Source organism: Aegilops tauschii, chromosome 3, assembly GCF_002575655.3.
Source record: "Aegilops tauschii subsp. strangulata cultivar AL8/78 chromosome 3, Aet v6.0, whole genome shotgun sequence".
Classification (NCBI taxonomy): Eukaryota; Viridiplantae; Streptophyta; class Magnoliopsida; order Poales; family Poaceae; genus Aegilops; species Aegilops tauschii.
The window spans coordinates 366,380,205-366,452,293 of record NC_053037.3 but is presented as its reverse complement, the minus strand read 5'-3'; positions in this window follow the sequence as shown (position 1 = coordinate 366,452,293).

Here is a 72,089-nt window from a genome sequence, read left to right as displayed (position 1 = left end):
CCTATTCTTCACAGGTGGTTTCATGAGGACATTCACCTGAAGACTTTCAAGGCACCTTTTGGGAACCCAGATTTTCTTCATAGGAGAACCGTTCCTGCAGTTAGTGCCAACATATCTAGCAAATACTTCACCATTCTGATTTTTGAACAGTTAATAGTTGGAGTCAAATGACTCATCAGAAGAATGAGAAGATTCACATGTAAAGCCAGATAAATTAGATGGATCAACTGGAGGTCCCTTTGCAGCAACCCATGAGGTTTTGGGGTACTGCTCAGGCTTCCAATATGTACCATCAGCATTGAGTTTCCTCTCAAAGGCAATACCCTCTTTCCTAGGGTTCCTGTTGAGGATCTGCTTTTTAAGCACATCACAAAGAGTCTGATGCCCTTTGAGGCTTTTGTACATGCCTGTCATGTATAATTCCTTCAGCCCTGCATCGTTAGTGATACTAGCAATGTCCTCAGATGAGGAGTTAGTGATAGCAGAGACAGTTGAAGAATTTGTAGCATTAGAAGCATTTGAACATTCAGGTGAAGAATTAGCAGATTCACGTTCAATGCATTTCAAACATGGAGGAACAAATTCTTCCTGAGCAGCGCTGATTTGTTGAGCAAGTAATGAATCGCGCTCCTTCTGAAGATCTTCATAACTCACTCTTAGCTTCTCAAGATCTTGCTTTCTTTGAAGAAATTCATAAGAAAGCATCGCATGATCAGACAAGAGAGTGTTATGATGACCTTGAAGGTTGTCAAACCTAGTCTGAAGTCTCTGAAGATTTTCAGTCAGGGTTTTAGTGCGATCCATTTCTTCACCCAACATATCATCACTTTTGTCTAGCATGTTTTGAACCTTTTGAAGAGCCCTTTGTTGTTTCACAGCAATCTTAGCAAGTTTAGAATAGCTGGGCTTAAGGTTTTCATCAAATTCATTTTCACTTGATTCAGAGGAGGTATATTTGAGTACCTTGGCACCCTTTGCCATGAAGCAATAGGTGGGAGCGTAGTCATCATTGCCTTCATCAGCCTTGTTGGTGAGGTCATTTTCTTCAGTGTTGAAGATAGACTTGCTGACGAATGCAGTAGCAAGGGCTAGGCTCGCCACACCAGATTTGGAATCCTTAGATGCCTCCTCTTCCTCATTTTCTTCAGATTCAGCCTCAGAGTCCATTTCCTTGCCAATGAATGCCCGAGCCTTCTTGGAGCTGCTCTTCTTGTGAGATGAAGACTTTGAGGATTTTGATGATGAAGATTTTGAGGATTTCTTCTTTTTCTTCGCATCATCAGAACTATAATCCTTGTATTTTTTTCTTCTTTGATTCCTTTTCCCACTGAGGGCAATCTTCAATGTAGTGTCCGGGTTTCTTGCATTTCTGACAAAGCCTCTTCTTGTAGTCACTGGGTGAGGAATCATTGCTCCTTGAGGGTCTTCCAAAGCGGCCACGTCTTGAGAACTTCTGGAATTTCTTCACGAGCAGTGCTAGATCATGGCTCAGTTCTTCAGGATCGCCAAGGCTGCTGTCAGAGTCTTCATGTTCAGACTCAGAAACTGCCTTGGCCTTCAGTGCACGTGATCTGCCATAGCTCGAACCATAAATATCTCTCTTTTCAGCAAGCTGGAACTCATGAGTATTTAGCCTCTCGAGGATATCAGCAGGATCAAGTGACTTGTAATCAGCACGTCTTGTATCATCAATGCCAGAGTATCAAATGAGGAATCAAGCGATCTCAACAATTTCTTCACCACCTCATGGTCAGTGATGTCAGTGGCACCAAGCGCTTGAAGCTCATTTGAGATGTCAGTGAGGCGATCGAAGGTTTGTTGAACATTTTCATTGTCGAGTCTTTTGAAGCGGTTGAAGAGATTGCGAAGAACATCAACTCGAGAGTCACGCTGAGTTGAGACTCCTTCATTTACTTTGGACAGCCTATCCCAGATAAGCTTCGCAGTTTCCAAAGCACTCACTCTTCGATACTGTCCTTTGCTCAGATGGCCACATATGATATTCTTCGCTTGAGAATCGAGTTGCTTGAATCTCTTCACATCGGTAGCGTTCAGTGAGGGTGAGACAGAGGGAACACCATTTTCCACAACATACCAGAGATCATTATCAATTGCCTCAAGATGCATTCGCATCTTATTCTTCCAGTAGGGGTAGTCCGTCCCATCGAAGGTAGGACACCCAGCAGAGACCTTGATCATACCTGCGGTCGACATAACTAAAACTCCAGGCGGTTAAACCAAAACCACACAGAACAAGGGAGTACCTTGCTCTGATACCAATTGAAAGTGCGTTATATCGACTAGAGGGGGGTGAATAGGTGATTTTTATGAATTCTGCACTGAGGAATTTGCCAGTGAGGAAATTCCTTAGTGAAGAACTACTTGCAGCGGAATAAGTACTCAAAAGTATGCATAGCAGAACACAAGCATGGTAATCATGATGAAATGAAGACAAGCACAGAGTACAGAAGCGTAAACACAGGATAGCACAGGATGAAGAAAAACAGACTGAAGAAATTGAACTGAGGAAATTGAGAAAGTCTTCAGTCAAAGTCTTCACACACAGATATGAACAAGTGCACAACACAGTTATGAGGAAATGAAAGAGTTGAGGAAATAGAACCAGTAGGCTTGGTGAAGACAATGATTTGGTAGACCAGTTCCAACTGCTATCTCAGTTGTACGTCTGGTTGGAGCGGCTAGGTATTTAAACCTGAGGACACACAGTCCCGGACACAACGTCCTCACCATATTCTCCTTGAGCTAAGGTCACACAGACCTCGCCCAATCACTCGTGGTAAGTCTTCAGGTGACTTCCAAACCTTCACAGACTCGGTCACTCGGCGATCCACAATTTCCTCTTTGGATGCTCTAGACCATGACGCCTAAACGTCTGGAAGAAGCACAGTCTTCAAAGGTACAAGCATCGGATCCACGCAGGATCAATCTCTTCAGTGATGCTCAATCACTTTAGGTTTGTGGGTGTTTGGGTTTGGGTTTTCCTCACTTGATGATTTTCGCTCAAAGTCCTCAGAGGATGGGATGCTCTCAAATGACAAGTGTCAGTTTCTCTCAGAGCAGCCAACCAGCTAGTGGTTGTAGGGGGCGGCTATTTATAGCCTAGGGAGCAGCCTGGCATGATAAGACATAAATGCCCTTAAATGATATGACCGTTAGGTGGGTAGATATTTTGGGACAGCTGGCGTATAGCACAGCAACGGTCGGAAATTTGAGTATCAAATTCCTCAGGGCTATCATGTTCCTCACTGTGTAGGCAATCCGGACTGGTGAATTCCTAACTCCTCAGTCAGAACAAATTCCTCAGAGACCAGAAGAACTTCGTCTCTGTCACTGAAGAATATGACTGAACTGTATGAGATTTCCAATGGCTTCACTCGAAGGGATTGGTAGGTGTAAGATTTTGAGTTGAGCATCACATGGAATTTTTTCCTTAGTATTTCCTCGACCCCCTTTAACAGTACGGTGTTTCCTATGACTCAAGAAAGAGAAAATGAAACTACGTAAACAAAAGTCTTCATGCTTCATGTTCCTCAAATGAATACCAAGTCTTCGAGGTCACACCAATTTCTTCACTTTCAAAGTCTTCAGAAAGTCTTCAGAAATCCAAAGTCTTCAGTCGAAGAACTTCATTTTTAGGGGTCGACTTTCTCTGTAAATATCAAACTCCTAATAGACTTATAGACCTGTGTACACTCATAAACACATTAGTCCGTTAACCTATAAGTCTTCAATACACCAAAATCACTAAGGGGCACTACATGCACTTACAGAACGCCCGTTCGTATGTTCGTTTTAACGAACGGTTTTCGTCCGTTAGTCACGGACAGCGAACGTTTGTTTGTTAGCCTGTTCGTCAGTTTTTCTTTTTCTCGGGTTTTTCGCGATTATTTTTTATCGCGATTTCTGATCCGATTTTCGTTCTAGCGTAACTTTTCGCTCGTTTATAGGAATCAGGCGATTCAAGCGCCTAGGTCTTCGTATCGAAGCCCTCTTTCTTTTTAATACTGTAAAATTTGACTTTAGTCCAAATTAGTAATCGGACCTTGTTTCTTTCGCAGTTTGAGTTTCGTTGCTCCGTCTGATTTGATTCTTTTTGCAAACCGGAGTTCTTAAGTTGAACTTTCTGGTTAGATCTTCTTATTTGAGTTTTACCCGTAAATCTTTGCTTGATTGCTTATGTATGCTATTGTGTGTTGGCGATAGAATTCCCGGAGTGCGAAGCGTGCTACTACGAGTCTCTAGGTTTCACGGATCGTCAGCAAGGCAAGTAACACATTGATCATACTCTTTTCATACCCAGTTTTTATGCATTAGTTTCAAATCCTCAAACATTGCATGAGTAGGATCTCTTAACATGTGTGTTTGGGAAGTAGATGATTAGGTAGAACCTATTACCTGTTTTCATATCAAACCCTTGGGAGTTAGTTCTACGTTAAGCTTATATTGCTATGCTATGCTCATAGACGTGGATTGGGTTTGAGTGTATCCATGACAGATGTGAGTTGTTAATTAATGGTTCAACTTAAGGTGCCAACTTTAATACACATCTGGGTGGATTGCTTGTTTGGGCACCTGGGGAATCCAGTGTTGTCCTAGGAGATCCCGGGGATATACCGTGTGATCCTCCTACGGTCCGCCACCCAGGCTCAAAGAGATCATAAGATTATTCATGCTAGAAACTTCCGTGTGCAGCCACAAGCCATTATGGGCTCTGGCATAGTTGAGTATGTTGTGTGACCTCTTTCAGTGGTGGGCTAGCAGATGTAGAGGGAAAGTAGGTGTAACTGTTCACCCGGAGTAAAGAGTTAATGCTTCTGAAAGACTGTGTCTCGGTCATCCATTTCTCAAACACCATGTAGTGCGAGAAATCCAACGGAGGCGATCGAGTCTTGTGGGGAGAAGTGCGCAAACCTCTGCAGAGTGTATAAACTAATCATGGTTAGCCGTGTCCCCGGTTATGGACATCTTGAGTATCTAGTACCAGGAATTATCCTATTGTATCTCATCACCCTAATTTAATTTGTCGTGTTAATGATTACTTTAATTGGGATTGAGTTGGAGGAACCTTCTCAATGATGTTTCAACTAATAGTTAAATAAAACTTATTCCTTTGTAGTAGGGAAAAATTGGCTTTTCGCAAAATCATATAACCATAGAGCCTCCACCAGCCATATATGCATATAGTGATAGCTTTTATCTGTTCATTGCTCTACTATGTTATATTGCCAGCATATTCCATGTGCTGACCCGTTTTCGGGCTGCAACGTATTATGTTGCAGACTTTTCAGACGACGAGTAAAGGTGCGATAGGTCGTTGTCGTGCACTCAGCTATGCCGTTGGAGTTGATGGACTCACTTTATCTTCCAAGCCTTCCGCTGTTATCGTGTTAGATGGCCTTAAGCCATATTTATTGTAATAAGTTCTCTTTTGAGACATTCGATGTAATAAGTGTGTGATTGCTACTCTGTTATAAATCCTTCGAGTATTGTCTGTGTCAGCATTACCGATCCAGGGATGACACTGAAGCACAGAGACTTGACCGTTTGAGGTCGGGTCACTACAAGATGGTATCAGAGCACACGCTGAATGTAGGACACGACCACTAAGAAAGCCATAGGTCACTCTTCTCTACTCATTTCTGACTCCTCTCCATTTTCTACTCTTTAGGATGGCAGACTCGAGGAACAAGTTTGCACTGCCGGATGAAGACACCCCCTTTGGACGACAATTAAAGGAAGTCACTAGATACCTGAACATTGGAATACCAAGCTTCACCGGGACCTACAACGCCACTTTACTAGAAGAGGAGCACTGGATGATTCAAGTCCAAGTTCCAGGAAGGACGTTCATGCCAGTCACTGAGCCCATAGAGTTTTCCTTTGATGCACCAACCTGGAGTCTAGGAAAGAGCATGGCAGCCCACATCGCCATGGGGCGCATTGGCGAAGTTTACCACAAGGATCTGAAGGATACTATCTACCAGATATGCAGGCGCCAAGATGAGCAATGGGAGATGATCAGCACCAGGAAGGACAGGTCCATTGCAGCCTTCATCCAGGAGTTAAACCAGCACATTCGATGCCAGGAGAACCAGATGTGCGCGGGCATGATAGATTTGAAGAAGGCAATGGCAAGGATCACTGAGTTAGAGGAGGAAATCAAGTCTACACGCGATGGATATGAGGAGGAAATCACCACACTATTGGAGAAGAACGACGACCTGATAAAGAAGATCGGTGTATTCATGGGAGATCCCGTGCCAGGAGGAGAAGACGACGATTCCACTTGCCCGGAAAACTACATCATCATCGACGACACCGACTCCGACCCCGACGATAGTGATGATGACTTTGAAGATGAAGCTGGAGCTGATATTATGGAATCTTCCACCGATCAAAATTTCTAGTAGACCACCATATGATTAGTAGCATTTCCCCCATGTATATAGTAGTAGTCTGAGCACAATAACGATAGTTCTAGACCGTTTGTATGCCCTTGCTTGATTGATTGAGTGATATGATTGTGTTTGTTTCATGTGCATATGGGTAGTGTTTTCTCACTAGACCTCTTTTCTATTCTAATCTCTCCCCTCTAAACCCATCAGATGCTTCTGAGATGCGACACCGGATTTGTTTTTCCACTGGAGATAACCCAGTTGATCCAGCAACAGAATGCCTTGATGCAAATATTAGTCCAGAACCAAGGCAACAACAACAACAACAACCCACCCCCAGTTGACAACTTAGCTTGTTTTCTGAGGTTACAACCGCCGGTCTTTTTTCCAGTAGCACCGAGCCAATAGTTGCGGATGACTGCTACGCAGGATTGGAAGGGAGTTGACCACCGCAGGTTGCACGGATGCAGAGAAGGTGCGTTTTGCCGCACATCAGTTGGATGGACCAGCAGCCTCATGGTGGGAGAATTACCCAGCCACTTTCCCCATAGCCAATGTCACTTGGGATCAGTTTCAGCAAGCATTCTGCACAACCCATGTCTCAACTAGAGCTATGAGCATGAAGAAGCGTGAGTTTCGCAACTTACGCCAGGGAAATCGTACTGTGTCTTAGGACGTAGATGAGTTTATTAAGCTATCTCGTTATGCCCCTGATGATGTGGCCACAGATGCCGCGAAGCAGGAGAAGTATATGGAAGGGCTAAATAATGAGATGAGCATGCAGTTGATGGTGGCAACGTTCAACAACTACCAGGAGTTGGTAGATATGGATCTTATGATTGAAGGGAAACATCAGCAGATTGAGAGCCGCAAGAGGAAGTATGGACAAGGAAAGTACAATTCTGGAGCTCAGCAGAAGCCTCGTTTCACCCCGAACTCGGGAGGACTTGTCCATAACTATGGAGGCCACGCCCACAACGGAGGAAGTTCCCATAACCACAATGGCCCCAAGAATGGAAATGGGAATGGAGCCGGCAGCAATCAGAACCGCTCTAACCCAGCCACACCCGCCAAGAAGGATCAAAGTCACATTACTTGTTTCAAGTGCGGGGAGACTGGACACTACACCAACGATTGTCCGGAATTGAAGAACGGAAATGGTAATGGAAGCGCTGGGAAGAAGCCCAACCCTTTCAATAGGGGACAAGTGAACCACGTGAACATGTAGGAGGTTGAGGAGCAGCCTGATGCAGTTATTGGTAAGTTTTTGGTTAAGTCTTTTACCGCAATCGTTCTTTTTGATACTGGTGCATCGCATTCATACATATCAAGGGGATTCGTGGATAAGTATAAGTTGCCCACTAAGGTACTTAGGACACCTATGTTAGTAAGTTCGCCAGGAGCGGAGTATATGGCAAGACAAGGATGTTTCCATATGCCATTGACCATTGGAAGCCATGTTTTCCCCTCAGACCTGATAGTTTTGGAGTCACAAGGTTTGGATGTGATACTCGGTATGGATTGGCTATCGATGTATGGAGGAAACATCGATTGCGCAAGTAAGTCAATTTTACTCACCATCCCTGAGGGAAAAAGGATCAAGTATGTATCTAGGCAGGTGCCAAGGAGGAGCCAAGTAAATTCTCTCACGGGAGTTGTTCAGGAGGAAGTACCTGTAGTGAAGGATTACCTAGATGTTTTTCCAGAGGAGTTACCAGGCATGCCGTCAGATCGAGACATCGAGTTTCTGATAGAGCTATTGCCAGGCACCGGGCCAATATCAAAAGACCATACCGGATGCCCACAAATGATCTAGAAGAGATCAAGAAGCAGATTAAGGAGTTATTGGAGAAAGGTTACATCCGAAGAAGTTCATCACCTTGGGGAGCCCCAGTGCTCTTGGTCGAGAAGAAGGATGGATCCTTAAGGATGGTGGTTGATTATCGTGCCTTGAATGTAGTAACAGTCAAGAATAAGTATCCACTGCCGATGATCAATGATTTGTTTGACCAGTTGACAGGAGCTAAAGTGTTTTCGAAGATTGATCTGCGATCGGGATATCACCAGCTGAAGATTCGGGAGAAGGATATACCTAAAACAGTTTTCACCACAAGGTACGGGCTATATGAGTATATTGTTATGTCATTTGGACTAACTAACGCCCCTGCCTATTTCATGAGTATGATGAACAAGGTGTTCATGGAGTTCTTGGATAAGTTTGTCGTGGTGTTTATAGATGATATCTTAGTATACTCGAAGAATGAAGAGGAGCACAAGGAGCATTTGCGTCAAGTTCTCGAGAAGCTCAGGGAACATCAGTTATATGCCAAGTTCAGCAAATGTGAGTTTTGGTTGAAGGAAGTTGGATTTCTTGGTCATGTTATATCAGGAGAAGGTATAGCAGTGGATCCTACCAAGGTTCAGTCAGTCACTGAGTGGTTGGCACCCACCTCAGTCGGAGAGATCCGCAGTTTTCTTGGACTCGCGGGATACTATCAGAGATTTATTGAACATTTCTCTAAGATAGCAAAGTCTATGACGACATTGTTGAAGAAGGACACCAAGTTCCATTGGACTGAAGAATGTGAAGCAAGTTTCCAGGAGTTGAAGAAACTTTGGACTACAGCCCCAGTGCTGATTCTACCAGATATCCGCAAGGATTTCCAAGTGTATTGCGTTGCCTCTCGCTTAGGACTTGGAGGAGTACTTATGCAAGACGGGAGAGTTGTTTCGTATGCCTCACGACAACTTAAACCGCACGAATTGAATTATGCCACGCATGATTTGGAGTTAGCAGCTGTGGTGCACGCGCTCAAGACCTGGAGACATTTCCTCATTGGAAACCATTGCGATGTGTACACGGATCACAAGAGTTTGAAGTACATCTTCACTCAGAAGGAGCTTAACCTCAGGCAGAGGAGATGGTTGGATCTCATAAAGGATTATGACATGAAGTTGCACTACCATCCAGGAAAGGCCAATGTTGTAGTAGACGCTTTGAGCTGAAAGAGTTATGTTAATACCCTCGTAAGCGGAGGGATGCCAAAGGAGTTAGCCAAGGATCTTAGGGAACTTCGTTTGGAGATTGTTCCTAGAGGTTATGTCGCAGCAATGGAAGTTCAGTCAACATTGTTGGGAAAGATTCGATAAGCTCAGAAGGATGACAAGGAGATTGCCGAGATAAAGGAGAATATGAGTGAAGGGAAAGCCAAAGGTTTTCGTGAGGATGACCACGACACCTTATGGTTTGAGGACCGTATATATGTGCCCAATAATACGGAGATCAGGAAGTTGATACTACAGGAAGCTCATGACTCGCCATACTCGATACACCCCGGAAACACCAAAATGTATTTGGATTTGAAGGAGCGTTTTTGGTGGACTGGTATGAAGAAGGATATTGCCGAGTATGTAGCCGTATGTGATGTATGTCAGAGAGTGAAGGCAGAACATCAGAAGCCAGCAGGATTACTGCAGCCTATGCCGATACCCGAATGGAAGTGGGATAAGCTTGGCATGGATTTTATCACCGGATTGCCCAGGACCGGATCAGGATATGATTCTATCTGGGTAGTAGTTGATTGCTTGACCAAAGTAGCCCACTTTATCCCAGTGAAAACCACTTATACAGGTGCAAAGTTGGCCAAGATATACATGACCAGGATCTCATGTCTGCACGGAGTTCCGAGGACCATCGTATCAGATAGAGGAACACAGTTTACTTCAAAGTTTTGGCACCAGCTGCACCAGACTTTGGGAACCAGGTTGGAGTTTAGTACAGCTTTTCACCCGCAGACAAATGGACAGACCGAGAGAGTCAATCAGATTCTGGAGGACATGTTGAGAGCTTGTGCGCTAGATTACGGGTCTAGTTGGGATGACAACTTGCCCTACGCGGAGTTTTCATACAACAACAGCTACCAGGCCAGTTTGAAGATGGCACCTTTCGAAGCCTTGTATAGAAGAAGATGCCGAACACCGTTGATGTGGGATGAAGTTGGAGACCGCCAGTTGTTTGGACTAGATTTGACCAAGGAATCTGAAGAGAAGGTTAAGCTGATTTGGGATAGACTGAAGGTAGCCCAGTCTCGACAGAAGAGTTATGCAGATTCAAAACGCAAGGAGGTAGTCTATGAAATCGGAGACAGAGTGTATCTGTGGCTATCACATCTTCGAGGAGTTAAGCGTTTTGGAGTTAAAGGAAAGTTAGCCCCGAGATTTGTGGGACCGTATCGTGTTTTGGAACGCATGGGAGAGGTTGCCTACAAGTGTGAGTTACCCGAAGGACTGTCGGGAGTACATGATGTGTTTCACGTTTCCCATTGAAGAAGTGCCACGTAGAGATGGCTGACATTCCTCTGAGGGATACAGTGCCACTGGAAGCGATTCAGTTGGATAGTGATTTGACATATGAGGAGAAGCCTGTCAAGATTCTAGAGTTTGCGAGCCGGGTTACTCGCAGCAAGGTTATCAAGTTTTGCAAAGTTTAGTGGAGCCACCATACCGAGGATGAAGCCACCTGGGAACGAGAGGATGATCTGCGCAAAGACTACCCGCACCTATTTTCTAGCCAACCCGAATCTCGAGGGCGAGATTCATCTTAAGGGGGGTAGGTTTGTAACACCCCAAATTTTCAATTTGGAATGTTATACGAAGGTCATTCATGCATCTCATATTTTATTGCATTTTGTTACACAATCCTCGAAATTCTAAGCAACTCAAGGACCCTCGGAGAGAGAGTTGGGGATTTCACTATTTTCATATTTGAATTTTTATCAAATATCGAAAACGAGGATCATTTGTTTTAATTATTTTTCTCTCCAAAAATATTTCATATTAAAATATATGAGAGGAGATAATATGACTTCTCCAAAATAAATGAAATATTGGAGGAAAAATATTAAAATCAAATCAATGTTTTTATTTGGGATTTTATTGCTATTTTATTTGCATAGGAAAAAATACGCGTTCTTAAAAATTGCATTATAGGCCCAAATAAATGTTCACCTTGTCCGGCATATCCTTAGAGGACGGGGAAAATTTATATCGAGATTTTTGGAGTCCATTTAGTTTTCTTTTTCTTTCTTTTTCTGCGTGTCAGAATAATTTAAAAAAAAGTCAAACCGACATGGGCCGCCGTGGGCAACCCGGACTCCGCCTCGCCCAGCCTTTATAAGCCGCCGCCCCACCGCAGCCCACCCCAGCCCGCGCCGCCGCCGCCGACGCCGCCTCTCTAGAGTTCACCGGAGTTCGCCGGAGTTGCCGCGTTTTTTTTCGTTCGTTTTTTTAGGTGAACCCTAGATTTGTTTTTTTAATAGATCGGTTCGGTTTTTTTCGGTTTAGTTATTTAGCGAATGCCCGTTCGTACGTTCATTTTAATGAACGGTTTTCGTCCGTTAGTAACAGACAGCGAACGTTCGTTCGTTAGCCTGTTCGTCAGTTTTTCTTTTTCTCGGGTTTTTCGCGATTATTTTCGATCGCGATTTCTGATCCGATTTTCGTTCTAGCGTAACTTTTCGCTCGTTTATCGGAATCAGGCGATTCAAGCGCCTAGGTATTCGTATCGAAGCCCTCTTTCTGTTTAACCAACTTGAACAAGATTTTGATACTGTAAAATTTGACTTTAGTCCTGATTAGTAATCGGACCTTGTTTCTTTCGCAGTTTGAGTTTCGTTGCTCCGTTTGATTTGATTCTTTTTGCAAACCGGAGTTCTTAAGTTGAACTTTCTGGTTAGATCTTATTATTTGAGTTTTACCCGTGCATCTTTGCTTGATTGCTTATGTATGCTATTGTTTGCTTGCGATAGAATTCCCGGAGTGCGAAGCGTGCTACTACGAGTCTCTAGGTTTCACGGATCATCATCAAGGCAAGTAACACATTGATCATACTCTTTTCATACCCAGTTTTTATGCATTAGTTTCAAATCCTCAAACATTGCATGAGTAGGATCTCTTAACATGTGGGTTTGGGAAGTATATGATGAGGTAGAACCTATTACTTATATTCATATCAAACCCTTGGGAGTTACTTCTACGTTAAGCTTATATCGCTATGCTATGCTCGTAGATGTGGATTGGGTTTAAGTGTATCCATGACAAATGTGAGTTGTTAATTAATGGTTCAACTTAAGGTGGCAACTTTAATACACATCTGGGTGGATTGCTTGTTTGGGCACCTAGAGAATCCAATGTTGTCCTAGGAGATCCCGGGGATATACCGTGTGATCCTCTTACGGTCCGCCACCCAGGCTCAAAGGGATCATAAGATTATTCATGCTAGAAACTTCCGTGTGCAGCCACAAGCCATTATGGGCTCTGGCATAGTTGAGTATGTTGTGTGACCTCTTTCAGTGGTGGGCTAGTAGATGTAGAGGGAAAGTAGGTGTAACTGTCCACCCGGAGTAAAGAGTTAATGCTTCTGAAAGACTGTGTCTCGGTCATCCGTTTCTCAAACACCATGTAGTGCGAGAAATCCAACGGAGGCGATCGAGTCTTGTGGGGAAAAGTGCGCAAACCTCTGCAAAGTGTATAAACTAATCATGGTTAGCCGTGTCCCCGGTTATGGACATCTTGAGTATCTAGTACCTGGAATTATCCTATTGTATCTCATCACCCTAATTTAATTTGTTGGGTCAATGATTACTTTAATTGGGATTGAGTTGGAGGAACCTTCTCAATTATGTTTCAACTACCATGATAGTTAAATAAAACTTATTCCTTTGTAGTAGGGAAAAATTGGCTTTTCGCAAAATCATATAACCATAGAGCCTCCACCAGCCATATATGCATATAGTGATTGCTTTTATCTGTTCATTGCTCTACTGTGTTATATTGCCAGCATATTCCATGCGCTGACCCATTTTCGGGCTGCAACATATTATGTTGTAGACTTTTCAGACAACGAGTAAAGGTGCGATAGGTCATTGTCGTGCACTCAGCTATGCCGTTGGAGTTGATGGACTCACTTTATCTTCCAAGCCTTCCGCTGTTATCGTGTTAGATGGCCTTAAGCCATATTTATTGTAATAAGTTCTCTTTTGAGACATTCGATGTAATAAGTGTGTGATTTCTACTCTGTTATAAATCCTTCGAGTACTGTGTGTGTCAGCATTACCGATTCAGGGATGACACTTAAGCACAGAGACTTGACCGTTCGAGGTCGGGTCGCTACAGCTAGCAAGTGCATAAGTTTGATCAATGATAGTTCCAATCACTTTTTCTAGCATCATTATATATCATAACAGTAGCTCAACTCATGAAACTTCTCATGATCAATTAACAAGCTATTCACATGTTAAAGTATAGATCATAAACTTTCTTGAAAACTAACAAACCGTGCTCTTAGTCATCAAACAATTGCAATTCATCTTATTTTCGGGAAGTGTCTATGTAAGAGCTTTAATTCAGCAAACTCCACATACTCAACTATCATTTAATCTTTCACAATTGCTAACACTCATGTGATATTTATGGGTTCAAAGTTTTAATCGGACACAGAGAAAGATAGGGGCTTATAGTTTCTCCTCCCAACCTTTTACCTCAAGGGTAATGTCAACAGTAATAATTTCTGAAAACCTACATCCAAGTGGATATATATATCCGGATCGCTCCAACACAAAGTGCTTGACAAAGGAAAAAGTGTAAAAGGAAAGGTGATGATCACCATGACTCTTGTATAAGGGTAGAAGATAAAAGTAAAAGATAGGCCCTTCGCAGAGGGAGGGAGAGGTTGTCATGTGCTTTTATGGTTGGATGCACACAATCTTAATGTAAAAGAACGTCACTTTATATTGTCGCTTGTGATAAAGACCGTTATTATGCAGTCCGTCGCTTTTATTTCTTCCCTATCACAAGTTCGTATAAAGCTTATTTTCTTCGCACTAATAGATCATACATATTTAGAGAGCAATTTTTATTGCATGCACCGATTACAACTTACTTGAAGGATCTTACTCAATCCATAGGTAGGTATGGTGGGCTCTCATGGTAGAACTGGTTTAAGGGATGTTTGGAAGCACAAGTAGTATTTCTACTTGGGGCAAAGAATTTGGCTAGCATGAGAGGGAAAGGCAAGCTCAACATGTTGGATGATCCAAGACTATATAACGTTTCGGATATAGGAGAACATAACCCATTAAGTTGTCTTCCTTGTCCAACATCAAATTTTCAGCATGTCATATTTTAATGAGTGCTCACAATTACAAATGATGTCCAAGATAGTATATTTATATGTGAAATCTCTCTTCCTTCAATATTCTTTCATGAATTGTTCAAGTGACCAATTCTGCGTTTGCTAACTTTCAATAAGTTTACTACCTATACTTATTATGTGTGAAGTCATTACTCCATATGTTTTAAGCATATGAAACGTATATAAATTCAGATTTATGATATTCAATTCATTCAACCATTTACTCATAGGATATACGTGAAGCACATGAGTAAATGACAAACTACTCCAAAAAGATATAAGTGAAGAACACTGAGTAGTCAAATAATTAACTAGCCATGGGAGGATTCTTTTTCATTCAAGATTTCAGATCCAATGATTTTATTCAAACTGCAAGTAAAATTGAAAATACGCTCCAAGCAAAACACATATCATGTGACGAAAAAAATATAGCTCCGAGTAAGGTATACCGATAGTTTTGAAGACGAAAGAGTGGATGCCTTCGGGGCATCCCCAAACTTAGGCGCTTGATTCTTCCTTGAATATTACCTTGGGGTGCCTTGGTAATCCCCAAGCTTAGGGTCTTTCCACTTCTTATTCTCCTTATATCGATATCTCACCCAAAGCATGAAAACTTCAATCACACAAAACTTAACGGAACTTCGTGAGATAGGTTAGTATGATAAAGAGTAAACCATTCACTTTGGTACTGTAAAAGACAAGGTTCATAATTTATCTCACACAATGCCTACTGTACCATATCATTTCTACAATTTATATTGAAAAATATAAGCCATAGAAACTAGAAAACAAGCAAACTATGCAATGAAAACAGAATCTGTCAGAAACAGAACAGTCTGTAATGATCTGAACAGAAACCATACTTCTGCTACCCCAAAAATTACGAAATAAATTGGTGGACGTGAGGAATTTGTCTATTAATCTTCTGCAAAAAGAATCAAATCAAAAGCACTCTTCTGTAAAAAATGACAGCTAATCCCGTGAGCGCAAAGTTTCTGTTTTTTTACAGCAAGATCACATTAACTTTTTTTTGAACATTATAACAGCAGGAGAGGCTCCTACTGTTGCTTTATTGAATAAAAGGAGTAGTTACAATTTACATTATGTACATAGCCATAGGCTAAGATGGGGGGAACATCAAAGAAAAACTACAATTTTACACAGAGGTATTCTAGTGAATTGTCAAGTTTTGGATCAGTGCCTGTATAAAAGCAACAGCATCCCCCTGAGTCCTATAAATTAAGATTTCTAGGTCTTTCTTAAACATCCTCAACCAGTCAGCATGGGAGGCCACCTCTGCATCAAACACAACTTTGTTTCTTTGCTTCCAGATGTTCCATGCTGCTAGTATAGTGATTTCTTTGAAGGCAGGTTTGCGCCAAGTTGCAATTGAGGCATCAAACGCTATCTGGGTGTCATCATTCATTCCCCAATCTACCCCAATTGTTTCCCAGCACCTTTTGGCAAATTGACAATCATAAAAAAGATTCTTGTTTGTTTCCAGCTCAGCAATGTTGCACATCCAATAAGAGTGGTCCTCTCCAATATTAAAGTGTCTTCTTAGAAGCATATCTCTCGTGTTGACCCTGTCCATTAGCATCAACCAAGAAAAACTTTGTGTTTCATGATGCATTTTGATTTCCATATTGAAGTTATAAAACTAGGGGCAGTAACATTTCGGAAGAGAAACCGGTAGAACTTTTTGGGTTTATATTGCTCATCTCCCCAACATAGAATCCATTCATCGACACCTAGATGCTCCAGTGTCATGGAGTTCATCAAATGCATGATATCATCCAGTTCAGCTCTAGCCTCAATAGATAGGGGTAGATGAAACAAAGTTGACAGGTCCGTATTTGATTGGAATTGAGCCAGTGATAAATCCTCATCATGAACATATGAAAACAAATGATTATGAGAATCCATGAGAACTGTATCATTATGCCAGAGATCTTTCCAAAATAGCACCGTGTCCCCAGCCCTGGGTAGGCAGGATGTGATACCTCTATATATATCCATTAGCGAAAAATACCCCTCCACCAAAATGATCCACAGACTGGTTTTGCATGGGGGGCGCCGTGATCACATTAACTTTCACCCAAGTCTCCCCAAAGGTCTTACTTGGCACTTTATTGAAACAAAAGCTATAAAACATGATTACTACAGTAGCTTAATCATGTAAATGCACAAAAACGGTAAGGGTAAAATATTGGGTTGGCTCCCAACAAGCGCTTTTCTTTAATGCCTTTTAGCCAGGCATGATGATTTCGATGATGCGCACATAAAAGATAAGAATTGAAACATAAACAGGGCATCATGAAGAATATGACTAGCAAATTTAAATCTAACCCACCTCCTATGCCTAGGTTTTTTGAACACATAATTTATAGGAACAGGAATCTACTAGCATAGGAAGGCAAAACAAGTATAACTTCAAAACTTTAAGCACATAGAGAGGAAACTTGATATTATTGCAACTCCTACAAGCATGTATTTCTCCCTCATAATAATTTTTAGTAGAACCATGAATGAGTTCAACAATATAACCATCACATAAAGCATTCTTTTCATGATCTACAAGCATAGAAATTTTACTACTCTCCACATAAGCAAAATTCTTCTCATTCGGAATAGTGGGAGCAAACTCAACAAAATAACTGTCATGTGAGGCATAATCCAATTGAAAATTAAAATCATGATGACAAGTTTCATGGTTAACATTATTCTTTATAGCATACATGTCATCACAATAATCATTATAGATAGCAACTTTGTTCTCATAATCAATTGGAACCTCTTCCGAAATAGTGGAATCACTACTAACTAAAGTTGACACTCTTCCAAATCCACTTTCATAAATATCACACTAAGATTCAACACCCTCCAAAATAGTGGGATCGCTAATTCCTAAAGTTGACACTCTTCCAAAACCGCTTTAGATGATAGTATTATTCATACTCCAAAAGATATAAGTGAAGTTCATGGAGCATTCTACAACTAATATAGACTAACCAATATCGAAGATCAAAATATATAAGTGAAGCACAAAGAGCATTCTATAAGATCATACTCAAAAGATATAAGTGAAGCACATGAAGCATTCTATAAATCAATGAAGGGCTATCTCATACTAGCATGTTTCTTAAAGAAAAACAAAAACACAAAGGACACAAATCATGTGAACAAAACAAAAACCGAGGAATACCGATAATTGTCGAAGAAGAAAGATGGGATGCCAACTGGGGCATCCCCAAGCTTAGATGCTTGAGTATCCTTGGAATATTTACTTGGGGTGCCTTGGGCATCCCCAAGATTGAACTCTTGCCTCTCTTTATTCTTCTCATATTGATAGCTCCTCGATCTTCGAACACTTCATCCACACAAAACTTTAACAAAAACTTTGTGAGCTCCGTTAGTATAATAAAGCTAATCACTACCTTTAGGTACTGTTGCAAACTTATTCCAATTTCATATTAGAACTATGTCTACTATATTCCAACTTCACCATGGTTCATACCCCCCGATACTACCCATAGATTCATCAAAATAAGCGATCAACACATAGAAAATAGAATCTGTCAAAAACAGGACAGTCTGTAGTAATCTGGAAGTTTAGTAAACTTCTGTAACTCCAAAAAATTCTAAACAAATATGGAAATTTAAACAATTTGTACAGAAGTAATGTGCAAAAAGCAGACCCATTTGACATACCAGTAAAAAAATTAAATTCACGCGCTACAGCCAAAGTTTCTATTTTTGTACTGCACAAAGTAAAGAAGCAATCTAATCATCCTAAAACCAAAGCTTGGCACATTATTTTTATAATACAATGGATATATACAAGGGGATAATTATTTTTAGAGAAGCTTCCATGAATTTTTTTACATTGTTTCAATGAGCATGAACACAAGTGTTCAAGGTCGACCCTCACTTCTCCAATGCATAACCTTCCAATCACTTCTCTTATTGAAAAACTTTTTAGGCATGAGAGGCAAGTATTTTTTTTTGTATTTTCATTCTTTTAATTTTTTTGTATGTTTCACCCACAACTAAGCAAAACTAAAAAGGGAAAACAAAAACTACTTAGTGAAGAAAGCAAACAAGCATACACGAAAATATCAACCCCACGCTATTGCTCCCCGACAACGGCGCCAGAAAAGAGCTTAATAATCCCCAAGTGCAGGGAATCATCGTAGCAATTCCCAATGGTGGAAGTGATAAGTATGGAGTGTCGAACCCACAAGGAGCTAAAGGTAAGATCAATATTCTCTCAAGCCCTATCTTCCACTGATACGACTCTACGTACACCGAACGTTTGCTTCTAACTAGAAACGAGAAATAAAACTACGTTGTGGGTATGAAGAGGGTAACTTTGCATGGTATCGGAGAGATAAAATTTAAAAGTAGGGGCTGTTATCATAAAGTTAGAATATATTAAAATATTGTAAATAGCGAGTGTGGAATAGTGACGGATCGGTGTGCGGAATTGTCCTAGGCAATTGTTAACAAGACCGGTAGTCGTCATGGCAATTTCATATGAGGGAGAGGCATAAGCTAATATACTTTCTCTTCTTGGATCATATGCACTTACGATTGGAACTCTAGCAAGCATCCGCAACTACTAAAGATCATTAAGGTAAAACCCAACCATAGCATTAACATATCAAGTCCCCTTTATCCCATACGCAACAACCCCCTTACTCGGGTTTATGCTTCTGTCACTCAAGAAACCCACTATAAGCGAATCATGAACATATTGCAACACCCTACAGCGGGAATCCCTCACGCTTGCGCGACACGGAGGGCACAATAGGACAGCACCAAAATAAAACATACAACTCATACCAATCTAGATCATCAATCAACCCAAAGATAAAGGATATCTACTCAAAACATCATAGGATGGCAACACATCATTGGATCATAATATGTGGCATAAAGCACCATGTTCAAGTAGGGATTACAGTGGGGTGCAGGAGAGTGGACCGCGTAAAAGAGATGAGGATGGTGAGGTTGATGAAGACGATCACCGCGGCGATGATTCCCCTCCCGATGGCACTCCGGCGCCACCGAGAGAGAGGAGGAGAGGTTCTCCCCCTTGTGCTTCCTCCTCCATGGCCTCCCCCTGGATGGGGAGAGGTTCTCCCTCTGGATCCTGGCCTTCATGGCGATGATGGCCCCTCCGGGATCCTTCTCCATGGCCTCCGGTGATGACGGCCCCCTCCGGCAGGGTGCCAGAGAGGGCCTAGATTGATTTCTCGTGGCTGCAGAGGCTTGCAGCGGCGGAACTTCCGATCTAGGTTATTTTCTGGAGGTTTGGGCATTTATAGGACAGGTTGGTGTCCAGAACAAGTCAGGGGGCCCCACGGGAAGTCCACGAGGCACAGGGGCGCGCCCTCCACCCTCATGGGGCCCACGGGCCTCCCCTCCGGTAACTCTTCGTTCCAGTATTTTTTATATTTTCCAGAAAAATTCTCCGTTGATTTTCATCACATTCCGATAACTTTTATTTCTGCACAAAAACAACACCACGGTAGTTCCGCTGAAAACAGCTTCACTCTGGGTTAGTTCTAATCAAATCATACCAAAATCTTATAAAACTATTGTAAACATGGCATGAGTACTTCATAAATTATAAATACGGTTGAGACGTATCATGGCCTAAATTTGTGAACATATACCGTCTGTTGCTACATTATCTATATATTTGCATCAAATCTTTGTTACATTATCTATTTTTAATTCTATATTTTTGTACTTTGCTTTCATCTATATATATATATATATGAATATGTTCTATCAGTTACTCCCATATTTGCATTTTGCTCTGTTATTTCAATATATCTAATTTACGATCTTAGTTTTCATTTCAAGCAGTACATCCCTTGCTTTGCAAGAACATGAGTAGAAGGAAATCTTGGGCTTTACTTTGTTGATGACTCCCAGGATGTCATATTGACAACGCATCATGGATTTACAATGACGGTTAGCGTAAAACTTGATAAAGATGGTCACTCCTATTTTAATGCGGACCTTTGGAGAAAAATGTCTAAGTGTTATGAACTGAAAGCTGGCAATAAAATTCTAGTGCGTGCACCACAACCTGGTCTAATTAACATGGATGTTTACTTCCCCATTGTCATCAGCCGATCAAAGTCTGATCGAGGTCAGTGTCCTTTCAACTTTCTCCTTGCTGTCATATTACTATTTAAGCAACCAATTGTGATATCATATTCTAACTCCGTTCCTAGGCTGTAACAAATTCTATTTACCAATTTATGTGCACTATATATTCTTCTGCCATGTTCTGAATAAATAATACCTTTCCACCATTTAAGCAGGATATGTTGGATGCATAGTGAACGATCTGTATGTTACTAAGCGTATCAAATTTCACTGGAAGGACTTGAAGCATGTCATAAACTTTGTTGATAATCTGACAGAGATAGCACAGCGTATGAACGCTGGATTTTGGATGGGATTAATTAGACCTATGGTGCACACACTAAACAAGACCAATTGTGTGCACAAAACGCTGGTAAAAAGTCTTATTTTAATGTTGATGCTCATAAACTATATATATCTTCAACGGTATGTTACAATTTTTTTATTCTACATGTCAACAGAAATTGCCCCCTGTAGCAGTTCCTGGATCGATTTCCCGGCGTGGTCAAATTACACTTGTGCCTGCTAATAACGCCAAAGTGATTGCAAGGTACTGCATTTCCCGCAGAAATGGAACCATTCAAATTAACAAGTTCTCGCTTCTCGTGGCAATGCATCCATATTGGAAAATTGGAGACATTGTTGTACTCATGATTTACCAAAGCACAGGAGGGCTCTTCCTTTTCATTGACAAGATGCCGAGTCGCCGTGATCAAGCTACTTCTAGTGGATAGTTGTGGTTGTTGGCCCTAAGACTCTTAAAATGTGCTAGCTGTTACTATATATGTTAAATATGTGGATATGGACCATATGGTTGTTGGCCCTTAGCCTCTTAAAATGTGATAGTTGTTACTATGTTAAGTATGTAGATATGGACCATATGGTTGTCAAAACCGTCTTACGAAGATCCTCCTTTTGTCGAATAGTGTAACCACTATATATATGTTACTCAAATGCTGTTACCCAAGTTCATAAATTTTCATGGAAAGTATTAGTATCGTACACAGTTCATTGAGTTTAAGCGTGTGCCCGATGACCAGAAGGCATTTGCATATTAACTGTCCATATTGCAAATTCACACACATGTTAACATAAGGAAACGTATGTGTAACATACTAATCATTGCACACGAGTACTCGCAGACGCATCGTGTGCGATACTCCGCCACCGCAAGCAACTAGTTTGCATTTTTCAAAGTTTTTTGTACACACACAATCGCACACGAAGTAACTGCATTGATCGTCTGTGCTGTAATTTCTCATCGCAAACAGTTCATCCGAGTCGGCTGTTTGCCACGTATCACACACATCTTGTTTACATGACTCGTTTGTGTTCTTTTGGCTCATCGCAAACAGTTCATCCATGTGAACTGTATGCCGCATATCACACACATCTTGTTAAGTTGAACCGTTTCTGTTGTGTTCCCTAATCGAAAATAGTTCGTCCGAGTTAACCGTATGCCGCATATCGCACACACATTGATATGGCTGCCCGTTTCTGTTGTTCTACCTCATCGCAAACAGTTCGAATGGATTACCCGTGTGTCCTGCATCGCACACACATTGTTATAGCTACCCGTTTCTGTTGTTCTGCCTCATCGCAGACAGTTTGAATGGATTAACTGTGTGCCCTGCATCGCACACGCAACTAAAATCTGAACCGTGTTTGATGGCTCCGCCATTGCAAACGTTTTGCACCTTTTTTGACGGGTTTTTTACACCATCGTTTGCGATTATTGCATCGCACATAGTTTCGGCAAAGGGTCTCGTAACCTGCAGTAGTGTAGGATTCTTTCCGGTGAGTTCCATTTTTTAAAAAGTGTGCTCTACATGGACCATGTAGGTGCCTGTTTAAATTGTCAATTCATAGTACAATGTGCTTTATACTAATCACTTTTTTTGTATTTGTGCAAACAGGGGTGCTCAGCTTGATTTCAATGGGAACTGCACAAAATATTCATGAATACATCGAATCATTTGTTTCCACCACAAGAAAGGAGGTGCCGATATGTTCAAGGCATTGCAACATATAAGGGCGAAATCATACAAGCTACATGCCCATTCCGAACTGCTGGTTTATTTAGCACGAGGTGCCATGTCAATGTCTGAATTGATGGCAAACCCTACCCATTCCACAATGGTAGGCATTTGATATTTTGGAATGGGAAAACCTTGTCAAAGTTTGCTCATTGATGTACGCAAAACAACACGCATTTGGCATTTTGGAATGGGACAACCTTGTCAAATTTTGCTCATTGATGTTAGCAAGAAGACATGCATTTGATATTTTCGAATGGGACGCCCTTTGCTGTCAGCACCATCGATCGATTTTTCTTTATTCTTTAGTTGTGAAGTAAATATTGGCTCTGACATGTGAATCGCTGAGATGCATAATCATCGATTGTTTTGAATGTTCTCTATGAATTGCCAGGCCTGTGTGTTTGATTGCAATGTACATGAATGCTAAAAAGCTGCTCAAACTCTTTGTACTCCCTCTGTTCCTTTTTTACTTCGCACATTGTGAACGCTCATACTTTTTTCTATAAGATTGGTCAAAGTAGAGATACTTTGACTGCAGACAAAACTTGTATGCAGACTAAAAAGGACCGGAGGGAGTACAGGTGAAACTACTGCAAACGAGGTGATCACCCTGAGAATAATGCTAGTACGTATTGTTTTGCATGTTCATCCAATGCCAGTGATACAAGAATTAAAACTAATCGAACTAAATTCATTCATACACGGTCGGATTTCATATAAACATGCCAGATTTCATTACATTTCATACATTCTTCAACTAAAAAGGGGTGCGCTGGAGGTATAATTAATTAACCAAAGCCACCCACCTGTGTCCGGCTGAGCCGAACATAAGTTTCTTCTCCAGCGGACTGAGCTTCAGTGACTTAACTACACGTGCAGTTGCATAACTAACATGTGGCCCAGATGCCTGTTGGGCCCACGTGTCAGTGAGCCAACTGCACCAGCAGTTAAGTAGAAGCAGCGTCCTTATCCAACATAGCTCTCCGACTCCACGTCACCGCCAAGAAGCTAATCAGCCGTCAATGGTCAACCCACCTAGCTTGGCTTCAACCGGAGGGTAGCAGCGGTGGCCTTACTTGGACCCGAGCGGTGGCGAACTACCGTGTTCTACTCTTCCTCGTTTTCTGTGTGGCGCGACCTCGATGGAGCCGGCGATGTCCTCTGTCTCGTTGCCGGCGGGGCGGTGCCTCGGCAGAGTGGGGGAAATCCTCCCCCTCGTTGTCGGCAGGGTGGGGCCTCGGCTGAGCCGTCGATGTCCTCTGCCTCGTTGTTGGCGGGGCGGGGCCTCGGCAGAGCCGGCGGTGTCCTCTGCCTCATTGTTGGCACTGCGGGGCCTCAATGGAGCAGGGCCTCATCGATGCTAGCGGAGCGGGGACTCGTCGGAGCCGGCATTGTCCTCTACCTCGTCCTCGGTCTCACCAAACAGCGTCTCACCCGCTTCATCGCCCTCTTTGTAGGCGGCTGCACCCTTCGCCACCCGCATGCGGTACCGCCTGCGCTCGAGGTGGCCCTTGCGGGCGGAGCGGTATGAGTCGAGCAGCGCCATCCGCTCCGCCCGCTCCGCGGTGATCGGCTCCTCCGCCTGCAGGTGCTCCTGGAGGAGATGGTGGTTGTAGGTGGCGTCGGCCTGCGCCTCCCGGAACTGCTCCTGACGCTTCTGCCTCACCGTGTCCATGTATTGGGCATGTGCCTCGCCGACGGTCATGGTGCAATGCACCGCCAAGGATGGCGCGGAGGAGGGGGTTGGCGCCGGATCATCGACTACCATGTTCTCCATTGGGACGTCGTCGTCCTCCGGCTGCCTGCCGGCCAGCCAGTCGGGAGCAATGGCTGCCATCTCCTTGTGGTCCATCGTCCGCCCGTCTCGAAGAGCGCTGGAGCGCGAGGAAGCCATGGTGGGCAGTAGTGGTGTGGACAGGAGAAAGGGAGCGGAGGCGGATGACTACGGCTACGGTCGGTGCAGCAGTTTACATAGCAATGGTGGGCAGCGGAGGGACGGACATGTGGCACCGGAGTAGCCGCCTCGACAACCGCGTATCATTAATGTGGGCGGCAGACGGACAGACGGATGGCACTTTTGTCGTTTGAAGGCGGAGCAATCGCCTGCACCGGGAAGCTGGGCGGGCGGTGCTGACCGTTTCGGGCGGAAAGTGTGCGCAGGCGAGGGAGGCGGTCTGGGTGGGCCAGGGCAGTCAGACTCTTGCTTGGCAGCGGGTCGATCTAGCAGCCGGACATGCTGGCTCGCCAGCGAACTCACCGACCTAAGCAACGACAATCAGACGATGGACGTAGCTTCCGACCAGGAGCCGGCGCCACTGTCCAAGCCGGTTCATGTCGTGTTCACCATAGAGCAGGTGCGGCCGCACTTCAACGCCCTAATGGAGGAAGAGCTACCAGCACAGGAGGACCTATGCTGCAACCTCCGTCTCCTCAACGAGCACCAGTGAACAAGCGAACGACAATGTCATCGTGGACATGTGGCCCTATGATCCTGGCTTCCCGAATGAGCAGCGGGCGTTGTATAAGACCATCCGTAGGACCCGCAAGGCCCTCTCCGTTGTCCTTCGAGTTGTTGCGCTCGCTGTGGCGCCGCCGTCTCGCGTTGTCAACATGGTCAACGGACATGAGGAATGAGGAGATGACTTTACTTGGAGAGGATGACAGTGGGGACACACCAGCGCCATAGCTGCACGTACGCAAGTGCCTCCTTATTATATACAACTATAATTTTTTTTGCTTCCTCCTGGTTTCCTGACATCACGGTCCCACACCATTGTCATCCTATCTAGTCAATAAATGAGAGAATTGCACAAGGAGCGGCCGACAGCTGGGACCAAGCAGCTCGAGCAGTATTTGTGTTTTTGGGGTGTGAGCACTGCAGAGTTTTTCTTGAGCGATGTTTTCATCGTTGTTCAGAGGAGAGCAGGGTATTAACCGGACGGGCTGTGGCCCGTCTAGCCCAGGCCAGATATCCAGCCCAGATATTAATTTTTTTCAAGCTGAAAATGGCTAGCCCAGCTATACTTTTTTTTGAGGAATACCCAGGCAAGGATAACTTGTTATTCTCCGCCCCGCTGGGCTACAAATCTTTCCTAGGAGGGATGCATTAGGCTTAACAATAAAATGGGCTTTAAGAAATAAATGGGATGTAATTATAAAAATGGGCTATAACTATAAAAAATGCACCAAACACGTAATTAGTTTATAAAATATTATTTTTGGATTTTGAAAATTTTAATTTCATTAATTGTTGCGCGCGCAATGTTTTGTTGGATTTTTACGTAATACAAATTTATATTAAAATTGTATTTAATCTGACTAAAATTTCGGGATAAAAATATTTTGGATCCCATCAAAATGTGGGAAATTTTATTGAATTCTGTTTTGAACCGTTGGTTGAAATTATTAATCGTTGTCCTAGCTAAAAAATGGGCTGTACTTTTAACAAACTGTAAATGGGCTGTAGTAAATTCCATTAGAATTCAAAAATGGGTTGTACATTCTTACAAATCTCAAATGGGGTATAAGTTCTCTGCCACACACTTGTGGGCCTACTAAGTTGACGAATCCCCTAAAAAAAGTAAGTTGACGCGTATGCAAGGATTTGTCAACTTATTGTCAACACACGGTTCTAGCAGCAGTGGCCGTTGGATGTCCATCCAACGGATGTCGTGCTTCACCCGCCCAAAAAATGATTCCTCCCCCTGACATATGGGGCGCACCGTTTTGGCGGCTGACCTGTGGGCCTACTAAGTTGACGCGTACCAAGGGCTTTGTCAACTTAGTCAATATAAACGATTCTAGCTGCAGTGACCATACGATGTCCATCCAACGGCCGTCGTGCTTCTTCAGCCTCTGGTCTTCTTGCTCTAGTCACCCAAAGCAGTGCGGTCGTGCCGCCTGCTCCTGCCTCCCGTGGCCGGCTGTGTTGTTGCGGCGGCCTCACCGCCCCTACTACTCCCACCGCTGGCCAGGCCATCCCTCCAATCACCACACCCCTGTTATTCTGCGGTGACGGCAGCCTCACACCAAAGCCGAACCAGTGAACCCTCATACTCCTCTCCGCGTGGGCATCCACTGCCGCGTCTTCCCCGGCTCTGTGTCGTCCCCTTCCTAGGCCACGCCGTCGTCCACCGCCTTGGTGCTCTTGGCGCGGCGTGGTCACTGTGGTCAAGGAACGACTTCCATCGGAAGAGTACTGTACGTGGAGAGGCTGACTGCTGGGACCCACCAGCTACATCTTCGCACGCAAGGAAGTGCGTCCATATTACGGGCAAAAAAATGATTCGCCCCCTAACTCCTGGGACCCACCAGCTACATATTCGCACGCAAGGAAGTGCCTGACAGTCGGGACCCACCTGGTCGAAGCGTAAATAGCGTTGTCATTCTGGTCGCGAATGTGTACGTACCTAATGGTCGATCGGTCTATCTGCAGGCTGCAGCGATGAACCGTGGCCGAGTAAGGAAGGGCACGTGTCATAGTAAAGGCGCGGACGTAGCATGTACACATACGTACAACGGCCAGGGTGCAAGAAAGTAAATACGGCCACGTACGTACATACGGGCGGGGTCTCGAACGCCGACTCGCGCATACGTACGGCCAGGGCTCGCATACATGGCTGGGTCGGAACAGAGAAACTGCGTCGTTGTCGTGTTCATCGGGAGCCAACCGGCTTGGACGGAACAACCGATCGAAATGAGGCCTCGCGTACCGCAGAACGGAGGAAACGGCCTTGTGTTCGACCGGCCACGGTCAAAACAGGATCCTGTTCATTGGTAGGGGTCTGGCGTACTACAAAACGGAGGAAATGGACATCTCTTGGACCTCCTATGGTCGAAACAGGGTCCTGTTGATCGGGAGGGGTGTGGCGTACCGCAAAACGATGGAAACGGACTTGTGTTGGAGCGCTACGGTCGAAACAGGGGTCCTATTGATCGGGAGGGGGGTGGCGTACCGCAAAACGGGACTCCATCAGATACTGTTCATCTCCACCGTCGACCTCCTCCAGCCTCCACCTGCGGCTGTTCATCCAGCCTCCACCGCTCCTCCACTGGCTGCTGTTCAACCAGCCCTCTCCACGGGGTCCTGTTCAACCACCCCTCCACGGGCTACTGTTCATCCAGCCCTCCACCGGCTACCGTTCAACCAGCCCTCCACGGGGTCCTGTTCATGCAGGCCTCCACGGGGTCCTGTTCATCCACCCCCCAACCGGCTCGATCGATCGGGGTCCTGTTCATCCAGCGGCAACGGCCTCTACTACCACAGGGTCCTGTTCATCCACCCCCACACCGGGAACTGTTCATCCAACCCCCCCAACAATGCTCACTGTTCATCAAGAGGCAGCAGGTTCGATCGGCTTCAGTTGGCAGCAGTAGCGAAGGAATCGCTCGATCGGGTTCAGTTAACAGCCATCGATCGATCGCTCAGGTTCAGTAACGCGTAGCCTGCAGTGTGATGTCTACTGCGCAACCTTCTTCTTGTAGACGTTGTTGGGCCTCCAAGTGCAGAGGTTTGTAGGACAGTAGCAAGTTTCCCTCAAGTGGATGACCTAAGGTTTATCAATCCGTGGGAGGCGTAGGATGAAGATGGTCTCTCTCAAGCAACCCTGCAACCAAATAACAAAGAGTCTCTTGTGTCCCCAACACACCCAATACAATGGTAAATTGTATAGGTGCACTAGTTCGGCGAAGAGATGGTGATACAAGTGCAATATGGATGGTAGATATAGGTTTTTGTAATCTGAAAATATAAAAACAGCAAGGTAACTAATGATAAAAGTGAGCACAAACGGTATTGCAATGCTAGGAAACAAGGCCTAGGGTTCATATTTTCACTAGTGCAAGTTCTCTCAACAATAATAACATAATTGGATCATATAACTATCCCTCAACATGCAACAAAGAGTCACTTCAAAGTCACTAATAGCGGAGAACAAACGAAGAGATTATGGTATGGTACGAAACCACCTCAAAGTTATTCTTTCCAATCAATCCGTTGGGCTATTCCTATAAGTGTCACAAACAGCCCTAGAGTTCGTACTAGAATAACACCTCAAGACACAAATCAACCAAAACCCTAATGTCACCTAGATACTCCAATGTCACCTCAAGTATCCGTGGGTATGATTATACGATATGCATCACACAATCTCAGATTCATCTATTCAACCAACACATAGAACCTCAAAGAGTGCCCCAAAGTTTCTACCGGAGAGTCAAGACAAAAACGTGTGCCAACCCCTATGCATAGGTTCATGGGCAGAACCTGCAAGTTGATCACCAAAACATACATCAAGTGAATCACGTGATATCCCATTGTCACCACAGATACGCACGGCAAGACATACATCAAGTGTTCTCAAATCATTAAAGACTCAATCCGATAAGATAACTTCAAAGGGAAAACTCAATCCATTACAAGAGAGTAGAGGGGGAGAAACATCATAAGATCCAACTAAAGTAGCAAAGCTCGCGATACATCAAGATCGTATCACCTCAAGAACACGGGAGAGAGAGATCAAACACATAGCTACTGGTACATACCCTCAGCCCGAGGGTGAACTACTCCCTCCTCGTCATGGAGAGTGCCGGGATGATGAAGATGGCCACCGGTGAGGGTTCCCCCCTCCGGCAGGGTGCCGGAACAGGGTCCCGATTGGTTTTTGGTGGCTACAGAGGCTTGCGGCGGCGGAACTCCCAAACTATTCTGTTCCCCGAAGTTTTTAGGGTATATTGGTATATATAGGTGAAAGAAGTACGTCAGGGGAGCCACGAGGGGCCCACGAGGGTGGAGGGCGCGCCCAGGGGGGTGGGCGCGCCCCCCTGCCTCGTGCCTTCCTCGTTGCTTTCTTGACGTGGACTCCAAGTCTCCCGGGTTGCTTTCCTTCCAAAAATAACTTCTCCAGAAGGTTTCATTCCGTTTCGACTCCGTTTGATATTCCTTTTCTTCGAAACACTGAAACAAGGGAAAAACAGGAACTGGCACTGGGCTCTAGGTCAATGGGTTAGTCCCAAAAATAATATAAAAGTGCATAGTAAAGCCCATAAAACATCCAAGATGGATAATATAATAGCATGAATACTTCATAAATTATAGATACGTTGGAGACGTATCAGCATCCCCAAGCTTAATTCCTGGTCGTCCTCGAGTAGGTAAATGATAAAAGAAATAATTTATGAAGTGTGAATGCTAGCAGGTGCACAAGTTTGATCAATGATAATTTCAATCACCTTTTCTAGCATCATTATATGTCATAACAGTAGCTCATATCATAAAACTTTGCATGATCAAGTAACAAACTATTCACATGTTAAAGTATGGACAATAAACTTTCTTGAAAACTAACAAACCGTGTTATTAGTCATCAAACAATTACAATTTATCTTATTTTCAGGAAGAGTCTATGTCAGAGCTTTGATTCCGCAAACTTCACATACTCAACTATCATTTAGTCTTCCATGATTGCTACCACTCAAAGCATATTTTTAGAACAAATAGTATTCATCGAACACAGAGAAAGATAGGGGCTTAATGTTTCGCCTCCCAACCTTTTACCTCAGGGGTAATGTCAACAGTAATAATTCATGCTCAAATATATTTGAATGGCCATATATGCCTAGATATTTCCATCACATGATGCTTGCCAACTAAAGAGTAGGTTGGAAAGAGAAGGAGTACTACTGACTCTTGCATAAATGTAAAAGATAGGCCCTTCACAGAGGGAAGCAGGGATTTGCAGAGGTGCCAGAGCTCGAAGCAAAAACAGAGATGAAAATAACTTTGAGAGGTATGCTTTCATTGTCAACATAACGACCAAGAGTTCCCAATATCTTCCATACTACATACATTATAGGCGGTTCCCAAACAGAAAGGTAAAGATTTTTACTCCCCCTCCACCAACAATCATCAATCCATGGCTTGCCCGAAACAATGGGTGCCTCCAACTAACATCAAACCTGGGGGAGTTTTGTTTGCAATTATTTTTGATTTGATTTTGATCTTTTGATCATGGGACTGGGCATCCCAGTTACCAGCCATTTTTCTCGTGAATGATGAGCGGAGACCACTCATCGTGAGAATAACCCACCTAGCATGGAAGATACTGCTAGCCCCTAGTCACTACATGAGCGATTCGGGCATACAAAACAGATTATTATTTGAAGGTTTAGAGTTTGGCACATGCAAATTTACTTGGAACGGCAGGTAAATACCGCATATAGGTAGATATGGTGGACACTCATGGAAGAAACTTGGTTCAAGGATTTTGGATGCACAAGCAGTATTCCCGCTTAGTACAGATTTTGGCTAGCAAAGGATTCTAAATAGCAAGCACCACATGTCAGAGGATCCATAACAATATAACTTATACAAATATACCCAAGTATAACTCATTAAGTTGTCTTCCTTGTCCAACTTCAACTAATTTGCTCAGGTTTGAAAATAATTAATGGGGATCACAATCATAGAAGATGTCCAAGATAGTATATTTATATGTGAAACCTCTCTTCCTTCAATATTCTTTCATGAATTGTTCAAGTGACCAATACAATGTTTGCTAACCTTCAATAAATTTACCACCTCTACTTCTTATATGTGAAGGCATTACTCCCCATGGGAAAGGCATATGAAACATATATAATTTCAGATTTATGACATTCAAATCATTCAACCATTTACTCATAGGATATGAGTGAAGCACACGAGTAAATGACAAACTACTCCAAAAAGATATAAGTGAAGATCAATGAGTAGTTAAATAATTGTGTAGCTATGCGAAGACTCTCTAACATTTAAGACTTTCAGATCTTGGTATTTTAGTCAAACAGCAAGCAAAGCTAAAGAAAGTACAATGACGCTCCAAGCAAAACACATATCATGTGGTGAATAAAAATATAGCTCCAAGTAAAGTTACCGATGAACGAAGACGAAAGAGGGGATGCCTTCCGGGGCATCCCCAAGCTTAGGCTCTTGGTTGTCCTTGAATATTACCTTGGGGTGCCTTGGGCATCCCCAAGCTTAGGCTCTTGCCACTCCTTATTCCATAGTCCATCGAATCTTTACCCAAAACTTGAAAACTTCACAACACAAAACTTAACAGAAAACTCGTAAGCTCCGTTAGCGAAAGAAAACAAAACACCACATCAAGGTACTGTAATGAACTCATTCTTTATTTATATTGGTGTTAAACCTACTGTATTCCAACTTCTCTATGGTTCATACACTCTGATACTAGCCATAGATTCATCAAAATAAGCAAACAACACACGAAAAACAGAATCTGTCAAAAACAGAACAGTCTGTAGTAATCTGTAACTAACGCAAACTTCTGGAACTCAAAAACATCTACCAAAATAGGACGACCTGAACAATTTATTTATTGATCTGCTGCAATTGGAATCAATATTTTATCACGTTCTGGTGATTTTAAACAATTGTTTTTGTGAACAGAAAGTTTCTGGAATTTTCAGCAAGATCAAATAACTATCATCCAAGAAGATCCTATAGGTCTTACATGGCACAAACACTAAATAAAACACAAAAACACATCTAAACAGAAGCTAGATGCATTATTTATTCCTAAACAGAACCAAAAAGCAAGAAACTAAAATAAAATTGTGTTGCCTCCCAACAAGCGCTAACATTTAACGCCCCTAGCTAGGCATGATGATTTCAATGATGCTCACATAAAGGATAAGAATTGAAGCATAAAGAGAGCATCATGAAGAATATGACTAGCACATTTAAGTCTAACCCACTTCCTATGCTTAGGGATTTTGTGAGCAAACAACTTATGGGAACAATAATCAACTAGCATAGGAAGGTAAAACAAGCATAACTTTAAAACTTTAAGCACATGGAGAGGAAACTTGATATTATTGCAATTACTACAAGCATATATTCCTCCCTCATAATAATTTTCAGTAAGATCATGAATGAATTCAACAATATAACCAGCACCTAAAGCGTTCTTTTCATGATCTACAAGCATAGAAATTTTACTACTCTCCACATAAGCAAAATTCTTCTCATTCGAAATAGTGGGAGTATCATAAGAGACTTGAATACTATAAATTGTTTCCACATTAAAAGAGTAATGTTCAGAGAAAGGGTACTCATAATCACGACAATTTTTATAAATATAATCATGACTACTCTTTATAGCATAAGTTTCATCACAAGAATCATCATAAGTAGCAACTTTGTTCTCATCATAATCGATTGAAACCTCTTCCAAAATAGTGGATACATCACTAAATAAAGTCATGACCTCTCCAAATCCACTTTAATAATTATCATAATAAGATTCAACATTCTCCAAAATAGTGGGATCATTACTTCCTAAAGTTGACACTCTTCCAAACCCACTTTCATCAATATAATCATCATAAGTAGGAGACATGCTATCATCATTATACATTTGCATATCAAAACTTGGGAGACTAAAAATATCATCTTCATTAAACATAGCATCCCCAAGCTTGGGACAAACATTAATTGCAGCAAATATATTCTCAAAAATATCATCTTCATCAAACATAGCATCCCCAAGCTTGGGCCTTTTCATATCATCAGCATAATCACTCTCATTATTAATAGTATAGATAGCACCAATAGTATAGAAATTGTCATATTCTTCCAAGCAAGTGCCAAAAAGATTTACAAGATCATAAGAAGTATCATTATCTTCCCAATCATAATCATCACAACAAGCAATAGGCATAACGAGATCATCATCAAGTGCATCATCTTCCACAATTATTTTGATTCATTTTCATGGGGCACAACAATAATAGGAGCAACATTATTTGGGAGAGATATCTTTTTACCTCTCTTCCTTTTTATTTTCTTCTTCTTCACCTCATGTGTGGGTTCAATCCTCTTTCTGGAGCTCCTTATTAATGAGATTGGTTGAATAGAAGGCTCCTCCTCGTTACCTGATTCATCATAAGAAATAATAGGAGGATATTGGGAAGTCTCTTCCCTTTCATTAGTATTCTCTTCATCTTCTATTTGCTTTATTTTCTTTATGTAATTGGCAATATAAGGATTTTCAATGCAATTCACCGCACAATACATATAAATTTCCTCTAGATCAAAACCAAGAAGTTTATAACGGGCAAATTCTGGAAGATGCTTAGTTATATGTTTCATTTCTTCGTAACCCATAAGCAAACTGAGTTCATTATAATGTGCAAGGGAAATCAAGTCATCACAATTTTTGGACACGATTAGATCATGAAACAATTTGCATCGGATAGCTAAATGACCCTGCTCATTGCAAAGTCCACAAGTACGCCCAAGAAAATTTAAATTTTCAGCACAAAACATCTAGCCTTTCTTGCAACAATTTAGTTTCTAAATGCTTATGCCTCTTGCAATATCTATCTTCCCTATTTGGTGTGTACTTGCAAACCCAATGCACTCCACAAAATTGACATGTTTATAGGAGACATTTTCATCATAACTAGTGCAATCATCATTAGTACTATGGATATTCAAGGAGTTCATACTAACAACATTGCAATCATGCTCATCATTCAAAGATTTAGTGCCAAACATTTTAATGCATTCTTCTTCTAACACTTTGGCACAATTTTCCTTTCCATCATACTCACGGAAGATATTAAAAAGGTCAAGCGTATGAGACAAACTCAATTCCATTTTTTTGTAATTTTCTTTTACAAACTAAACTAGTGCTAAAACAAGAAACAAAAAGATTCGATTGCAAGATCTAAAGATATACCTTCAAGCACTCACCTCCCCGGAACGGCGCCAGAAACTGCTTGATGTCTACTACGCAACCTTCTTCTTGTAGACGTTGTTGGGCCTCCAAGTGTAGAGGTTTGTAGGGCAGTAGCAAGTTTCCCTCAAGTGGATGACCTAAGGTTTATCAATCCGTGGGAGGTGTAGGATGAACATGGTCTCTCTCAAGCAACCCTGCAACCAAATAACAAAGAGTCTCTTGTGTCCCCAACACACCCAATACAATGGTAAATTGTATAGGTGCACTAGTTCGGCGAAGAAATGGTGATACAAGTGCAATATGGATGGTAGATATAGGTTTTTGTAATCTGAAAATATAAAAATAGCAAGGTAACTAATGATAAAAGTGAGCACAAACGGTATTGCAATGCGAGGAAACAAGGCCTAGGGTTCATACTTTCACTAGTCAAGTTCTCTCAATAATAATAACATAATTGGATCATATAACTATCCCTCAACATGCAACAAAGAGTCACTCCAAAGTCACTAATAGCGGAGAACAAAAGAAGAGATTATGGTAGGGTACGAAACCACCTCAAAGTTATTCTTTCCAATCAATCGGTTGGGCTATTCCTATAAGTGTCACAAACAGCCCTAGAGTTCGTACTAGAATAACACCTCAAGACACAAATCAACCAAAACCCTAATGTCACCTAGATCCTCCAATGTCACCTCAAGTATCCGTGGGTATGATTATACGATATGCATCACACAATCTCAGATTCATCTATTCAACCAACACATAGAACCTCAAAGAGTGCCCCAATGTTTCTACCGGAGAGTCAAGACGAAAACGTGTGCCAACCCCTATGCATAGGTTCATGGGCGGAACCCGCAAGTTGATCACCAAAACATACATCATGTGAATCACGTGATATCCCATTGTCACCACAGATACGCACGGCAAGACATACATCAAGTGTTCTCAAATCATTAAAGACTCAATCCGATAAGAGAACTTCAAAGGGAAAACTCAATCCATTACAAGAGAGTAGAGGGGGAGAAACATCATAAGATCCAACTAAAGTAGCAAAGCTCGTGATACATCAAGATCGTATCACCTCAAGAACACGAGAGAGAGAGAGATCAAACACATAGCTACTGGTACATACCCTCAGCCCCGAGGGTGAACTACTCCCTCCTCGTCATGGAGAGCGTCGGGATGATGAAGATGGCCATCGGTGAGGGTTCCCCCTCTGGCAGGGTGACGGAACAGGGTCCCGATTGGTTTTTGGTGGCTACATAGGCTTGCGGCGGCGGAACTCCCGATCTATTATGTTCCCCGAAGTTTTTAGGGTATATTGGTATATATAGGTGAAAGAAGTACGTCAGGGGAGCCACGAGGGACCCATGAGGGTGGAGGGCGCTCCTAGGGGGGTGGGCGCCCCCCTGCCTCGTGCCTTCCTCGTTGCTTTCTTGACGTGGACTCCAAGTCTCCCGGGTTGCTTTCCTTCCAAAAATAACTTCTCCAGAAGGTTTCATTCCGTTTCGACTCCGTTTGATATTCCTTTTCTTCGAAACACTGAAACAAGGGAAAAAACAGGAACTGGCAATGGGCTCTGGGTGAATGGGTTAGTCCCAAAAATAATATAAAAGTGCATAGTAAATCCCATAAAACATCCAAGATGGATAATACAATAGCATGAATACTTCATAAATTATAGATACGTTGGAGACGTATCACAGTGCAATCGCTCGGGTTCAGTAGGCGAACGCCTCGCTCGGGTTCAGTTAGATCCCAACGCCTCGCACACACACGCATACGTGTACAAGAGAAACACACATCGCTCGGCCCCCGACCACCCACCGTAACCAGGAACTCCCTGATATTTTCCTCGCCCTCGCTTCTACCACGGTTTTTTTCGTCATGGACGGCCCAAAGAATGTCATGCAGCTGCGTCTCCGGCCCGCCCAAGACGAAAAGCCCATTTTTTGTCATGATTTTTTGTCATAGAAGTAGGAGCCCACCACATCTATGATGATACCGGGTTTTGTCACAATTATCGTCATAGAAGTGTCATAAGTATGACAGAAAAAAAATTCGTTCGGCCCAAAATGTCACGGACGTGTCTTTTTTTTGTAGTACAAGTCTATGCGTAGATGATATGCACGAGCAGAACACAAAGGAGTTATGGGTGGTGATAGTCATACTGCTTACCACCAAAATCTTATTTTGATTCGGCGGCATTGTGGGATGAAGCGGCCCGGACCAACTTTACAAGTCCACGTACATGAGACCGGTTCCACCGACTGACATGCAACTTGTTTTGCATAAAGGTGGCTGGCGGGTGTCTGTTTCTCCTACTTTAGTTGAATCAAATTTGACTATGGCCGGTCCTTAAAGAAGGTTAAAATAGAAAATTTGATAATCATCGTTGTGATTTTGCGTAGGTAAGAATGGTTCTTGCTAGTTGCCCATAGGAGCCACGTAAAATTTGCAACAACAAAGTAGAGGACGTCTAACTTGTTTTTGCAGGGTATGTTGTGATGTGATATGGTCAAGACGTGATGTGATATACGTTGTTGTATGAGATGATCATGTTTTGTAATATCGACAACCGGCAGGAGCCTTAGGTTTGTCTCTTAATTATTGTATGAAATGCGAGCGCCATTTAATTGCTTTACTTTATCGCTATGCACTAGCAATAGTTGTAGAAGCAATAGTTGGCGAGATGACCCCAACGCAACGATGGAGATCAAGGTGTTGAGCCGGTGACGTTGGAGATCATGTCGATGCTTTGGAGATGGAGATCAAAAGCACAAGATGATGATGGCCATATCATGTCACATATTTTTATTGCATGTGATGTTTATCCTTTATGCATCTTATTTAGCTTAGAACGACGGTAGCATTATAAGATGATCCCTTCACTTAATTTCAAGATAAAAGTGTTCTCCCTGAGTATGCACCATTGCTAAAGTTTGACGTTTTGAAGAACCTCGTGATGATCGGGTGTGATAGACTCTACGTTCACATACAACGGGTGTAAGCCAATTTTTGCACAAGCAGAATACTTGGGTTAAACTTGACGAGCCTAGCATGTACAGACATGGTCTCGGAACACTAGAGACCGAAAAGGTCGAACGTGCGTCATATAGTAGATATGATCAACATAGAGATGTTCACCATTGACGACTACCCCATCTCACATGATGATCGGACATGGGTTAGTTGATTTGGATCATGTATCACTTAGATAACTTGAGGGATGTTAATTTAAATGGGAATTCATTAGTAATTTGATTAATTGAACTTAATTTATCATGAACTTAGTCCTGATAGTGTTTGCATATCTATGTCGTAGGACAATGGCCTGTGTTACCATTCCCTTGTATTTTTTAATGCGTTCCTAGAGAAAACTAAGTTGAAAGATATTGGTAGCAATAATGTGGACTGGGTCCGCGATCTGAGGATTATCCTTATTGCTGCATAGAAGAATTATGTCCTTGATGACCGCTAGCTGACAAACCTGCTGCAGGAGCTGATATAGACGTTATGAACGTTTGACAAGCTCGATCTGATGACTACTTGATAGTTTAGTGCGCCATGCTTTACGGCTTATGATACGTCTCCGTCGTATCTACTTTTCCTAACGCTTTTCCTCTTGTTTTGGACTCTAATTTGCATGATTTGAAGGAAACTAACCCGGACTGACACTATTTTCAGCAGAACTACCATGGTGTTGTTTTTGTGCAGAAGTAAAAGTTTTCAGATTGGAACAAAACTTTGCGAGGATTTTTTATTCAACAAATAAGAATTTCTGGAGCCAGGAATGACCGGAAGGGGCACCTGGGTGGGCACAACCGACCAGGGCGCCCCCCTCCAGGCACGCCCAGGTAGGTTTTCCCCACATGGTAGCCCCGCAGGCCTCAACCCTGATACTATAAAATCATATATTTGGAGAAAAATCAGGGAGAAAGAATTATCACGTTTCACGAGACAAAGCCGCCGCCACTTCCCGTTCTTCATCGGGAGGCCAGATCCGGAGTCCGTTTGGGGCTCCGGAGAGGGGGATCTTTGATCTTCGTCATCACCAACCCTTCTCCATCGCCAATTCCATGATGCTCCCCACCAGGAGTGTGTAATTCCTTCATAGGCTCGCTGGTCAGTGAGGAGTTGAATGAGATTCATCTTGTAATTGAGTTAGTTTTGTTAGGGCTTGATCCCTAGTATCCATTATGTTCTGAGATTGATGTTGCTATGACTTTGCCATGCTTAATGCTTGGCACTTTGGGCCCGGGTGCCATGATTTCCGATCTGAACCGTTTATGTTATCACCATTATATCTATGTTCTAGATCCGATCTTGCAAGTTATAGTCACCTAATACGTGTTATGATCCGGCAAACCTGGAGTGACAGAAGTCGAGACACTTCCCGGTGATGACCGTAGTTTGAGGAGTTCATGTATGCACCGTGTGTTAATGCTTTGTTTCGGTTCTCTATTAAAAGGAGGCCTTAATATCCCTTAGTTTCCAATAGGACCCCGCTGCCTCGGGAGGGTAGGACAAAAGATGTCATGCAAGTTCTTTCCATAAGCACGTATGACTATTTACGGAATACATGCCTACATTATATTTATGAACTGGAGCTAGTGCCGTATCGCCCTAGGTTATGACTATTATATGATGAATATCATCCAACGAATTCACCGATCCAATGCCTACGAATTTCTCTCATATTATTCTTGCTAAGTTACTACTCCTATTGTTATAGTTGGACCTGCTACAAAATCATTGCTATCACTGTTACCATTACTATTGTTGTTGCTACTACTATCAAAACTATCATACTACTTTGCTACTAATCACCTTGCTGCAGATAATTAATCTCCAGGTGTGGTTGAATTGACAACTCAGCTGCTAATACTTGCAAATATTCTTTGGCTCCCCTTGTGCCGAATTAATAAATTTGGGTTGAATACTCTACCCTTGAAAACTGTTGTGATCCCCTATACTTGTGGGTTATCAAGACCTTTTTCTGGCATCATTGCCAGGGAGCATAGCTATATTTGTTGGATCACTTGCTAAGACTAAGATTTTTCCCTCTAAGATGAGGGGAGGTAAGGAACTGCCATCTAGCTCTGCACTTTATTCACCTTCTGTTATAAGTAGACTTGCAACACCACCACATGCTATCAATTCTGATATGTCGAAAGTTATTGATGATGCTCCTTCTGCTATGAATGATACTTATGATGATGCTAGTACCTTGCTTGATGATAATGTGCCACTAGGTGAATTTCTTGATGAACAACTTGCTAGAACTAAAGCTTTTGAGAATGTCGAAAATAATGAAATCATTGAAACTAATTAAGAGCTTGAAACGAAAAATCTTGAAACACCTATCACACCTAGTTCTCCTAGATATGAATTGCCAAAGGTACGGGAAGGTTATGTTATGGATGAGGAGACAAGTAGAGACATTCTTGCTTGTAAGCATAGAGATGATCTGGAAAAATTATTATGCAAGTATAAAGAAAATACTTTGAATGCTAAAATAAAATGTGATCCTTAATTTGCTACTTCACCTATCTTTGCTGATGATAAGGATTATGAATTCTCTGTCGACCCAGAGTTAATTACTTTGGTTGAATCTGATCCTTTCCATGGTTATGAAACTGAAACTGTTGTGGCACATCTTACTAAGTTGAATGACATAGCCACCCTTTTTGCTCATGATAAGAAGATCCGCTATTATTATATCCTCAAATTATTTATGTTCTCATTAAAGGGCGATGCTAAGACTTGGTATAATGATCTTGCTCCTGGTTGTGTGCGTAGTCCCCAGGATATGATTTATTACTTCTCTGAAAAATATTTTCCTGCTCATAAAAAACAAGCTGCCTTACAGGAAATATTTAACTTTGCGCAAATTGAAGAAGAGAGTCTCCCACAATCTTGGGGGAGGCTTCTCCAATTGCTTAATCATTTGCATGATCATTCTCTTAAGAAAAATGAAATACTTAATATCTTCTATAATGGACCAACCGATGCTTCTAGGGACTTCCTAGATAGTTGTGCTGGTTGTGTTTTCAGGGAGCGAACTATTGGACAAGCTGAAGAATTATTGAATAACATATTGAAAAATTATGATGATTGGACTCTTCCTGAACCACCACTTAAACCTACTCTAAAGAAGAGAGGTATCTTATACCTCAGTCCTGAAGATATGCAAGAGGCAAAGAAATCAATGAAGGAAAAAGTTATTAAAGCTGAGGATGTCAAAAATTTACCTCCAATTGAGGAAATACATGGGCTTGAAACACCACCACCACCTAAGGTGGTAGAGGTAAACTCTTTAATGAAATTCAGTGACAATGACAATCCTTATAATATGCATCCTAGTCAATGCCTTTATGAGTTTGATAATTACATTAGAAAGCAAGATCACTTCAATGAAAATGTTATGAAACAATTGAAATACAATTCTGATATGATTGCTCGCTTGAGTGACTTGTTATTTAGAATTACCAATGATGTTAGAGGTGTAGGAAAGCATGCCTCCATGGTTCAAACTCAACTAGAACAAGTTGCTAAATCTCAAAGAGAGTTGCTTGATGAAATTAATAATAATATCAATGATCATGCTGTTAGAGTAATGACTAGAGGAGGTAGAATGACTGAGGAACCACTTTATCCTGAGGGGCACCCAAAAAGAATTGAACAAGACTCTCAAAGAGTTAACACTGATGCACCTAGTCCTTCTAAAAAGGAAAAGAAGAAGAAAAACGATACGGCTTTGCATGCCTCTAGTGCACCTGAAGTTGAAAAACCTCCTGATAATGATAACGAAGTCCCTATCTGTGATGCTGAAATTCAATCTGGTATTGAACACTCACCTTATGATAATGAAAAAGATAATGATGAGGTTCATGAAAATATTCAGACAAATAATAAAGAAGCATATAATGATGTTCAAATAGAACCAGCTGTTGGTCTTGATAACCCACAACCCAAGAATAGAAGATATGATAAACGAGACTTTGTTGCTAGAAAACATGGTAAGGAAAGAGAACAGTGGGTTCAAAACCTACGCCCTTTCCACCTAAGTCAACTAAAAAGAAAGATGATGAAGAATTTGAACGATTCGCTAAAATGATTAGGCCAGTCTTTTTGCGTACCCGCTTGACTGATATCTTAAAGATGCCTCCTTATGCAAAGTACATGAAAGACATCATCACCAATAAGAGAAAAATACCGGAAGCTGAAATCTCCATCATGCTTGCTAATTATACCTTTAAGGATGGAGTACGTAAAAACTTGGAGATCCGGGAATACCAACTATACCTTGCTCCATCAAAAGAAATTATGTGAAAACTGCTTTATGTGATTTAGGAGCTGGTGTTAGTGTTATGCCTTTCTCTTTATATAATAGACTTGACTTGAATAAACTCACACCTACTTAAATATCTTTGCAAATGGCTGACAAATCAACTGCCATACCTATCGGTATTTGTGAGGATGTGCCCGTTGTTGCTGCTAATGTTACTATCTTAACTGACTTTGTTATACTTGAGATGCCCGAGGACGACAACATGTCAATTATCCTTGGTAGACCCTTCTTGAATACTGTAGGGGCTGTTATTGATTGCAATAAAAGCAAGGTCACTTTTCATATCAATGGTAATGAGCATACATTGCACTTTCCGAAGAAACAATTCCAAGTGAATGGTGTTAATGTTATTGAAAAATCTTTGACAATCACTATTGGAAGTTTTCAACTACCTCTACCTACTGCTAAAAACAAATATGAAATGCTTATTGTTGGGGACATTCATATCCCCGTTGAGGTAACTTAGTGTTTTACGAAAGTTCTTCGGTTTCATGCTAATCGGAAGTGGTTGTTAATAAGACTTGATCAACCATATTAATGAATCATTTTTGAGAGGTATGAAGTTGATGAATTTAGTCAGCACTACCTTCTGTCATTTACTTTTGCTTTCTATTTTTCTTAGTTAAATAAAATAAAATGCCATGTTTTCTCTGTTTTCTGAATTTTCCGTGCAATAAAAAATGACCCAAAAGTAAAAGTTCTCAGAATGCTCTGAAAATTTAATACGATTTTTTCTGAATATTTAAGAATTTTTGGTGCAAATAACATCAGAGCGGGGGGTGCACCAAGTGGGCACAACCCACCTGGGCGCGCCAGCACCACCAGGCGCACCCTGGTGGGTTGTGGTCCCCACGTGGGCCCCCTCACTTATCCCTTCATCCCATATCATCACCTACCTCCAGAAAAAACACCATTGCTCTCTCTCTCTCTCTCTCTCTCTCTCTCGTGTTCTTACTCTCAAACACACGTATTTTGATCTCTTTGCTCGAAGCTCCGTTTTTGAAACTGTTTCGGGGGATTGTTGCTTGGTATGTGACTCCTCCATTGGTTCAATTAGTTGTTGCCTTAGTGGTTTATATTTTGAATAATTAGTTACTCTTGGTGCTGCTGAAGATGAGCTTGCATGTTGAATTCTTAGAGTTCTAAGTAGTTTGAATGCTTGATATGGCCTATGCATCCCTATGAGTAGTTGCTATCAATCTTGTGTAGTTTTGTTGAGAAAAATTTTGTGGATTAAAATATTTAGACTTTTGTTCGTAGGAAAAAGATGAGTTTATTTAGGAAGTTTACTTCCAAGAAGAACTCCAAGTGTAGCGACCTGACCTCAGACGGTCAAGTCTCTGTGCTTAAGTGTCATCCGTGGATCGGTATGCTGACACACACAGTACTCGAGGATATATAACAGAGGTAAATCACATGTATAATTAACGTAAATACTATTACCTCAATCCATAATGCGGAAGTAACAACAAGGTTGTGGATTCCCATCAACACCAACGACAAAGTTGAGTGTAGAAATCGTAACCCTAACGTATCACTTACTCGTCGTAAGATTCCTGCAACATGAGACGTTGCAGCCACAAAGGGGCAGTACATTGAATGTACTGGCAAATTCACACCATAGGATAATGATGAATAATAGCTATCACTACATGCATATTTGGCTGGTGGAGGCTCTGAGTTGAATGTTTTGCATAAAGCCAATTTTTCCCTACTACAAAGGAATATATTTTATTTAACTACAAAGTTTGTTGAAATATTGAGAAGGTTCCTCCAACTCAATCCCAAAATAATAGTTATAACCCAACAAATTAATTAGGTAAAGTGATGAGATCAAATCAATAAACCAAGTACCAGATACTCAAGATGTCATTAACCAGGGACACGGCTAATCATGATTAGTTTGTACACTCTACAGAGGTTTGCGCACTTTTCCCCACAAGACTCGATCTCCTCCGTTGAATTTCTCGCACTGCATGATGTTTGAGAAACGGATGACCGAGACATAGTCTTTCCGAAGAGGTCCCCTTAACCGATAGATAGGCCGGTACACCTACACTCCCCTACATCTGCTAGCCCATCATGGAAAGGATTCCCACAACTTACTCAACTATGCTAGAGCCCATAATGGCTTGTGGCTGCACACGAAAGTTTCTAGCATGAATAATTTTATGATCCCTTTGAGCCTAGGTGGCATTCCATAGGGTGATCGCACGGGTACTCCGGGATTCCCTTGGGCAAGCACTGTGTTCTCTAGGTGCTCGGGCAAACCACTGGGTGCTCCAGGGTGCCCCAACAATTCCACCTAGATGTGTATTAAAGTAAGCCTCCTTAAGTTTCCCTTAGTTAATATAATAACTCTCACATCTTTCATGAATTCTCTCAAACCAATCCACGTCAGCATAGCATAGCAGTATAAGCATAACGTAGTAACACCCTGGGTTTGAATGCAAGACAATAGGTTCCTACCTCATCAACTACGTCCCAATACCCACATGTTATCAAATCCTATCCATGCAATGTTTGAGGTGTTGAACCTAATGCATAAAAACTGGGTAATAAAGGGATATGATCAAAGTGTGAACTTGCCTTGTACTGTTGATGAAGATGATTCACACTCATAACTCCTGATAGTTCTACTCGTTACACTCCGTTCAATCTATCATAAGCAAGCAATTGCATACATAAGCACTCATGCAAAAGAATCAAAGAAAAAATCTCGGAAAACTTCGAAAGCAAGCAATTAACTCTTGTAACAGAAAACAATTTCTAACAGTACCAAAATTAGGTGGATTTGGTCTTATCAGAAAGTTTAGGTCAAGAGCTCCGATTTGCAAAAAGAATCAATTAAATCGGAGTTATAAAACTCGAGTTATGAGCAAAAGAAGTTTGAATTCAAATCTGTTTGAAATCAAATTTTAAACTTTCAAAAACATGTTTAAGTTGATTATCTGGATAGAGGAGTTCAAGACAAAGAAGTGGGCGTTGGTTTCGTTGGATTTGGGATAATCAAAAGATGTGCTAGTTTGAAACAGAGGGACTAATCTGTAAAATAAAACTACGAATAGGTCCCTGGCAGAAATTAAAAAGAAAAAGAAAAATCGTATTGAATGAACGTTCGCTAGAGAACCCTACAGAACGAAATCGTTCGCTACCAGAAGCTAACGAGCGAACGCTCGCTAAATAAACTAACATAAAACTAAACCGACGTTAAAAGAAAAACCGAGTCGGGGCGGCGGTTTTATACTGGTTCAACAGAAAAACTGGTGGCGGCAGCGGTAATTCCAGCGACGTGCGGGATGGCGCGGCAACGGCGAGATGGCGGCGGGGCGTTGCTGCGTGGGCGACGCGGCGGCGGGCTCGGCGAAGTGCGGCGACGCAGCAGCGGCGGGCTGAGGACGGCGGCGGTGGCTGCAGGAGCGGTGGCGAGCAACTGCGGTGGCGGCGGCGGGCGGCGGCGCTGCGGCGAGATGCGAGGCGAGCGGGAGAGGAGAGACGGGGCCCGGGGCCCGGTATTTATAGGAGGGGGCAAGGCGGCGCGGAGGTGGCCGGGTCGGCCACGGCGGCGGCGGATGGCGTGCGCCAGCCGGACTCCGACGGGGAGTCGGTCTGGCGAGGCGAGGCACTGGGCCGGTTGAGCTGGGCGCGGCCCAGTTCGGCGGCCCGGGAGTTTTTTTACACAAATTTACTGACAAAAAAAGAAAATCAAATATAATAAAAATGTACTATAGGCATATAATATATCAAATTTTTCAGAAAATGATTTTCTAATGAACATTTTTCTGGCGTCAATTAAAATCTACAAAAATTCAAATAAATCAAACAGTGCTACAGCTATAATAAAACCCAATAAAATTTATTTTAAAAATACCAAAATGATTTCAAATTTATTTCTCTCCAATTTTCTGATGTAGGGAATCATTTTACCCTATTTTCCATATATTTTATTTTTGGAGAAAAATAATTTGAATAAACCAAAATAACTCCAAATTAAAAATAATTTCAAAAGGACTTTAAATTTGATCATTTTAAACTTCCAACTCATATTTCATATGTTTTGAAGAAGCCATTTTATCTTCTCTCATGAAAATCATTGAGTTGCTTAAAGTTTTCTGAATTTGAAATGTTTCCAAATGGAATTCAAATATTTTCAAAACCCCTTTTTCATTTAATTAAATGGAAGAAGTCATATCATATTCTCCTAGGGTTTTGTATTTCAAAAGAGTTTGAATCCATGGATATCAGAAAGCAAAGGTGAAAGTTTGGGAAAGTCATATCATTCCCTCTCATTTAACTTTCAAAAAGTTTCAAAGTTCACTCAGTTTCACACAAACAATCATACAATCAATGAAAACTATCTATTTAATATAACATTCCAAAATTTAGAATTTTGGGATGTTACACCAAGGGAGTTATTGGGGAGTCCTCTGATAGTGATCTCCGCACCCGAAGAATGGCGGATGTATGGCCGTGCGAATGGCCGCATAACCCATTCATGGAGGGGGTTGGAATCCTTCAAGAGTTCGCACAATATGCTGGTAATGCCGGCCTCACCGACTTCATCGCAGCTGAATGCGAATAGTATCATCTCCTCACAAATTCCTTTGTGCAAAGCTTTCATTTCATAAGTAGGAATAATCCTCCTGAGGTGCAGTTTAATTTATATGCTGAAACCCGTCAGATACCACTTACTAAATTTTGTGACATATGCTTGATCCCTTCTGACGGGGATTTAGTAGAGCCTAGGCCCGTAGAGTTTGATGGTTTTTAATCGCACTCTGACAGTGGGGGATGAGAGAGGGGTGTCAGGTGTCACCGCCACTAGCTTACATTTTCCTGCCGTGCATTATTTTGCTCTATTCATTGCGAAGTGTTTGCTTGCTAGAGATAAGGTAGGTGCACTCTGTGCCCCAGACTTCGCTATCTTATGTCGTGCACTTTACGACGACAACACTTATAGCTTGGGAGCTGTTGTGTCACGTCGCCTCCACATTAACAGATCCAAGGGAAAAATACATGGTGGTATTTATGCTACTCGTTTAGCGAGTCACTTTAACGTTCAGATACGCCAGCATGATTATACCTTACCCAAGGTTTACCTAGATTGCCCTGCTATGGCACATCACCACTTTATTGATAGCGAGAACACCACTATGGATGTTCCTTATAACTTGGTTTTTAGTGAGATTACCCGGGATGTTATTCCGTTGCCTGCACCTGCTTTGTTTGATCCTATTGCTAGGGGCGGATACAGGATCATGCCTGAGGATATTGTCACCTATTGGAACAAACTGGCTGCGGCAGAGGAGGAGCCTCAGAAGCGGGACCCTCGGGTGCCTGCTCCCCAGCACTTCAACATAGGACCCGATGGCTTCTTCGAGTGGTGATTACCAAGTTAGGCCAAAAGCCTAAGCTTGGGGGAGTATGTATTTCCATCGACATTACTTTCATGTTCACACATTTCATTCCAGTTGTCGGTGTCCACACTTTTTCATTGTATTATCCATGCTAGATTTACTTTCTCGCCTTCTTCTTGTGTGTTTGAAAAACATTGAGAAATACAAAAAAATCTACTTCTTTTTAATTTTTCTTTCTAGTGTAGTTAGTTGTAGTATCTATAAAGAAAACCCAAAAAGATTTCCTTGTTCTTCTTTTGCTTCTCGGGAGCTCTCCCGTGTAAATAGCTTTTATCCTTTTTCTCTCTTTCTTTAATTTGCTTTCTTCCAGAAAACCAAAAACTCCAAAAATATTTCAATGTGTTTCTCTGAAATTCTTTTCTCTTTGTTGAGTCGTACCGAGGAGAAGACCACGATGAAAATGTTGAGTGGCTCTCATATGCATTATTGTTGATCTAACAAAGAGCCCATATTACCTTGTCTTCTCCTCTTGAATAAAATGTTTGCAGATTCCAGCTTAGTCCATGGCACTCTTGCACTATTATTATTCTCAAATCGTTCGGTCGTGCAAGTGAAAGGCAATAATGACGATATTTGATGAACTGGCTCTGGCAGAGAGAAACGGGTATGAACTCAACTTGTTCTGTTTTTGTAAATATGTTTAACCTAGTATTGTCACGACCGGTTTTTCAATAAAATAATTATTGAGAGACCAATCCCTTTTTACGGACCAGCGAGGAAGAATTCCTTCTCACTGGTAGACAATATCTTGGTCACAGAAGAAAAATACCAGGAGTACTAAATATAATACAAGGTTGAGCAAGGGTTGCCCAACAATTTATTACAGGCACGCCGCTAAAACAAGACGGCGGGTAGGGTGGCAAACTACTATCTCACGATAATAACGGTGGTGGAAATATCACCGCGAAGCGAGTGATATGATTCCAGGAGACTACAACTCATCGAGCGTCGGAGTGAGGCTCGAGTAGGCTTATTGTGGGTGGCGGAAGCGTAAACAATACAAGTGACCAAAATCCGGGATCGCGCAGGACTGACTGGGACTCCTCTAGGCGTCGGACGCGCTATCAAACTCTTCATCCAAGAGATCGCCTTCGTCAACATCTGGCCAAATCAACAAGCCAGGTGAGTACTATGAAAGTACTCGCAAGACAGTTCGGACATAAGATATAATAAATGCAGACATGAAGTACATGAATAAGTTAACCAGTGCGATCAGACATAGAGATAGTAAATACTGGGTGCCAAGCGAGGGTCTGAATGACGCCTCGAGCGGAAACTGCAGAATAGTAATACTGGTACCAAACGAGTGTCTGAAAGACTCCTCGAGCGGAAAATGTGGAATAATAATACAGGTGCCGAACGAGTGTCTGAAAGACTCCTCGAGAGGAAAAATGCGGAATAATAATGCGGGTGCCAAACGAGTGTCTGAAAGACTCCTCGAGAGGAAAATGCAGAATAATAATGCCACAGTCGGGCGTCGGGGCGACACCACATAAAGGGCTTATAACAGAAATTAAAGACAGTACATGCCACAGTCGGACGTCTGAGCGACGTCACATAAAGGGCTTATATCACAGCTCAAAATGCAATCGTTCGGGAACAAAATGTATCACAAGCACGAGACAAATATAAAGTTAGTCCATCCACAGGAATAACAATAAATTTGAATTTCCACTTGAGCTTGTTCACCGGGAACAGGTTTTTCCAATGCGGATAGATATGGATAATAATGTTTTCATTACTTGATCATGGATACGATGATATGGAAAGAATTTGACTCTGCAGAGTTTGTACTTAACCACAGCCAACGGATTTCAGTAGTCACGTGGACTAGTTCCGTCTACGGTGTTTTGGAAGAAACACGTCTAACCAGTACACACCCAATTCAACCATCCGAAGCCAGGGATCACCCTCGGCAACGTTCAAGAAAAACCTTGAGACGGGGAGGCTACAACCTCGCGTAGCATGGGATCAAATTTATATACGCGCGCTCTAAGGGGGTGCCCCCCCTCTCGATCCCAACCGGAAACACCCATGCCCCCTGACCGGATGACTGGCTTTAATCCTAGGCCAAGGTACCATCATCCCGGCCTCTCTGTTTGGTGTGTACACGGAAAGAGGTTACCAACTTACTAAACCGCATCCTGGCAATGAGACATGTGGTAGCACGGAAGGGGAAAAGAACGGTAACGTGGCTCCAACCACGTTAGCGTCGGAAAAGTCGGATGACGCAAGGCTGGTATGCTACAACAGTACCACCTTGCTGCCTTTCATGTCACCACATGATTAGGCCATCTCTCATCAGAGATCATCGCAACTTTGGAACATGCGGAAAAAGAACGATAACGTGGCTCCAACCATGTTAACGTGGGAGAAAGTCGGATGACGCAAGGCTGGCATGCTACAACAGTACCACCTTGCTGCCCTTCATGTCACCACACGATTGGGCCATCTCTCATCAGAGATCATCCTGACTTTGGGACAACCGGTTAGTTGCCTTACAAGCAACGGGGCATTTACCGATACTCATATGCCACGCACTAACTTCCACGTGAACATGTAAAACATCTGTCATATCAAATGTTCAAAACATGCTTGCCTGGTTCGGAGAAGTCGGAGTCTAGCTCGGCGAAGTTCGCGGCTCCGTCTCCTCTCCCGGAACCTACGGCAATCACGAAACGGATACTAACGTGAAAACCAATACATGCACAGAAACTTTTCCAAATATTTTTCAAATAAATCCCATAAAAAACTAGACAAAATTTGAAGATTGTCAGAAAAAGAATCACTCAAAAATACCTTTTTATTAAAAAGTTATAAAGGTTTCTGTCCAGGGACTTATCTGTAATGAAACAGAAAAGTTCCAGGGTTTTAACTGAGAAAACAGAAAACGCTTCGGCTGGGAATGCGCAAGCGCGAAGGAGAAGACGTATTTTGCCCGAAGGCGCCAACAGAAAATGGTTCGCGAATAAAAGAACAGAGGCTGACATGCGGGGTCCACATGTCAGGTTTGAAAAGTTCACCGGCGCCCGAAGACTGCGGTGGACGCCGGCGTCGACCATGGCGAGTTAGGAGAAACGGAGGATACCAAGAGCTTCAGCGTCTTCTTCCACGTCGGTGGGTGGTGGACTCGTCCAACGGGGAGCACCACGTCGACGGCGACACTATCTCCGGCGGACGGCGGCTCGGGTGGGGATGGGGAACTCCGGTGGAGGGCTGCAAGCTTCAAATTGAGGCGCGGGTCAGAACGAGGGATGCAAGGCGAAGCTACTGGCAAGAGAATGGAGGCGGAGGAGCACATACGGGGGCGAATCGGGCTGGATCCCGTGGCGGGTCGCGGCGGCCGGAGTCGAGGAAGGAGACCTCCTCGGGGCTCTTCCAGTGGCTAGGCGTGCTCTATGGGGAGTGCAGGGCTGGTGGGTGCTCGAGTTGAAGCTCGGGGCCTCTATTTATAGGCAGATCGACGGGGTGGCCGTGAACGGAGAATCTCCGGCGAGCGATTACGGCGGAGCAGTGGATTGGCAGGGGGTTTGAGCGGCCGGGCAGCATCAGTGGAGTTTACTGGATTCGTTTTGCAGCTAAACGGGGTCGGTCTTGGCGTAATGGCGTCGGTCCACGGTGAGGTGACCGCACGGGCTCAACGGCGGCAGAGAGCGCGCTCCGCGCCCTGCAGTTCACGACGAGAGCGGCAGCGCGTTCGGGGGAGTGGAAGGCCACGCGGCGAGCTCCGGTGGTTTGGGCGGCGCTGGGTGGCGTCGTCGGCGCCGTGTCTCCCGCTGGCGTCCGCAAAGCCGCCGCCGGCGTCGGTCACGGGGCGGCGCACCTTCTGCTGCTCGTCGCCGACGCCCGCAAGGCGCCAGGCGTTCGTGCGGTGCAGGAACAAGGGGGAGGGGACGAGCAGCAAGGCGACGCGGTGGCACTGGCGAGATCGACGTCCTCCTCTGAAGAAAACGACAGCAGCCACTGACTGAATCTCTGAACTTTCTGAACTTTGACAAAGACAGTGCACTGCAGGTGTTCGACAGAAGGTTTTTGCAATGAGATGAATTTTTCTGGAGCTGTAACTTGGTGAGATGACCACTCAATGCACCCAGAGGCTGCCTGATTTTACTTGGAATTTTTGGGGAAGGTCTTGAATGAATTTCACCAAATTTGACAAATCTGGCCCAAACTTGCAGCAGATGTGGTTGGAAAATTTTGAACTGAAGACCAGAGGATCTTCATGGTTCTAGGTTGAGGGTTCAAAGGACTAGGGAGGAGAGTTGGTTTGGGGGCAAAAATCAAAACAGAAAATGGAGTTCCTTTGTAAATCTCCAAGTAGTAGGATAGAAGACAGAAATTTGTTTGAATAAGATTCAAATGAAAATGATCACAAGAGGAGGTCCAACTTGCTGGATTTGATGCAGGACATGATCCAAAGGTGAGGGAGGAGTTAGGATAGAGGATTTGCACTAAGGCCATGGCAAGAAGGAATTGTTGAAAGTGGCAAAGGACTTTTCCAAAAGCCATAGTGCATTTCCAAAAAGATTTTTAAAAGTTGTTTTCCCCAAAAGAAGAACATTTGGTCTTGAGTCCAAATGAAAAACAAGAACCTCCAAGACCAAAGACTGATCTTGGGTGAATCCAAATAAAACTTTTGTCATAAAGAAAAATTATATGAGAGGGGGAGTTCTCTTGATGAAAAATTTAAATCACTCCCCTCAAGTCAAATAAAATCTTTTTGAAAAATCCAAATAAAAACTTGGGTGTCACAACACCTACCCCCTTAGGAAAAATCTCGTCCTCGAGATTTCTGCTGATCCTCAAATAGGTATGGATACTCTGCTCGGAGGAAATCTTCCCTTTCCCATGTGGCTTCATCCTCAGTGTGGTTGCTCCACTGAACCCTGAAAAATCTTGTTGTTTTCTGACGGGTCCTCCGTTCAGACTCTTCTAAAATCTTTACCGGCCTTTCTCTGTAGGTGAGATCTGGTTGCATATCAATGTCCTCATGAGGTACCTGTTTCTCCGGGTTACTCACGCATTTCCTCAACTGCGAGACGTGGAATACGTCATGGACGTCTGACAGCTCCTTGGGGAGGTCTAGTTGGTAGGCCACCGTGCCTCTTCGTGCTTTTACACGAAATGGTCCAATAAATCTTGGGGCTAGCTTCCCCTTTATTTTTAACCGTTGCAGACCCCTCATAGGAGATACTCGGAGGTATACGGAATCACCAGGTTCAAAGCTGACCTCACGGTGCTTCTGATCATAGTAGCTCTTTTGTTGGCTCTGTGCTGTCTTGAGTCTGTCCCTGATTTGTTTAACTTTCTCCTCGGCCTCTTTAAGCATGTCTGGGCCGAAGATACGGCCGTCACCTGTTTCTGACCAATTCAGAGGGGTACGACATCTTCGTCCGTGCAACGCTTCAAAGGGTGCCATTTGCAAGCTGGCTTGGTAACTGTTGTTGTAAGCAAATTCGGCATACGGCAAACTTCTTCCCAACTGGATCCATAGGTGAGCACACAGGCTCTTAGCATATCCTCTAGGATTTGGTTTACATGTTCTGTTTGTCCATCAGTCTGAGGGTGGTATGCTGTACTGAAAGCTAGTTGCGTGCCCAGAGCTTGTTGTAGGTGATCCCAAAATTTGGAGACGAATTGGGTGCCTCGGTCTGATATTATAGTCTTTGGGACTCCGTGCAAGCAAACTATACGGGAGAGATAAAGTTTTGCCAGTCTTTGTGTGGAGTAGGTAGTCTTCACGGGAATGAAATGCGCAACCTTGGTTAGCCGGTCTGTGATGACCCATATGGCGTCATTTCCGCGTTGTGATCGGGGTAATCCGACAATGAAGTCCATTCCGATTTCATCCCATTTCCACTTCGGTATCCTGTTAGGCTGGAGTAGCCCTGCTGGCTTTTGGTGCTCGGCCTTGATGCGCTGACATGAATCGCAACAAGCAATGAACGTGGCTATATCTCTTTTCATACCGTGCCACCAAAATCTTTCCTGGATGTCCTTGTACATTTTGGTTCCTCCAGGATGGATCGAGTATGGGGCGGCATGGCTTTCCGTCAAGATATGTTGCTTGAGTTCCTCAACGTTAGGTACGCAAAGTCTGTCTCGGTACCATAATGTTCCTTCACTGTCTGTGACGAACTCTGAAGTCTTACTAAGATTCATTTTCTTCTTTATGCCTTCGATGCTGGGATGTCCCTGTTGAGCCTTCTTAATTTGTTCCACCAGGGTGGGTTGTATCTCCAGGTTCGATACGGTGCCCTCAGAGACTAACATCATGTTGAGCCTAGTGAACTCTCGCTGAAACTCAGGCCTCAAATTTTGCTGACCGTCACTGTCCGGGCTGGGGTTTCGACTAAGGGCATCGGCCACTACATTTGCTTTCCCTGGGTGGTAGTGAATACCGACGTCATAGTCCTTGACTAGTTCCAACCAGCGTCGTTGGCGTAAATTCAGCTCTGGCTGTGTAAAAATATATTTGAGGCTCTTATGGTCCGTATATATTTCACAGCGATTTCCCAACAGAAAGCGCCTCCACTCCTTGAGTGCATGTATAACTGCTGCTAGTTCCAAGTCATGTGTCGGGTAATTTTCCTCATGTTTTCGCAGCTGCCTGGAGGCATATGCGACAACTTTGCCATCCTGCATTAGCACACATCCGAGACCTTTTCGGGACGCGTCACAATACACTTCAAAGCTCTTGTGTATGTCTGGCACAGTTAAGACCGGCGCAGTTGTCAGTTTCTTCTTGAGTTCTTGGAAGCTCTGCTCGCATGCTTCCGTCCATACAAATTTCTTGTCCTTCTTGAGTAACTGTGTTATAGGTTTTGCCACAGTGGAGAATCCTTCAATAAATCTCCTGTAATATCCGGCCATTCCTAGGAAACTCCGCACATCTGTAACATTGGCGGGTGGCCTCCAGTCTAGTATGGCCTTGACCTTTTCTGGGTCTACGGCCACGCCTTCTTGGTTCAATATATGGCCCAAGAAACCAACTTGTCTTAGCCAAAATTCGCATTTACTAAATTTGGCGTACAACTGATGTTTCCTCAATTCTCCCAAAACAATTCTGAGGTGCTCAGCATGCTCTTCTGGTGTCCTTGAGTAAACCAGAATATCGTCAATGAATACCACCACAAATTTGTCCATGAATTTCATGAACACTTTGTTCATGAGGTGGACGAAATATGCGGGGGCGTTCGTTAGTCCAAAAGGCATCACTGTAAACTCGTATAACCCATATCTGGAAGTGAAAGCTGTCTTGGGAATATCTTCCGTCCATACCTTCAATTGGTGATATCCCGATCTCAAATCAATTTTTGAGAATACCTTGGCCTGTGCGAGCTGGTCAAACAAATCATTTATCCGTGGCATCAGATATTTGTTTTTGATGGTGACCATATTGAGGGCTCGATAGTCTATACACAGTCTCAGTGTTCCATCCTTTTTCTTGGCGAACAACACAGGCGAACCCCATGGTGAGGAGCTGGCTCGAATAAATCCTTTGTCCAACAACTCCTTTATCTGCTTCTTCAACTCCACCAATTCTGAGGGTGCCATTCTATACGGCTTCTTATAGATGGGAGCGGTGCCAGGCGCTAGTTCAATGCTGAATTCTATCTGTCGGTCTGGTGGCATGCCTGGTAGCTCTTCAGGGAACACATCAGGAAATTCGCTTACCACTGGAACTTTCCTCAGTTCTGCAATGTCCATTTTGTTCAGTTTTGGTTTCTGTGATCGTGGCCTTTCTTGAGCGGAAACTCTTATGGTTTTGCCGTGATGGTGTGTGAGAATCACTGTCCGATTGAAACAGTCGATGAATCCTTTGTTGGTGGTCAACCAGTCCATCCCTAAAATGACATCCAGTCCTTTACTTTCCAACACGATGAGATTCGCGTGGAATTGTAGTCCTTCGAACTCAATGACCACTCCTTGGCAGTAACCTTGAGCGATTTGCTTGTTTCCGGGGGACTTGATGATCATAGATTTTTCCAAGGGAAGTATCGGAAAACCGTGTTGCGAAACAAAACTCTTCGAAACGAACGAATGGGAAGCTCCAGAATCAAACAAAACCGTGGCAGGTACTGTGTTGACAGGGAACGTACCGAGCACGATGTCTGGGGAATTCTGCGCTTCCTCCCTGGTCACATGGTTCAGGTGACCCTTCCTGTGGTTGTTGCTGGGGTTGAAGTTGTTGCGCTTGGGGGCTGGATTGTTTCCACCATTGTTCGGCTTGGGTGCCGAGTCTCTTGGCTTCGGGCACTGTTTAGCATAATGCCCTTGTTGACCACAAGCATAGCAGGTGACCCCTGGACGGTATGTGAACTCCTTGTCTCTGGCATGAAATTGTCCGACAGGCCTTGGCTCAGTAGTCGTGGATCTCCTTGTGTCTGTCCTTGGGACCTCAGTCTTGCCTCGGTTGCTGCGGGCAAGAGTCGTCTTGTCCCTCTTTCGCTTGCGGATATCTTACAGACTACGGTGTTCATTCTCCAGGGTGATGGCCTTGTCCACCAGTGTCTTAAAATCCAGAAAGGTGTGCACAATCAGTTGGCACCTCAGTGCTGGTGCCAGGCCGTCCAGGAATTTTTCCATCTTCTTGCTTTCTGTCATGTGCTCGTCGTAGGCATAACGAGACAGTTGGGTAAACTGGCCGTTGTACTCTGTCACTGACATGCCTCTTTGCTTCAGGTCATCAAACTCTCTCTTCTTGATCTTGAGGATGCTCCTGGGGATGTGTGCCCCACGGAAGCCTTCCTTGAACTCTTCCCAGGTGATGTTGTGTTCCCTGGGATGCACGTGTAGGAAGTTTTCCCACCATGCTGCGGCTGCTCCAGTAAGGTAGTGTGGCGCATAAAGCACCTTCTCATGATCCGAGCACTGAGCAATAATTAGTTTCCTTTCAATCTCACGAAGCCAATCATCGGCTTCCAGTGGTCTATCGGTGTGAGCAAAAGTTGAGGGGCGAGTCTTCTGTAACTCAGATAACTTGGAATGTGGTTGATAGGGTTCACGGTGGTTCCCCATATTGATGACATGATTCATCATCTCTTGGTGCTGTTGCTGGCTTTGCTCAAAGAGTCGGCATACTTGAGACAGTGCTGCTTCACTGTCTTGTTGGCTGGACTGACCCTGAGTGAAATTGTTGCTGGTCTGTGTCCCGTAAACCTCTTCTGGCTGATTGGGCATAGAGCGAGTCCATGGGCGAGACATTTTTCCAGTCTGGGGTATTATTTGCAAAACCCATGAGAAAAACTTTGTAGCATAAGAAAAAATCTTGCAAAGGCCACAATAAAAGGCTTTAAGGTTTTCAAAGAAACACAAATGATTTTTCATGGAGGAGAAGTGCTTAACATAAAACTTACATGCGAAAAGCAAACACAAGATACAGCACTCAGGATGCGCGTACACAATCCTGACATGTTATTAAAAACTAGCGTACTACTCTGGAAGGCCGCAAACACACCAATACAAACTAGCATACAGATAAAACAACACACCATACAGGCAGGCATAACACGTGGCTACTCGGTGCTCTCAGTCGGAGATGGTGAAGATCTCCTTCCCCTTGCCGATGGCAAGGCTCAGCGGTCCAGGAGAATCAACCTCCTCCTCTCTAGCTGGCTCCTGGCGCGTGACGCTGCGCTGCGGTGATGGTGCGGGGGCGACCGGTGGTAGAGCGCGTGCGGCAGGCGGTGCGACTCTGACTGGAGTAGGAGCGATGACACGGTCGAACTCCTCAGTGGTAGGCAGACGGCGAGCAGTGGCCAAAACGGCCGGTGCATACGAGGCTGAAGACGAGACAAATGTCAGAGGCGGCGCCGTGTGGAGAAGCTCCTTCCTGCTGGCAGGACCGCCCCGGACTAAGTCCATGCGGGCAGCCACAAGATCATCTACGAGGTTGTCGAAAGACTCCTCCCGAGCCTTGAGATACTCCACAACCATCTCGATGGCTTCATCTCGTTCTCCCCGATGGCAGGCGAACGCATAGTGGCTGTTGTAGGGCACATGGCATGGGAGGTAGCGGTAGCGACGAGTCTTCATCGTAGGAAGGATGTCCCGAAGGCGAGCTATCGCCTCCCGGGCAGCCATCTGCATGGCATGCCTCTCCGTAGGCATGGCCCTTCCCGTAAAACGGAAGTGGCGAGCGGCAGAACGTCCTCCCCTGAACTGCACCACGGCTTGGTGCATAGACACGTCGTCACTGAGCTTGTGCTGATAGAGTGTGAACTCCAGGCGAGCTGCTGGCCCGATCGCGAGCTTGGTGATGGAGACGAGGAGCTTGACAAACCCCTCGGGCACGTTGGTGAACACTCGATTCTCACAGCTGCTGCCAGCCATCTACAAAAGTAGGCAAAAATTCTGAGTAGCCATGTCATAAATTTATGATGACCAAAAGAAAATAGCTACAATTGCAAAATGCTGAAAAAGCACAAAAGACGCTAATAACCAATTAGCGATCGTACCTAGTGGCCTCCTACAGTCAGCCTGGCTCTGATACCAAGCTTGTCACGACCGGTTTTTCAATAAAATAATTATTGAGAGACCAATCCCTTTTTACGGACCAGCGAGGAAGAATTCCTTCTCACTGGTAGACAATATCTTGGTCACAGAAGAAAAATACCAGGAGTACTAAATATAATACAAGGTTGAGCAAGGGTTGCCCAACAATTTATTACAGGCACGCCGCTAAAACAAGACGGCGGGTAGGGTGGCAAACTACTATCTCACGATAATAACGATGGTGGAAATATCACCGCGAAGCGAGTGATATGATTCCAGGAGACTACAGCTCATCGAGCGTCGGAGTGAGGCTCGAGAAGGCTTATTGTGGGTGGCGGAAGCGTAAACAATACAAGTGACCAAAATCCGGGATCGCGCAGGACTGACTGGGACTCCTCTAGGCATCGGACGCGCTATCAAACTCTTCATCCAAGAGATCGCCTTCGTCAACATCTAGCCAAATCAACAAGCCAGGTGAGTACTATGAAAGTACTCGCAAGACAGTTCGGACATAAGATATAATAAATGCAGACATGAAGTACATGAATAAGTTAACCAGTGCGATCAGACATAGAGATAGTAAATACTAGGTGCCAAGCGAGGGTCTGAATGACGCCTCGAGCGGAAACTGCAGAATAGTAATACTGGTACCAAACGAGTGTCTGAAAGACTCCTCGAGCGGAAAATGTGGAATAATAATACAGGTGCCGAACGAGTGTCTGAAAGACTCCTCGAGAGGAAAAATGCGGAATAATAATGCGGGTGCCAAACGAGTGTCTGAAAGACTCCTCGAGAGGAAAATGCAGAATAATAATGCCACAGTCGGGCGTCGGGGCGACACCACATAAAGGGCTTATAACAGAAATTAAAGACAGTACATGCCACAGTCGGACGTCTGAGCGACGTCACATAAAGGGCTTATATCACAGCTCAAAATGCAATCGTTCGGGAACAAAATGTATCACAAGCATGAGACAAATATAAAGTTAGTCCATCCACAGGAATAACAATAAATCTGAATTTCCACTTGAGCTTGTTCACCGGGAACAGGTTTTTCCAATGCGGATAGATATGGATAATAATGTTTTCATTACTTGATCATGGATACGATGATATGGAAAGAATTTGACTCTGCAGAGTTTGTACTTAACCACAGCCAACGGATTTCAGTAGTCACGGGGACTAGTTCCGTCTACGGTGTTTTGAAAGAAACACGTCTAACCAGTACACACCCAATTCAACCATCCGAAGCCAGGGATCACCCTCGGCAACGTTCAAGAGAAACCTTGAGACGGGGAGGCTACAACCTCGCATAGCATGGGATCAAATTTATATACGCGCGCTCTAAGGGGGTGCCCCCCCTCTCGGTCCCAACTGAAAACACCCATGCCCCCTGACCGGATGACTGGCTTTAATCCTGGGCCAAGGTACCATCATCCCGGCCTCTCTGTTTGGTGTGTACACAGAAAGAGGTTACCAACTTACTAAACCGCATCCTGGCAATGAGACATGTGGTAGCACGGAAGGGGAAAAGAACGGTAACGCGGCTCCAACCACGTTAGCATCAGAAAAGTCGGATGTCGCAAGGCTGGTATGCTACAACAGTACCACCTTGCTGCCTTTCATGTCACCACATGATTAGGCCATCTCTCATCAGAGATCATCGCAACTTTGGAACATGCGGAAAAAGAACGATAACGTGGCTCCAACCATGTTAACGTGGGAGAAAGTCGGATGACGCAAGGCTGGCATGCTACAACAGTACCACCTTGCTGCCCTTCATGTCACCACACGATTGGGCCATCTCTCATCAGAGATCATCCTGACTTTGGGACAACCGGTTAGTTGCCTTACAAGCAACGGGGCATTTACCGATACTCATATGCCACGCACTAACTTCCACGTGAACATGTAAAACATCTGTCATATCAAATGTTCAAAACATGCTTGCCTGGTTCGGAGAAGTCGGAGTCTAGCTCGGCGAAGTTCGCGGCTCCGTCTCCTCTCCCGGAACCTACGGCAATCACGAAACGGATACTAACGTGAAAACCAATACATGCACAGAAACTTTTCCAAATATTTTTCAAATAAATCCCATAAAAAACTAGACAAAATTTGAAGATTGTCAGAAAAAGAATCACTCAAAAATACCTTTTTATTAAAAAGTTATAAAGGTTTCTGTCCAGGGACTTATCTGTAATGAAACAGAAAAGTTCCAGGGTTTTAACTGAGAAAACAGAAAACGCTTCGGCTGGGAATGCGCAAGCGCGAAGGAGAAGACGTATTTTGCCCGAAGGCGCCAACAGAAAATGGTTCGCGAATAAAAGAACAGAGGCTGACATGCGGGGTCCACATGTCAGGTTTGAAAAGTTCACCGGCGCCCGAAGACTGCGGTGGACGCCGGCGTCGACCATGGCGAGTTAGGAGAAACGGAGGATACCAAGAGCTTCAGCGTCTTCTTCCACGTCGGTGGGTGGTGGACTCGTCCAACGGGGAGCACCACGTCGACGGCGACACTATCTCCGGCGGACGGCGGCTCGGGTGAGGATGGGGAACTCCGGTGGAGGGCTGCAAGCTTCAAATTGAGGCGCGGGTCAGAATGAGGGATGCAAGGCGAAGCTACTGGCAAGAGAATGGAGGCGGAGGAGCACATACGGGGGCGAATCGGGCTGGATCCCGTGGCGGGTCGCGGCGGCCGGAGTCGAGGAAGGAGACCTCCTCGGGGCTCTTCCAGTGGCTAGGCGTGCTCTATGGGGAGTGCAGGGCTGGTGGGTGCTCGAGTTGAAGCTCGGGGCCTCTATTTATAGGCAGATCGACGGGGTGGCCGTGAACGGAGAATCTCCGGCGAGCAATTACGGCGGAGCAGTGGATTGGCAGGGGGTTTGAGCGGCCGGGCAGCATCAGTGGAGTTTACTAGATTCGTTTTGCAGCTAAACGGGGTCGGTCTTGGCGTAATGGCGTCGGTCCACGGTGAGGTGACCGCACGGGCTCAACGGCGGCAGAGAGCGCGCTCTGCGCCCTGCGGTTCACGACGAGAGCGGCAGCGTGTTCGGGGGAGTGGAAGGCCACGCGGCGAGCTCCGGTGGTTTGGGCGGCGCTGGGTGGCGTCGTCGGCGCCGTGTCTCCCGCTGGCGTCCGCAAAGCCGCCGCCGGCGTCGGTCACGGGGCGGCGCACCTTCTGCTGCTCGTCGCCGACGCCCGCAAGGCGCCAGGCGTTCGTGCGGTGCAGGAACAAGGGGGAGGGGACAAGCAGCAAGGCGACGCGGTGGCACTGGCGAGATCGACGTCCTCCTCTGAAGAAAACGACAGCAGCCACTGACTGAATCTCTGAACTTTCTGAACTTTGACAAAGACAGTGCACTGCAGGTGTTCGACAGAAGGTTTTTGCAATGAGATGAATTTTTCTGGAGCTGTAACTTGGTGAGATGACCACTCAATGCACCCAGAGGCTGCCTGATTTTACTTGGAATTTTTGGGGAAGGTCTTGAATGAATTTCACCAAATTTGACAAATCTGGCCCAAACTTGCAGCAGATGTGGTTGGAAAATTTTGAACTGAAGACCAGAGGATCTTCATGGTTCTAGGTTGAGGGTTCAAAGGACTAGGGAGGAGAGTTGGTTTGGGGGCAAAAATCAAAACAGAAAATGGAGTTCCTTTGTAAATCTCCAAGTAGTAGGATAGAAGACAGAAATTTGTTTGAATAAGATTCAAATGAAAATGATCACAAGAGGAGGTCCAACTTGCTGGATTTGATGCAGGACATGATCCAAAGGTGAGGGAGGAGTTAGGATAGAGGATTTGCACTAAGGCCATGGCAAGAAGGAATTGTTGAAAGTGGCAAAGGACTTTTCCAAAAGCCATAGTGCATTTCCAAAAAGATTTTTAAAAGTTGTTTTCCCCAAAAGAAGAACATTTGGTCTTGAGTCCAAATGAAAAACAAGAACCTCCAAGACCAAAGACTGATCTTGGGTGAATCCAAATAAAACTTTTGTCATAAAGAAAAATTATATGAGAGGGGGAGTTCTCTTGATGAAAAATTTAAATCACTCCCCTCAAGTCAAATAAAATCTTTTTGAAAAATCCAAATAAAAACTTGGGTGTCACAAGTATCCATTATTCAGCCTATTAAGATGCGATGTAGTATGATGATATGGCATCCTCATCTGAATGTTCGAGTGGCTTGACTTGGCACATGTTCATGCATGTAGTGAATCAAAACCAACATAGCCTCTATGATTTTTATGTTCAGGGTGTTGATATCCTACTCATGCTAGTATCCAATGTTACTTATGCATAATGCATGCTCATGACCGTTTTCGCTCTCTAGCTGGCCGCTTCTCAACCTATTTGCTAGCCTTCACATGTACTAAGCGGGGTTTCTGCTTGTGCACCAAAACCCTGAAACCCAAGTTATTCCAGATGAGCCCACCATACCTACCTATATGCGGTATTACCCTACCGTCCTAAGTAAATTTGCATGTGCCCTCTAAAAACTTCAAATAAATATCCTTTTTGTGTGCCTGGATTGTTCATAGAGTGACATGAGATAGTGAGTATCTTCCATGCTAAGCGGGTTATTCTCATGATGAGTGTTTATTCACTCGTCCTTGCACGAGAGGGCGATAATAGGGATCCCCAGTCCCGAACTCAAATTGCAAATAATTAAACAATCTCCCCCAGGACTGTTATTGGTATGGATGGCACCCGTTTGTCGGGGAAACGACACCTATGGGATCACTGGAATCCCTTCTACGGTTGGCGGGCGCGAGGTTGTGAGAACAGCAGGTTTAGGAGCTAGCACAAATATCGTTTACCCAGGTTCGGGCCGCGAGGACGCGTAATACCCTAGTCCTGCTTTGGTTTGTATTTCCGAGTGTCCTTGAGCTCTCGAACTAGCTACGGTGGCTGCGTAGTTCCACAGAGCCGAATCCCTCTCCTGGTCGCCTCGGGCCTCCTTTTATAGGCAAAAGGGGTCGCCACAGTGGCACACAGGAGGTGGAAAGGTGTACAGTGCGCGAGCTTATCGCCCGGCATTATGGGACAAAGTGCATTAAATGCGCTACTTAGGGGTCCATTAGCTTTATCGGGGACGGGAACGGTGCCCATCCCGTCCGTCGCGGCTCCGCCTCGCTTCGACACGCACCCGGGCCAGCGATGCGTGCGGTGCCATGTAGGCAGGCAGGCTGCTGAGGTGGCGTGGTGGCAGGGTCTTAACGAAGATCTGCATGCCACCACGCAGGTGCTTGCTGGGTCGGTGTAGAGGCCGCTCGTCGCCACGTAGGTGCCTGCCCAGCTGGTTGAGCTAGCAGCTACTTGGGGACGGCAGTGGCATCTTGGCAGACGCGGGCCTGGCTACGGCCCCGCTGGTGTCCTCGGCAAGGGCCTTGCCGGGGGCCCGGTAAGGGTCTTGCCGTGGTGTTGCAGTCGTCCCCAGCAAGGCGCTTGCTGGGGGTCTTGTGGATTTCCTCGGCTAGGATTCCGCCGAGGGTCGCCGTCTTCTGGTTCTCATCTGATCTCATGTGTTCATGATCTTGACAAAGATCTGCATGCCACCACGGCGGTGCCTCCCGAGCCTTGGTTCCAACGTAGCTGTTGACGGCGTCCGGAACCCTTGGGCTCAAGGGTGGCTCGCTTCGCTGGTGTTGGGCGAGCTGCCCCGGCAACGGTCTTGCCGGGGGAACCTGCTTCGTCCCTCTGCTCTTTGTGTTCTTGGTCTTGGCGTTGTTCTTGTTGGCCTTGTGCTTTGGTCCTCCTCCGGCCTCCCTCCTCTACCTTGTTAAGTGTGGCCGCGACGCGCGGCTCTGACTGCCCGTGCACAAGTAAAGGGGTCAAAAGGAGAGCCCCTACTTTTGCACACTGACAGGAGCCCCCGGGTCTGGGCCACACATAAGCACGATGCGTTGTTGGGCCAGGCCCAGAACGGTGCGTGGGCAGGTGGGCGGATTTTACCGCAGTAAATTTTCGTTCGCTGCGCTTCCCCACGACCCGCGTTGAACGCACGACGTGGAGGGTCGTGTGTGATGTGGGGGTCATGCGTGGGGCGGTTCCCGCATGCATGCGTCACGTCATAGTTAATGGGAAAAGAGGTGGCCCGCGCCTTCCCCGTAAAAAGGAATAACCGCGGGCGCGCTGCTCATTTACCCTTTGTGACGCCCCTGATTTGACCGTACACTAATCATGCACGCAAATGTGTACGACCAAGATCAGGGACTCACGGGAACATATCACAACACAACTCTAAAACATAAATAAGTCATACAAGCATCATAATACAAGCCAGGGGCCTCGAGGGCTCGAATACAAGTGCTCGATCATAGACGAGTCAGCGGAAGCAACAATATCTGAGTACAGACATAAGTTAAACAAGTTTTGCCTTAAGAAGGCTAGCACAAAAGTAGCAACGATCGAAGAGGCAAGGCCTCCTGCCTGGGACCTCCTAACTACTCCTGGTCGTCGTCAGCGGCCTGCACGTAGTAGTAGGCACCTCCAGTGCCGTGGGAGTCGTCGTCGACGGTGGCGTCTGGCTCCTGGACTCCAACATCTGGTTGCGACAATCAGATAGATAGGAAGGGGGAAAAGAGGGAGAGAAGCAACCGTGAGTACTCATCCAAAGTACTCGCAAGCAAGGAGCTACACTACATATGCATGGTTATATGTGTAAAGGGGCATATCAGTGGTCTGAACTGCAGAATGCCAGAATAAAAGGGGGATAGCTAGTCCTGTCGAAGACTGCGCTTCTGGACATCTCCATCTTGCAGCATGTAGAAGAGAGTAGATTGAAGTCCTCCAAGTAGCATCGCATAGCATAATCCTACCCGGCAATCCCCTCCTCGTCGCCCTGTTAGAGAGCGATCACCGGGTTGTATCTGGCACTTGGAAGGGTGTATTTTATTCAGTATCCGGTTCTAGTTGTCATAAGCTCAAGGTACAACTCCGGGTCGTCCTTTTACCGAGGGACACGGCTACTCGAATAGATAAACTTCCCTGCAGGGGTGCACCACATAACCCAACACGCTCGATCCCAATTGGCCGGACACACTTTCCTGGGTCATGCCCGGCCTCGTAAGATCAACGCGTCGCAGCCCCACCTAGGCTCAACAGAGAGGTCAGCACGCCGGTCTAAACCTATGCGCGCAGGAGTCTGGGCCCATCGCCCTATGCACACCTGCACGTTGCGAACGCGGCCGCGAGCAGACCTAGCAACCCACACGATCACGGCGGTTACGTCAAAGCGGTCCAACACGGCGCGCGCCACTCAGTCGCTGACGTCAAAAGAGCTTCGGCTGATACCACGACGTCGGGATACCCATAACTACTCCCACGTAGATGGTTAGTGCGTATAGACCAAATGGCCAGACTCAGATCAAATACCAAGATCTCGTTAAGCGTGTTAAGTATCCGCGAACGCCGACCAGGGCCAGGCCCACCTCTTACCTAGGCGGTCTCAACCTGCCCTGTCGCTTCGCCACAAAGATCCACTTGCGGGTACTCCTACGAGTCGACCCGACTTTAGTCATCACATGTGTCATGTATATAATATATAAGTATATGCCCGTGATCACCGCCCAGGTGATCACGGCCCGATAGTGTAGCACAGCAGACGGACAAGAATGTAGGGCCACTGATGGAAATCTAGCATCCTATACTAAGCATGTAGGATTGCAGGTAAAGGTATCAACAGTAGTAGCAAGGATAGGCTATGCATCAGAATAGGATATCGAAAAGCAGTAACATGCTACACTACTCTAATGCAAGTAGTATAGAGGAGAGTAGGCGATATCTGGTGATCAAGGGGGGGCTTGCCTGGTTGCTCTGGCAAGTAGGAGGGGTCGTCGACTCCGTAGTCGAACTGGGCAGCAGCAGTGTCGGTCTCGTAGTCTACCGGAGAGAAGAGGGGGAAGAAACAGTAAATACAATGCAAACATAAGCATGACGATGCGTGACATGACAGTGAGCGGTGCTAGGGGTGTCCTAACGTGACAGTAGGTGGTACCGGTGAAGGGGGGGAACATCCGGGAGGTATTCCCGATGTTTCACGTTTTCGGACAGACGGACCGGAGGGGGAAAGTTGCTAGTTCGATAGGTTAGGGAGGTGTGGTGGACGAACGGACTGCGTATTCGGATTCGTCTCGTCGTTCTGAGCAACTTTCATATAGAAAACATTTTCATCCGAGTTACGGTTTAAAAGATATGAATTTTCAAAGTTTATTTGAATTTCTGGAATTATTTAATTAACAGAAAAAGGGATATGACGTCAGCATGACGTAGGAGTGACGTCAGCGGTCAACAGTCCGGGTTGACTGGTCAAACTGACACGGGGGACCCACCTGTCATAGACAGTGGGTTAACAGAGGATTAAACTAATTAGTTTTTAGTTAATTAACTACTGGGCCCACCTGTCAGTGAGAGATTAATTAAACTAATTATTTTTATTTATAAAACATTTTCTTTTTCTTTTCTTTTTTTTTAAATTTTGCGGCGGGGCCCGCATGTCAGTGACTGGGCCTGCCCAGTCAGCAGTTGACTGGGTCAACCCAGTCAACTGGGGCCCGTGGGGGCCACTGGCAGTGACCCAGGGGGTGGCCCCAGGTGTGCCACGTCGGCGGCCGGCGCCGGAGCAACGCCGGCGACCAGACGCACGGCGGCGCGGCTCGGGAGGGGTACGGGTTTCACGTACAGGGGGTCTCCGGGGGCGTGGCTGGGCGCGTTCGACGCGGCTCGACGTCGCGCGTCCAACGGCGGTGGTCGGAGGGGCTGGAACGGCCGGAGACGAGCGCTACGAACTCGCCGGCGGCGAGGTGCTACGGGTGCCCGACGGAAGCTACGCTAGAGCGCGCGAACGGCCGAACTAACTACCTAGGCGGGTGCGGCTCGGTGCGGTCGGGCTAGCGGGCCAACGCCCGTGACCATTTGGTCACCGGAGACACGCCGGCGGCGAGCTCCGCGGCGTGGCGTTCGGGCGCGCGCGGGGAAGCAGCTATGGAGCGCGAGCGAGCTAACGGAGAGGGGGAGGAGGTAGAGGAGCTCACCGCGCGGCGCAAGAAAGGCCCGTGGGTGGCTTAGTAGCAGCAGGTCGTCGCCGGGGAAGAAGGGGGTCGCCGGCGTCCGAAGATGAAGGCGAGCTCGGGGAGGCCGATGCAGTGGCTCCGAGCTTCGACGGAGAGGCGGAGGGGGTGTAGTCGAGGGCGGCGACGTCGTACGACACGGCGAGGTGGCGAGTGGGGCACGGTGGCCGCGTGAACGAGGGGAACGGCGGCGAGTGCGTCGGGCGTGGGGAAGAGGGGGGGCGGCGCGGATCCGGGGGAGGGAAGGGGGAGGCGCGGGGGCCGAGAGTGAGAGCGGGGGTGAGTGGGAGAGAGGCCCGAGGAGGCGGGGGAGCTGGCGACCTTATCCCCTCCGGCGTCGGTGCCGGCGAGGGGGTCGGGCGGCAGCGCGCCCCTGTTCCGACCGGGTCGGGGGAACAGGGAAGGGGCGAGGGAGGAGGTGGGCTGGGCCGGGGGCGCGGGGGTGCGGCCCAGTTTGGGCCGGGGGGGGGGGTTTCGGTGCAGATGGGCCACGGGTCCAGTGGGGGGGAAGGCCTGCTCCCCTTTTTTTTCTTTTCTCTTACTGTTTCTGTTTTTCTGTTTTCTTTTTATTTGTTTATTTCCTTTTCTGTTTTATTTCATTTAAATTATTTAGGCATTTTATAAATAGGAGTTTTCTCCACCATAATTACCAGTGTATTATTTAGCACCCACTGAACATTTTTGTTTGAATTTTTGAAAACTTTTATTTTCCACTTTGATTATATTTGAAGTTTGAACTAGGAGTTTGAAAAGGAAGGTGATCCAAATGTGATCAAGCCCTGTTTAGCAACATGATTAGCTTAATCACGGGGAGTTACTGTAGCATGATTCCCAGGGTGTTACAAATCTCCTCCACTACAAGAAATCTCGTCCCGAGATTTAGGAGGTAGAAGGAAACAGTGCGGGGTATTCTTCGCGCAGACGATCCTCTCGTTCCCAAGTGGCCTCATCTTCAGAATGGTGCGACCACTGGACTTTGAGAAACTTGATCGCCTTCTGACGTGTGCGGCGTTCAGCTTGGTCGAGAATGCGGACCAGATGCTCCTTATAGGAGAGGTCTTGCTGTAATTCGAGCACTTCATGATCCACAGCTCGGATTGGATCCTTGAAGCAACGGCGGAGCTGTGACACATGGAACACATCGTGAACCTGAGAAAGGTTCGGCGGTAGCTCCAGTTGGTATGCCACTTTTCCACGCCTTTCGAGAATAGTGAATGGGCCAATATAGCGAGGAGCTAGTTTGCCCTTGATTCCGAAGCGGTGAGCACCCTTCATAGGTGTGACTCGAAGATAAGCCTTTTCGCCAGGTTGATAGACCATGTCTTTATGATGACGGTCAAACTGACTCTTCTGACGTGACTGAGCAGTCTTGAGATTCTCGCGAATAATGCGGACTTGTTCTTCGGCATCTTGGATAATATCCGGACCGAAGAGTGGACGTTCCCCAGTTTCTGACCAGTTCAGAGGGGTTCGGCACTTTCGTCCATATAACACTTCGAAGGGGGCCATCTTCAGACTAGCTTGATAGCTATATTATAAGAGAACTCAGCATACGGGAGAGATTCCTCCCATTTCTTGCCGAAGGAAATAACGCAAGCTCGAAGCATGTCTTCGAGAACTTGGTTGACGCGTTCAACTTGTCCTTGCGATTGAGGATGAAACGCAGTACTGAATGACAGATGAGTTCCCATTGCTTCTTGGAAACTTGCCCAGAATCTTGAAGTGAATAAGCTGCCACGGTCTGAGCTGATAACCAATGGAATACCGTGGAGTGAAACAATCCTGGACATATAGAGCGTTGCCAACTGGCTAGCAGTGATCGTTTCTTTGACCGCCAGAAAATGTGCAACTTTGGAAAGCCGTTCAATGACGACAAGAATAGCATCATTACCTTTCTGCGATTTGGGAAATCCAGTGACGAAGTCCATCTCAACATGGTCCCATTTCCATTCAGGAATAGAGATAGGTTGCAGAGTTCCAGCAGGCCTTTGATGTTCTGCTTTGATACGACGGCAAACGTCACACTCAGCAACATAACGAGCAATGTCTTGCTTCATATTAGACCACCAGAATCTTTGACGGATATCTTGGTACATCTTTGTACTACCCGGATGGATACTTAGAGGCGTATCATGAGCTTCTTTCATAACTTCCTGTGTCATATCCAGGTTTTTCTCTGCACATGGCACCACTAGGCGGCCCTTGAAGTATAGGGTGCCATCTTCAGAAATGGTGAAGAATGAGGGCTTTCCTTCTGCGAGGTAGCGCTTAATCTTGTAGGCTTCAGAGTCATACTTCTGTAGCCTTTTGATGCTGTCCTCGAGATCTGGTTTAGCAACTAGGGTATTGAGGGAACCCTGGGTAACAACGTGGAGGTTCACCTTGCCAAATTCCTTAGGAGGGGGAGCGAGTGCACCCGGAGGAACAATATGGAGGTTCAGCTTCCTGAATTCTTCAACAAGTGAGGGCTGAACTTTGTGAACCTGGAGGTGGTTGCAGTAAGACTTGCGGCTCAAGGCATCAGCCATTACATTAGCCTTGCCTGGCATATAGGAAATACCCAAGTCAAAGTCTGCAACAAGCTCCATCCATCTCTGCTGGCGGAGGTTCAGATCTGGCTGAGTAAACAGATACTTCAGACTTTGGTGGTCAGTGAAGATCTCGCAACGATTACCGAGAAGGTAATGTCGCCACTGCTTCAGCACATGAATGACTGCAGCAAGTTCGAGGTCGTGAACTGGGTAGTTCTCTTCGTGAGGGCGCAATTGTCGAGAGGCATAAGCAATCACTTTGCGGTCTTGCATTAGGACACAGCCTAACCCTTGACGGGAAGCGTCGCAGTAAATGACGAAGTCCTTCTTAGTATCAGGTGGAGCTAGAACTGGGGCAGAAGTCAACTTGTCTTTGAGTGCCTGGAAACTTTCCTGACATTTGTCTGTCCATTGGAACTTGACACCCTTATGCAACAGGTTAGTCAGAGGCCTGGCGATCTTAGAGAAGTTCTCGACGAATCGACGGCAATAGCTAGCGAGACCGAGAAAACTTCTGACTTGCTTAACGTTCTTGGGAGGAGTCCAATCAAGAATAGCCTGAACTCGCTCGGGGTTGACGGCAATACCATCCTTAGAGATGACATGCCCCAGATAGGTTACTTCCGGTAGCCAGAATTCACATTTAGAGAACTTGACATATAGTTGATGTTCTCGTAGTTTTTCCAGCACAAGTCGAAGATGTTCAGCATGTTCTTCTTCGTTCTTGGAAAATATCAGGATATCATCCAGATAAACCACGACGAACTTGTCGAGGTAATCCATGAATATGTAGTTCATCAGACGAGAGAAGGTGGCTGGAGCATTGGTTAAACCGAAAGACATGACGGTGTACTCATATGAACCATAGCGAGTCACGAAGGCGGTCTTTGGGATATCCTCTTCGCGAACACGGATCTGGTGGTAGCCCAACCTCAAGTCGAGCTTAGAGAACACTGACGAACCCGCTAGTTGATCATACAGATCATTGATCCGAGGAAGAGGGTATTTATTCTGAATGGTAGCTTGGTTTATAGGACGGTAGTCTTGAACTAACCGGTTTGTCCCATCCTTCTTCTTGACAAAGAGAGAAGGTGCTCCCCAAGGAGAGCAACTTGGGCGAATGAATCCTTTGCGAAGAGACTTGTCGATTTCCTCCTTAAGCTCAAGGAGTTCATGCGGCGGCATTTTGTAGGGTCGCTTGGCTATAGGAGTGGTGCCTGGTTTCAAGTCGATGATGAATTCGACAGCTCTAGCAGGGGGAATCCCCGGAAGTTCTTCAGGGAAGACGTCGAGGAATTCACGCACGACGGGAATGTTTTCAATGCCCTCGAGTGGTGCAGCGTTCAATGCATTCAATGCATAGAGCCTTGCCTCGGCATTTTGCACCAGATGGGCTTGGTAAGTAACTATCTCATCTGAAGGGTGTAGCAGATGGACGGTCTTAGTGGTGCAAACGATTGAAGCAGTATGCGCTTTTAACCAATTCATTCCCAGAATGAGATCAATGCTACAGGACTTCAGTACGATGGGAGAGACAAGAAATTCCAGTCCTTCAATTTCAACAGTAACATCGCGACTAACCATAGAGGTTTGACATTGGCCCGCAGGGGTGTGTACCACTAGCGGAGTGTTTATCTCTTCGTAATGAATGCCATGCAGGAATGCAAATTCTGCTGATATGAATGAATGGGATGCACCTGTATCAAATAAAAGGGATGCTGGTACTGAATTTACGAGGAGTGTACCCATCACAGTAGCAGGCTGGTCTTGAGCTTCGCTGAGATCAACGTGGTTGGCATGAGCACGACCATAAGACTTAGCATTGTTGTTGCGGGGCTGGTTGTTACCACGGCCAGCTGCTGGAAGGGCCAGTTGATTCTGGTTCTGATAGCAGTTCCTGGCAAAGTGACCCAGTTGACCACACTTGAAGCACAGACCATTATCGGGAGTGGGAACAGGAGCCCCAGGTGGGGGAGCTGGTAGCTTTGACTGCTTAGATGGTGGAGGAGGCAGACGCGGTGCAGCATAAGATTTCCTGGGAGCAGGTGCATTTGGACGATACATGCTGTTTGGGATCCATATCTTACGCTTCTGTGAGGGCGAGCCCGAAGATGAGCCCGTGTCACGGTTGCGCCTCTGAGAGCTCTGGTATTCCTGCAGACCAGTCTCGACATTGATGGCCTTATTCACCAAGGTGGCGAAATCAGCAAAGTCATGCACTAGAAGTGCGAGCTTGATGTCAGCTTGAAGGCCATCACGGAACTTCTCCTGTCTGCGTGCATCAGTTGTAATGTCTTCTTCAGCATAGCGGGACAAGTCCAGAAACTCCCGCTGATAAGCTTCGACAGTTTTGTTGCCTTGGGTGAGGTTGCGGAACTCACGCTTCTTCCGGTCCATGACTCCTTGAGGAATGAAGCGGGCACGGAAAGCAGCTTGGAAGTCTGGCCAGGTGATGATTGTTCCAGCTGGCAGAGTACGCCTGTGGCTGTCCCACCATTGAGCTGCGGGTCCCTTCAAGAAGAAGGAAGCAAAATTGACATAGCTGGCAGGGGCTACATCAGCAGACTCCATCTCATAGGTGATGTCACGGAGCCAGTCATCAGCATCCAGAGGCTGAGTTGAGCTGCGGTAGATGGTTGGGTTGAGGCGTATGAAATCTTGAAGAGTCAC